This window comes from Porites lutea, chromosome 4, assembly GCF_958299795.1.
Source record: "Porites lutea chromosome 4, jaPorLute2.1, whole genome shotgun sequence".
Taxonomy (NCBI): Eukaryota; Metazoa; Cnidaria; class Anthozoa; order Scleractinia; family Poritidae; genus Porites; species Porites lutea.
In genome coordinates, this window is record NC_133204.1 from 15,708,813 (window position 1) to 15,769,760 (window position 60,948).

The window sequence follows — 60,948 nt, forward strand, 5'->3', positions numbered from 1 at the left end:
TGAGAAAATGTATTTGGTGTTTTCTTAACCAAGAAATGTGGGAGAAAAGTGTTTCACGCCTACTTAGGGGTGTTCAGTATAAAATTGGTTAAACATCTTGAGGAATGCAGACTGAGTTAAATTAACGGGATCAAGATGAAAAAGATGTTTAACAGTAATGACAGTTGACAAGCTTTTCAAGGCTATTCAAGAATTACATGTGATGCATTGTCACCAGGAGCCCACCCCGGGCCGTTTTCAAAGTAAAACTCACTATAAATTCAAAGAATTGACAAGTTTTTTCTCCTGTGTTTTTTTTTTCTCCCCTTTTTCTATTTACACGAATAAATTTTTCTTGTCACAGAAAAGAGAGGGTTAAACACCGAACTAAAAAATGATCAGCGTTCGTATTAGTTTCCACTTTCTTTTCTCTTTAGAAGTGGATCACTTTACTCTCTTTGAGCTTGTACTGCATTCAAGTGTTACTCTTTCTTAGAAAGACTAGAGGCAAACGAAAACCGCACCCATATTAATGATGACTGGTGTCCCGCTCGTGTGTGGGCACGCGCATAATATTGCATGTCTTGCCGGTCCGTGGGCCGGGTATAAGCACTGAACGGGGCTTACAATATACTTGACCTTTCTGATCGCTACTGATGGGTCTAACCGACTCATTTCATCTCTATATTGTCAATGTTCCATTTTACCCGTGCTGAATTCGGCCAATTTGGTCAACCTGACTCCCCGTTTCCAATAAGGCCCTATATCCAGAATGTATATGTCACTCAAACCAAACCATAGGCAGTCACCTCTACAGGGTTTGAATACAGATGGTTTTCATATTGGATCGTCATGGCATTTGCGCTATTTTTACTTGACAGGGGCTATGCTATTACGTGTTTTCAAAAGGGAAGTTTTCCACTCGGCTATTTTTTTTTTCAAATCTGGTATTGTCTATGCCGGTATCAGTAATTTCCGGTCTTAGCGCGATCTCAAAACGGCTTCGCGGGCGTGATCGTAATTCTTTTTCATAGACACGCATAAAGTGCAAATTGCGTAAATATGCTGAGTATTATTTGATAAAGAACAGACGTGGGATCCGTAAAAGCTAAAAAAAAAAAATCAACAGTCGCACTCACTTAGGTTCGTCGTCTGCTTATTTAATCCGCCAAATTGTATTAACTTCGTTCCTTGTCTTAAAACTTTATCATCCATAAATATGGCTTAAAATTGTCAAAAGCTAACCAGGTAGTTTAGAGGGAACCGATCTACGTAAGCTACGATATCTGTAGTTAGCCGGGCAAACTCACCTTTTGTTTATCATTCATAGTTGTGTGAAGTTTCGCACTTTTATTGTTTTCTTTAGTGATATATTTGATAGGTGGCGATAAATATTTATACAAAGCAGAGCTGGGAACTTGATAGAGAAAAACACTCAAACCTTCGATAAACCTGGATTAAACTAAGCTTTTTTCATCCTTGAATCAACGGTTTTTAGTGTAGGGTGAACGGTGATTCTGTTATTGTGATTAGCCTCTGCTTTCAGAAGGATTCTACGAGGTGGCCCTTGAAATTAACTCATGCCCCCTATCACGCCCAGCTTTAATTTATCATCTTCATTTACAATTTGGCTAAGAACGAGCGCGGTGATTGGTCGTTTGTCACCCCACCTAACTCCAATGTCAATCCCATCTTGTCATCCTGGGCACATTTCATGTGTTTTGTTGGAGCGCACAGTTCAAGCCATGCAAGCAGCACAAAATAACCTCGGACTTTTCCGGGTGTTTAAGCCAACAATTCTGTTTCACGCACCCTCGTTACCTTCTCTTCCACAAGTCTTTCACCCACCGGAGTTAGGCACTTCGGCAGGATTTTGGAAGCAGTCTGTTGGTCCGCTTGGCTTTACGACTTCTTTTAACACAACGCCTCCTCCCCCTATTAACGTCCAAGTCTCTTCGATGAGTTTCTGCGCCGAAGCTCAGACGATTATTCCTTCTATTTGGACTAAATCACCGTCTTCTGATCAGTCATCAAAGAATATGAAATCTGCGCCGGTTTTGCAAGTGAGAGAGGAATCGGCCGAAAAATTATCCGTATGTGGCGTCCCGAATTTGAACAGCAAAACAAGAAAGAAGAAATATCCATGTCCCCTGTGCGATATTCGATGCAGCAACAACGGACAACTGCAAGGCCATTTGCGAATTCACACTGGGGAGAAGCCGTTTCAATGCAGTTTTGATGGCTGTGAAAGACGATTCGCTCGCAACGAGGAACTAACGCGACATAAACGCATTCACACCGGTGTTCGACCTCACAAGTGCGAAATTTGCAACAAGGCCTTTGGTAGGAAAGATCACTTGAGCAAACATCAAAAGACTCATCTACAAACTGCCGAGAAAAAAGTGTTTACTTGCGTGGTGCTGGGATGCGGTCAGAAGTACAGCCGGTCCGATGCCTTGACGAGACACCAATGGACAGCTCATTCACTGTCTAAGACACACTCAAGGGCTATGAAGCAATTGTCTCGCGATCAACATGTCTTAAGGGCCGTGAATCATCCCTGTTCTGTCCCAGCAACAGGCTCTTGGGCACTCTAACTTATTTATTTTTCTCCTAATGTTTATTGTCACACGTAAGTGATAGAAATGAGGAACTGAGAGAGAAGTGCATTGCCCACTTCAGCCACTAAATGGGCGCACACAAGACGGACACAAAAAATCGGTGGTTCAATTAGAGTTATGATGTCTGAAGACGTTGTACGATGCTGGAAGATGAAGTGTGTTAAGGCGGCTTTCATCGCCTGTTCGCATTTTTGGTGCATGCTTTCATGGTGGTACAAAATCTTGGGAGCGCGACCTTTGCTGTGAAAGTGAAACCGAATGCTGCCCGATAAAGAAAGCCGACAGCATTGGACTTGTCCACACACTTTATTGACGACAAAAAGAAAGATGAATGTGGCTCAAAAAGGACAAGTATTAAATTCAAAGTAGATAATTATAATCAATCATCCGAATGTTATTTATTGTCGTTAAGAAGTTCTTTCTCACGTCTTGTGTTTATTTGCCAAAATTGATCAGCTTTTCAATTTGCAAATCGACACTGACCAAAGAGCAAATTAGAATTCTTTTAAGAACATTGTTACGTAGCTGGAAACGTTCATTGTTCAATAACAACAACAACACTGTTATCGTTGGCAATCCATTGTTTAGCGTACAAGTCGTTTTCCAACCAATTAATCAATAAAACAAAAACAACTGTATCAAACAATCAACATTGACGCCTGAAAACAGACAACTCATTTTCCGTGGGAAAATAGGCAGACAATGGTTCATTTTAATACGGAACTAGGTAACAAATTACATGTTTCAATGGTTATTATTAAAATTTTCTAAACAATTGTAAGCATGTAATCGTGTGACTGTTGCTTTTCCTCTTATTGCTGTTGTAAGTGTTGTCGTTTTGCTGTATGAATTTGGCTATTGAGTTTTGATGCGAAAATAAAACGAGGATTATGGAATTAACGCCTATAATCCAGGACACCTCAAATCAACTGTGGATGCCGAAAGGTTAAAACCGGCCAACATCACGCCCTATTGTAAACATTCGTTTTAATAACCGTCGAGTACCAATAATACGAAGGGTGTATATACAACTGGAATTTACCATAAACTCTCTCTAGATACCTTTGAAATTTAAGTCAGCCAGCCATCCACTATTCATCATATAAACTATGGCAGTAAATGTTATTTTGGACCGTATCAAAAAAACCTCTCCGCTTTCGTGATCCATTTTACATGATGCGGTCGAAACAACTGCGTACGTGCACCCGAAGACACTGTTTGCTTTTTATTTTTGTTGCCATGTCCCATTTAACCGCGGGCTTTTTGACCCTAACGGATGTGATCCGACCAAGCCCTTTTCAATTGTTTCGTGTTTTCAAAAGGAGCTATTAAAATTCCATTTTTTGAAAACGCACACTCCTAACAGAGTCCGGCAGAGTCCCGAACGAAGTAAGCTGCTGATAGAGACGCGAGCAATAAAGTCCACGGGAAATTACGCAAACCATTTTGTCTTTTCACTCTGTCCTTCTCAAGAGAGTCTGTTCCAGGTTAAGTCACATGACTGATGATTAATCAGCCAATCTCGTCAGATTCCCGGGAGTGGGCCACTACCGCAGGGCTACTACATTTTTATACAGGGAGGCTCCGCCCCGTGGTTTATCAACCCCTTACCCTTTTATATACCATATTGAAAGAAAAGGTACCCCTTTCTTATACCTTCTATTGACAAATGGTACCCCTTTAACAATCTTACGTGGAACAGGCAGGACATTTGCATCGTCAAATGTAAACATCTTTAACCTTCACAAAGCCGTCATTCTGAAGAATTTGTCCATGGAAACACTAAAAAGTCGCTCCTGGTCGCTCATTTATATATTACTTAATCAAAACGTTCTCTCTTGACAACATAGTCTGAATTCGAAGTCTACAATATCTACGATTCATCCTATCTCCCAGGTGACTCTGTAGCACTGAGAACAGCAACATGCTGTCAACTGACGGTTTTTGTATCTTAAAAAAGGAAAGGTTTATTACAACACAGAGTTGACATTAAAGTGTCCGTATTAGCGGAGTTGACGTTTTGAGAGAACCTGTTGACTGGGCAAGAAAAAAGTGCCCGTTATCTGCGTAAAGGGGTGTCTGTTTTAAGCGGGTCGAATTTAGAGAAAATATATGGGCTTTCTTTCCCCAGGGGCAAAGAAAACTGTCGGTAATAACGTGACCTGTGATCAGGCGGCCTTTCACTCCCTTTTGTTTGAGAGAGTGTCCGTTAAGTGGGGTTCTTCGACTGTATAACGAAAAGTTGTTATTGCAACGCATATTTTCTAGTCCCTTGACCCTTCGTTATATCCAGGTTCCACTGTACATAAATAAATCCGTCATTAAAACAGGAGCAACGGAAATGGAAGCAGCGCTGATTTTACAGTTCATAACATATATATTTTTGCCAATATTTCCAAATTCACGGCCTTTGTTGACTTTCTTCTTCGGGGTCTCTGAAATACTCGCAAAAAAAGTATCACCTATTGTAAAATCAGCCTTACCTCTTTCCGTTGTACATAGATATTATAGCTGATTGGATCCTCTATTAGGATCTGGTGGTTATTTTTTTAACGTTGGTCCAGAGTCCGGTCTACTAATTATGGTTAGACGATAACGCCTTAAGGCGCGCTTCTCGAAACATTTTCATTTACGGACCTTTTAAATACTTAAATGGTAGCTTTACCTGCTCTTTCATATACTTCATCTTGTGAATTCCCAACACTTTGAAACAACTGAATCCAGAGAAAGGTCCCCCTTTCGCGCGTGGCCTCCCCATATAGGCCATTATAGGGTGTGCCATAGACTACGAGTAGTCCCTTATTTTTCCTCAGGGATAGTAGAGCGAGCGAAACGCGAGCGCGCGGGAAAATCACCCCACGCGAGAAAAGGCGACACGCCGCGGGGAGAGGCACGTGTCGCCTTTTCTCGGGTGGGGTGATTTTCTACTATCTGCTCTACTATCCCTGAGGAAAAAAAGGACACTACTCGTAGTCTAAGTGTGCTTCCAAACTATATAAAATATCAGCAAGTACACAGCAACAAACCAATGAGTACTGTGGTGCCGGATCTCCCAGTTGTAGACCTAGATCAGTTCAATTAAACTTGTAGAAAAATATGAAACGGCAAACTGATCCTTACGGCGAGGCTATGAAGATGTAAACAAAACTATAAAACAAAAACAAAAAAACAACAACAACAACAACAACAAAAAAAATATATATATATACAGGAGCTGGCTCCTGATATATATTTTTACTTCCTCGTCGCCTCGCCGTAAGGATCAGTTCGCCGTTTCATATTTTTCTATAGGGTGTGCCTCCCACCGGTCAGAATCGTCAAGCGTTGGTTCGTTACTCTTACCAGGAACCCATAACCCTGCTCTTACACGGTGGAATTTTGAATCGCGTAGATTACTTGGCTGGTATACTTTACAGCGTCTAGGAAATGAGTGAAAAAAAAACCTTTGTGCGCAGCATTTTAAATATTGCAAATTTATACACGAACTGATGAACAAAATGATCGTTTTTCAGAGGAGGGGAACGTGAAAGATAATGATTAGCAAGAACAATAGAAGAGAAAGTCAACTTCAATTCCGCGCGATTCACAGTTAAGTTAGTGTTCAACGTTTCATGTGGTACGAAAACCAAGGGATACTACAAATTTTAGATTTCAGATTTCAGACTTTTTAATTTGAGCATCGCTGGGTGTCAATACTTTCACACTCGCCTGACGAAGACTTACTGAAAGTTTCAAGAGATGGATCTTCTCCAACCTCAGGCTGTGCTCTTTGCAGATGTAAAACGGTTATTTGTTCCGAGCGTAGGGACTTAATAATCTCGTCGAACAGTCTGCTAACCGCGCGTGGTCTTAGCAGCTGCAAAATTAGATGCCCCATAATATGAATATATGCTTGGTGTCCGTCAATGACGTCATTTAGCGTTTCGTCATGGAGCATTTTGCGTTTCCAGGCAACATAGACCTTGCCGCCGTTGACCAGGGCGAATTTTCATGTATCATTCATGAAAGGCTGTTGTGTTTATTCATCGTCTGTGAAACAGTGTTTAACATCGGTGAATCACGAACAATTTTTGCAAATGACACACAAGCACAACGCGTGAAATCCTCGCCCAGGAAGATTTCCACCGAAACTCCTGGGAGGGAGAACGCCGACTTCAAAAACAACGAAGGAAAAGGCGTGAACAAGAAACCGAGGAGCCTAGAGAACCAACCTCGTTCCCAGGTTCTCTCTCCCACCTGAACGAGGTTGCAGAGAGAACATCGCTTAGCTTAGCGAGTGCTATATAGCATAGTGAAGGCAACACCGACAACAAGAGACAGAGGAACAGAGGAACAGGAGATTGGAATATGAGAGGCATTATGATCGTTTTACACTGTGGAAAATCCAAATTTATTAGATTGCCGGTTTCCCCGCCGATATATAGATCAACTGAAAGCCTGCGAAGTTTCAGCTCTGTACCACGGCCCGAAGTATACTAATTTTCATCAGCGAACTGCACTGTTATATTTACTAAAGTCGCTACCCTCGGAATTAAAATTAGGTAACCAGAGAATTTTCAGCCGTATATTTCAAAAGTAGCGATTGCAACGGCCGCCGAAAGGTAGAAGATTCGTATGAGAAAAAAAATTTTGCCATCCACGCTTGCATGGTTTTCCATAGAGATCCTTTTAATTTCGAGATTTTCAAAATTGTCATGAAATATTTCCTTAAGCATTACAGGGCTCAAATCTCCTTTTAATTCATAACAAGCAATTTGAACCGTTAAATGCGTAAGGGAAAGATTTAACGACAGTCTAAAAATTTTAGAATTTACAAGGATTTGTATGGAACACCACGCAAGCGTGACTGGATGACAAAAGTTGTTTTTCTCATACAAATACTTCTAACTTTCGGCGGCGGTTGCAATCGCTACTTCTGAAATGTACGGCTGAAAATTCTCAGGTTACCAAATTTTAATATGCTCTTTCAGCTTGTACTAACAAAATTGTTCAAAAGTGAACTGTTTTCGTGGTTACCGAAAGTTGGTCAGGTGATCAAGTCATACAAAGAGCCTATTGTTTTCTACAACGTTAATACGTCCTCCCCAATAATGATTCACGTATTACCACCCATTTGCAAATATACACGAATCTCATTCAAAGTACACTCAGGAAAAAGTTTAATAAGTTGGTTGAGAAGGCGTGACATGAAAAATTGTCAGTTTCAGTCTTGTGTTTCAGCTATACGATGGTTACACATGCACCACCTACTTACCAGTTTTCGTACTTCGACCGCTGACCGTTTAAACTTGGTTATGATGTCAGGATTTTGTTTTTGATGCGAGCAATTTAATATATGATGTGAGCAATTTGTTTTTGATTCGAGCAATCTGCATTTGATGTAAGGATTTTGTTTTTGATGTGAGCAATATGTATTTGACGCGAACAGCTTGTATTTGATGTGACACTGCCCCTTTAAATACCAAAAAAAGCTAAATCAGGCCTGTTTTAAACGTCGTGCTATTGCCGTGCTAAGCTGGCTCGACCGTAGCTCGACTGCAGCCCGACACTAGCACGACTTGGTTTCAGACGTCGAATTTAATTCAGTCGAATAGAACGGCTGTTGCGGAAAACAAAACACAAAAATGTAGAAAAGGTTTAGCAAACTATTATATTCTAATGTATTTACAATTTATGAATTTAGTTCGGCACGGCGGTAGCACGACATTTGAAACCAAGTCCAGCTACCGACCGAAACCAAGGTTTGAGTAGCACGACTTGGTTTCAAACGTCCTGCTACTGCCGTGCAAAAGTCGAATTTAATTCAGCACGGCAGAAGCACGACGTTTGAAACGGGCCTCATTTCTGTATTATAACGACCTTAACCCCCAAAAAACAAAACTTGAAAAACTGTATTTAAAAAACTTTTTACACAGGCTCTTGGATTCAAACTCTGCTGTTAATCGTAAATCTGTATCCAACAAAAATCCACTATTCCGTAGCTTTTGAACAACTGCGATGATTCAGTTTCTGCTAATTCATGCATTCATTGACTTCATTTACTGCCTCAGCGATGACAATTTTTCAATATAAAACCGTTGTATGCACTGTTAGATTGGGTATCGCGTTACCGTGACTCTCCGTTGCTTTTCGCTCACACAAAGTGACAAGTTTAAGACGAAACGATAAAGACACCTGATGAACTAAGCAAATAAATTTTCAGTTTTATACCTGCTGATAGGGAATAAATGATTGTGTTTAGAAGAAGCTAACCTTATGAATCTCTGATATTGGGCCAATAATTATTCATAATAATTAGGTCTTCATGAGTGGTAAGTCACTAAGAAGAGTCTCGTATAAAAGGGCTTAATTTTGGCACGTAGAGGATTTGATTGGTTTGCTTCTTCGAGCATATAGATAACTCACGCCAACTAAGCATAGCAAAAACGGCTTTATGAAAGAGAAGTTGCTGTTTGCACGATCTTTAACGTCCGTAAGTAAACATGGCTAGCGGTGATACATTTGATTTAACAACCGAACAACCAGTTAAAAGAACAACGCGAACCAAACGCTTCTATTGCGTCGTTGCGGCGGCAGTCATTGCTGCAATCGCCATATTCTTCATTGGTTTCATCATCGGTTATTTTGCTATGAAAGCAGGATCGTCCAAGACGTCTTCAAATGATTCGGGCGGTAAGAAACACGGTCATAAAGAGCCGAAAACCGACTACAAGCGATATCACGAGCAAGCAGTAAATGCACTTAACGCAGAGAGTGTGGAGAGATTTTCTCGGTAAGTTATAAATTGTTTGCATATTGGACAGTGTGCGACAAACGCAGACTGTAGACTTGTAGACTGGCAGGTAAACGAGATAAATATTGTTGTGAAATGCTTTAACAGATTCCCTATCCCTAAACTAGACTTTTAGGAGACTTAAAGTTTAGGGATACAGAATCTGTTAGAGCATTTCATAACAATGTTTATCTCGTTTACCTGCCAGTCTGCAAGTCTGCAGTCTGCGTTTGTCGCACACCACATATCATATCGGATACAGTGGATAACAGGCCTTTGTATTGTAACGCCGGGCGTTGTCGGTTAATTGACTCTAGCTCTAGACTGATTTACCGTCGGAACATAATACCAGCTGTCGACGGAAAGTGCCTTGTGCTTAAAAATTCACTCATTCCTGCGAATTTTTATGCACTGTGCATTCTGTCAATGTCCCCTGTAGATGGTTTAGCCTGTTTTAATAGCCTAAGTTGTTGTTGTTATCCACTTATTCCCGTGTCATGCATCATTGGTTTGAAATTAGGATAAATTAACAAATACACCGGCAGTTATTTGTCCATAGCATTGGGGTGTCAACACATTACTCCTTTGCCACAGAAGGTTCACTACTTTTTCAAATGAAAAAAATTTTTTTTTAGGAACATCGTGATAACGGACTTGGGGTAATTTCTGGTAATTTGGTAAACCTTCGCCGCAATAGCCAAATTGACATGCGTAGTTAAAACTTTACACCTGTTTTAAAAAGGTAGCTCGCCACTGTTTTTCAGTGACCTTACCTCCCCACCTTGAATACGCAGTTCAAAGATGCATCAAACAAATCAGAAAACCAAGTCACAAACTTATATATGGTATAGATCTAAGATTCAAATTGTGAGTTTTTGCGAGATCCGAGATCTAATAATAATAATAATAATGTTTATTTCTTATATTGCGCAGTCTAGCATGCGATAAAGATATGATCGAGTGCGCATTACAACACTAAAATCTTAAAGGAATAAATGGCTAGTCCAAATAATGATAATAATAATAATAATTTACAATTTTCGGAAAACAATAAAAGTAAAATATGAGTTAATAAAAGAACTAATAAAAAGCTAATTTAAAAAGATGTGTCTTTAGTAAAACTTTAAAAATGTTCAATGATTGACATTGTCTAATTTCTAGAGGGAGTCGATTCCATACTTTGGGCGCAGCATTTTCAAACGCCCTATCCCCGAGTGTCTTTTTTGTTCTATAGGTATTGTCCATTAGGAGTATGCCCCGGTATGATCTCAACTGATACCGCGAGCTCTCTTTGATTTTTATCAAGTCTAAAAGATATTGTGGTGCGACGCCGTAGATACATTTGTGAACTAGCATTGCTATCTTGAATTCTATTCTGTGGGTAACCGGAAGCCAGTGCAGGTTGATCAGGGATGGTGTGATAGGATCATACCTAGATATAGTACGTACCAGCCGAGCTGCCGCGTTCTGCAGGCGTTGCAGCTTACCAAGATGAACAGCGGGCGTACCATATAATAGACCGTTACAATAGTCTAATCGTGACATTATAATAGCCTGTACAATGGACTTCCTATTATCATATGATAAATACTTTCTAATACGCCGGATGTTATGTAGATGGTAATAAATATTCTGACATATGCTGTTAATATGTGTGGTCATATTCATGTTTGCATCAAACCAAGCACCCAGGTTTCTAACAGAGTAAACCGCAGAAACCTTTACCTCACCTACTTGCAAGTCACTTATCATAACCTTATTTAACTGTGCGCGTGTACCTATAATAAGAAACTCGGTCTTAGCATCGTTCAGCCGAAGTTTGTCTTGGACCATCCAGGTTCTTATGTCCCTGATGCAAGCTTGTAGAGCGTCAACAGCATCCGTCTCAGTAGCAGAACCATCCGGCTTAAATGAGATATAGATCTTTGTATAGGGTAACATCGTTGCTGTTTTTACATTTTCTACTTTTGTTCTGAAGTCTGGTCATTCGTTTTGCAAGTTGTTTATGTTCTTGACGTACATATACTTACCTTGAGTTGTTCTTATTCTAAACAAGTTATCTGAGAGGGTTTTCGAGTAATTTTGTTTGGAGCCGTAAGAATGAAGCGATTTCTCCGAATGCCTCAAAATACACTAACCTTGTTTGTGAGAACTATATTTTGATCTAGAATTGTCTCTTAAGTTCTCTAGGCTTTCAGATATATTGGTGAAAAAAGTCTATTTATGATAATCATCTGCACGCGTAAAACCCCGCTGGAAATTAAGTTAACTCAGTATAAAGTGAACTAAAAGGCCACATTCAATAGGTAAATCATTTGACCTCCTCCTGTTGATTTAAATCCAGGGCATTTCAGTCTCTCTGCTATCCTTGAATTATTTTTACCATACGTTAACCATCGGTGACTTGCTCTACAGAATACAACCCTTGTTTAATAGTGAGAAAAGAAATGCACATTTTCTCACTTTCCTCGTACAAGAAAAATTGATGCTATGAAATGGAAAAGATGGCTCGTACAATTACACATTCGAATCCCGCTTTAGAGACACCCAATTTATTTTTGTATTAGATGATATAAAGGAGGGTTTTCTTTGACCCTAGGGAAACTGCTCTTATATTGTCTCAATTCAACTCCTTTAATACGGATACCCGTTAATACAGACAACCAAGAGCCATAATGGCTCTTGAGACAACGAATTAACTGTTCTTGTCCAATCAACAGTAATCTGCAATAAGTTACCTTCGCTAGTGCAAAAATTAGTTTCTCAAACGAACCTCATAATGAAGCTGATCTATATTTGCAGCAAATTCACTGAGCGTCCCCACGTTGGAGGCGGTGAACAAAACAAGAAGCTAGGAGTATATATCCGTGATGAATGGAAAAAATATAAATTTGATCATGTAGAGATGGTACAGTACGACGTTCTTCTGTCCATGCCACCGAGAGATAAACCAAACGCTGTCAGGATCATCAACACGACTGACAAAACGGTTTTGTGGAACGTAGAGGGACCCGAAAAGGTAATACCTACTGGTCGCTTTGATTTTAATTTCTCTGCTCCATTTTGTGTAGGTTGAATCCCCGAGGGACTACTCCCTATAATGCCTATACGGAGAGGCTCCGCCCGAAAGGGGTACCTTTTTCAGGTTTCTGTAATATGAAAGAGTAGGGATTTCACTTTTTGAAGTATATGAAAGGGAGGTGAAATCTGTCTTTAGGTCTGTAAAAAGGCCCAAAAGGGCTTACAGTTGCCCGTTTATGTCTGTGAAAAAGTCGACAAAAGGTTCTGGTTTATTTACGATTTTTTCCATATTTCAAAGACAGTGAGTGCATTTACAGCATTCAAAAGGGATGCAAAGTGGTACAATGTGTCCACAGAAGGTATACTAAAAGGCTACCTTTTCCGTGTCAAAAATGGTTTATAAAAGGTTAAGGGGTTGGACCTCGGGGCCCAGCCTCCCCGTATAAAACTTTGTTGGATACATCCCCTGGGTTGAAACCCCGGCGAAAGGAGAGAGGGTGCTGGATGCGGCCTTGTAAGAGCTATATAGGTATGTGTAGCTCCAAATGGTTTTTGACCCTCTTTGGTTTGAAATTGGGAATGTGCTTTCCAAAATCAGCGTTTGAAGTGGCCTGAGAAAACAGCCGACATTTTGTAACGCAGTCACTGACTTTTCCACGAAATGACGTCTCAGGAAAGATTGCAGAAATCCCATACTGATGACGTGTCACTACCTAGATCTTGGTAGTGTTTCTGATTAGATGAAGCAAATTTCCCTCGCTGCACGACCAATCAGAAGCACTAGTCAGAACTGGGTTGTGATACAGTATGAGAGTTCTGCGCTCGTTCCTTACACGAGGGGAAACAAGTGGTTGATCAATTGCCAATTTGCCGTCATTTTGGGCACTGAACGTCGATCGATTCAGTCTTGTTGAAACATGTTTAATATAGGTAACAGATTTATATCAGTCCATCAGCCAATCGTTTTTGTCAGTAGGTCACTCAGTCTCTCAGTCAGTCAAGCAATAAAAAACGGGAGAAAATTGTTCTGCTTGAATTGTTTTTGTTCAGATCGCAGAGCCAAGTGAAAATGATTCTCTTGTGTTGCCACCATTTCTGGGATACTCTCCACCTGGAATCGTGGAGGACGCTGACTTGATGTATGCAAACTATGGTACCGTTAAGGATTTTCAGAAACTGGAACAGAGAAATTTAAGCTGTACTGGGAAGATAATAATCATGCGTTATGGAAAAATATTTAGAGGAAATAAGGTACAAAATACTACTCGCAACTTGTAAGAGATATTGCCGTTCATCTGTGTCATGTTATCTCTCTTTGTCTGTCGTTGTTGCCATGCCTATCTTGACCAACTACCGGGTACTTATTTGCCCTGAAGGTCGTGCCGCTTGGAGTAATGTAATGTAATGTAATGTAATGTAATGTAATGTAATGTAATGTAATGTAATGTAATGTAGTAGAGGACAACAAGACGCGCCCTCTTGGATAGTAAGCTCGGACTTCAGCACACAAGGCGCCACTGGCGCCACTATCAGTCCATTTATGAGCTTACTGTAAACCACCCACAGCCCATGATATGAACGATGTGCGATATGTGAAAGGTAAACCACACCATCGGCAAACTTCCCTTACCCTTTTCTAACGGTTGTGTGGTGTGGGTTCTTTAACGTCCACTTCGATTTTGACTAACGAGAAAAAGGAAGAAGGGAGACGTAAAGTCCAGTAGCGGATCCAGGGGAGGGGCCCAGGGGTCCCGGCCCCCTTATTTTTATACCGAACTGAGGGCCGAAGGGCTGAAAAATTTTTTTGGGAAACCGCCCCCCCTCCTTATCTAAGGGTCTGGATGACCTAACTCCCCCTTTATCTCAAGGTCTGGATCCAATGGCACTGAAGCCAATGATTTAACGTCACCGCCCATTTACTCGATCATCTGGGTCAAGGTCTCAAATCACAGGCAGCATGATCACACCAGTTTTTTAAAGACCCTGGTTATTGGTCTGGCAAGGGTTCCAATCCACGACCTTCCGCTCGGCAGACCGGTGCTCTCCCAACTGAGCTAACCGGACGGTGGAATATGGCAGGGGCCCATAAACTGGAGCAAGCAACTCCTGCACAAAGCCTTTGTAACGCATTTTCACAGACTAGTTTATTTTTAGGTGACGCAGACGGGCACCAACCCACGGCAAACCCACGGCCTGGAAAGTACTTAACTCATTCGCGAAGCCAAATCACTCGGACAGTGGCAGCTATAGACAGATGTTTATTCCTCATTTTTAGTATCATTTAAAAAAGACTTTTTCCTGCAGAAGGAAGCTTTGCTCTATCAAACTAAAGAACATGTATGATCGATTGTTCTGCAGGTTCAAAATGCCCAAAAGTGCGGAGCGGCTGGTGTAATACTGTACTCTGATCCAGCGGACTACTCTCCTGAAGGAATGAACAATACTTTTCCAAAGACTTGGTGGATGCCAGGGACTGGTACCCAGAGAGGAACAATAGGCATGGCCAATGGCGATCCCTTGACTCCACTCCTGCCGTCCATAGATGGAATCTACAGACTAAGCAAAAATGAAAGTGGTGCATTGCCAAAAATCCCCGCCCAAGTCATAACTTACGATAACGCTGTACACTTCTTAAAGCGCCTTGCAGGTACTAAATCACGCGATTGGACGTGAAAAGGGTAACGGTTAAAAACGAATTGCGTGCATAATTGCAATGTTTAGTTCTCCATTTAAATGCGTCTTTGTTATTAAAACTTAGAGCGGCTAAGGCCTACCCGTTTTATCGGGTGGATTGCGTTACTTTTGGCACTCGACAAAGTTTTTGACTAGTTTGCAAACATTCTTTGGCAAACTAAATGGGCTCTGTATTATGCAGAAGCCCGTTTCGTTTTGAAGTGAAGAAAACATGTCCAAAAGATGTCAAAGCTTTGTCAGTCGCAACGGTAACGCGATCTGCACTGCAAGCATTTCAGAAAATCATAATAAGAAAGGTGCGTTGCTTTCTTTCAGGTGATGAAGTTCCTTTGGAATGGAGAGGAGGATTGCCCATCAAGTACAGATTCGGACCTGGATTTATAGATCCAAATGTAAAAGTAAAGCTTGAAGTCAACAATCAGTTCGTGACAAAACCAGCAATAAATGTGATTGGCACAATCATCGGCAGAGAAGAACCCGACCGGATGGTACTCATGGGTAATCATCGAGACGCTTGGGTTTTTGGTGGAGTGGATCCATCGAGTGGCACAGCGGTTATGATGGAGGTGACGCGTGGCATAGGAGAGCTGTTGACCAAGACAGATTGGCGACCTAGGCGCACAATGGTCTTCTGCAGTTGGGGCGCGGAGGAGTACGGTCTCATTGGTTCATATGAGTGGGTGGAAGAAAACAGAAACATGTTGAGGGACCGTGCAGTTATGTACCTAAATACCGATTCTGCTGTGAGTGGGAATTACAGTTTTAAGGCCAATGGCAATCCTGGCTTGAAGTCTTTGGTATTCCAAGAATCTAAGTTTTTGACAGACCCCAATGGTAATGAAAAAGGTGCGAATCTCTATGAAAGCTGGGCAAGGAAATACCCGTCCCCCACGGCACCCGGTGAGCCTAAGTTTGGTGGTCTCGGTTCAGGATCCGACTACGCGCCATTCAGTCATTTTATTGGGGTGCCTAGCATTGACATGAAGTACGAGTTTGGCAGCATGAATAGGTCGCTATATCCTGTTTATCATACCGTTCATGATACGTTCTACTGGCAAAAAACCTTCACCGACCCGAATTTCAAGACCCACCTGTTGATGTCTCAAATTGGAGCCAGGATTGTTTTGGAGGCTGCAGATACCCCAGTGCTTCCTTTCAATCTGAAAGACTATAAAGTAGCTCTGAAAGGCAGCCTTGACGCACTGGAAAAGAATTACTTGAAGCTACTCCAAAAGGATAATATCACTCTGGACTATTTGAAGCGAGAGGTGGAAAACTTTTCAAAAAACGCAGATGCCTTCGAGAAGAAAAAAGCCCACGCTAGTGACATGCAAGACTTTGCCAAACTACGCAGACTCAATGATCAGATGATGAACATGGAACGAGCGTTTATCTGGCCGTTTGGACTGCCAGGAAGGCGCTTAGCTCGTCACGTTCTCTTCGCACCTGAAATGCACAACGTCTACGGAAGCTCAAGCTTTCCAGGAATCACGGACTCGCTTTTTGAAATCGAGAAGACCAACAATTGGAAGCAGGTCAAAGAACAGGTTTCCATCGCTATAACATGCGTCAGAGAGGCTGGAAAGATTTTGGCGGCGGTGGACGAGTAGTGTATTGTCATTGTATTGTGAGATTCTTGTAGTTAGTGGTAAGGTGACCATACATTTTCAGTCTTGTCCCTTGTTCCTAGCGATAAAAACCGGGTGAGCCATAAACTGTGGTGTAAATTTCTGGTAGTTTGCATTTTTTTTTTGTATTTGGTACATTTTACATTGGTGTATGGTAATTTTAACTAAAAGTAATAATTGGAACTGCAATAAAAGCGAAAGCCGGGGAAACATTAGTCTCTTCGGAAAAACTGTTTGAATGCAGACGTCCACGCAACGCGTAAATATAACTGACTGGTTCCGCTTGCCGGATCTCTAATCAAAGAGATGCTGTAGCCAGACGTCACTTAAGTGTGAACTAAAACAAAACTGAATGCAGGGCTGGCGCTACGGCCAAGGGCTGATTTATTATAGGCCAGAATTAGCCATCCTCAGGGCCAGAACTATGGCCCTGAGGAAGGCTTATTTTGTTAGCTGAAATATTGGCCCATAATAAATCAGTCTTTTGCCGTAGTGCCAGCCCTGCATTTAGTTTTATTTTATTAGTCTCGTCACTAGACCTCACTCTGTCCTAAGGTTAAACAATGGATATTTAAGAACGAGATTAGAGGAAAGTACTGAGGTTCCCGCAAGTCGACTACACTCTTTTTTGGGGGTGTGTTTAAAACACGAAATGACGAAATAGCAAAATGTCGAAATAGGGAAAACGACTAAAATTATTTAGAAATAATACATATTTTTTCTTTTACCGGTTTTCCTCCCTAGTATCAGGTTGGTGGAGTTGTGAAGCGTATTTTCGACCCTAAAGCTCTTCTCTATTGCGCAGTCATATAACATTTTAAGACTCTGGGCCGAGTTGTTCAAAGCTGGGTTAAGATAACCTAGGGTTAGCTCGAGATTTGAATTCAGATATGAAAGCTTAAAAATCATTTCAGTTTTAATTCTTTTTGTCTACGAGTTGATTATAGAAAGCTTTAAAAATAACAGAGGAAATTATCCGAGAAATGCTTTTAAACACAAGAAAAAGAAACCCGGGTTAAATTTAACCTCTGGTTAAGCGCTAATCGTTCTTCGAACAACTGGGCCCTGGTGTTTAGATAATCTAGTCTAACATTGTTGTCACGCAATGCTTAGGTGACGTGCTCGCACTACTCATTACACGCGCCGAAGATAGCTCTTCCGGAGCTATTTTCCTCTGGCGGAGCGTAGTACAATTTTACGTATGTGAGAAGAGGTAAAAGGTACAAAGTCAAAAAAGAGCGGGTTACTGACAGTTCTACAAATAAACAGGCTCCTGAAGGGCATATAATTTCGTGCGAGTCTGGCCTAATTATAAACTGGGCCATGGCCTGCACGATTGATCTGATTTGTTTGCGCTCCAAGAATACAAAGGCAATAACTATAACGTAAAATTTGCTTTATTGCAATTGCCAGTTTTCATTGAGAAGGGAAGTGCTGCCGTTAGTTGCGATGCTAATAGGACAAAGACAGCATGAAGAAAAGTTGAACATGAATTTTATTAAAGTTAACAACTTAGACTTGTTGGAATTACGAAACACTCAGAGCGAGATATAGAAAATGAACCGATCACAATCGCATATTTGCTTACATATTTAATAATTCCGCACTAAATTCTAAACCGACAGCAGCGCTGATAGGCTGTTTCTTCATCGAACAGTCATCGTAAACATGACGAGAAGAGTTGCGAACAAATAACGTAAAGGCCAAAACTTGTTTGTAGACGTACAGCACATGCCGTTCACTTATGTAACTTTACATAATCCTGTTTCCCTAGATAAAAAAATGTTCTGTACAATACTTCTTGAACTGTTCTTACCGTCACAGATTGACCATTGAACCAAAAATCTCAAATCGCTCTTGCCTAGTCCCTGTACGGCGTTTCCCAGTCCCCCTCGGTCGCATGGACCACGTGACCCGAAACGCTTTGGCCGCGAGGAAAAATGAGGCCTAGGGACTAGGCAAAAATCTCTCAAGAATACGGTCTGCTGCCGGCTGATGCATGATGCCCGCAGCACCAAGATGGCGTGCATTTTGTCCCCTGTCCTAAAAGTATGGGTTCTTATTCTCAGGTTCATTTTAGAAATATTCCTGAAATTTTGCAAATTTCAGCCTCGATATTCTTATAAATATATTCTTATAAAAAACAAACATACAAAAAAACAAACAAAAGAGTGTCTTCTTGGTCTAAGAGGCACACATCAAACAAAACCAAGCTCCTTAGCTTGTTCCGCTTCACTTTTCGTAATTGTTTGTTTATGACATCGGACTGCAGCTTTTTTTTTTTATGCATTTGAATAGCACTTCTTCGAAACTTTTCCAAATTTACACAGAATAGTAACATAACTACCGATAAAAGTTACTACAAACGGAAAGTCTACAGACTCAAATAAACAAAACCTATACTAAGTCTCGAGAAAATATCTAAATTGAATTTACCCCTGACGCGTTACGCGTAGAAGCATGTTTCCACGTCATATAACCTGAGGCAGGAGTTTCAGGTTGAAAAAAACGACGAATTTGCATTTCGCTTATGCCATAAAACAAAACAGGCTAAATGAAACAACTCGCGGAAAACATGGCATGACTCAAGTACACCTATACCAAAGGCTAACAAAGGGGTTTATTCCCTTACGCCTAAAAAGCCTTTTTAAAGCTATAGAAAGCAGTGACAAGAAAATCTATCTTTAAGCTTACATGTAGCAAAGAAGACCTTCAAAAGTTAGAATTGATTGATATATTAAGGAAGACGAAGATGTTATTTCGTAGACAACGCAAAACCGCAAAGGTGAAGCATAGGCAATGTGTATATTCCGTTGCCATCATCGAGGACTACGGTTTTGCTTTCAAAACTATTAGTAAGCATATTTTAATTTCTAACTCCCGTAGCAAGAGATGTCGGTTGAGTAAATTGTCAGTCATTGTTTAGACTCAACATACCGGAACAGCATCAAAACAGCATCGAACACTGAATATCGGCGACAAGCTCTAATCGAAAGCATGATCAGTATTCACCAGTCTCGTGCACGATGAATGACAACTGTAAATGACAATACAGTGGGAGACAAGGGACTCCACTGTTTACAGACGTTGTTTTTGTTATTCAAATTTGTAAGACCTTGTAACGGAATGAAACAAAAGAATGCTTGTCAGTTTAAGAACCAATGCGCTTCTGGTTGGTCATTATAGGTTAGTGATTTTAGTATCGCTATTAATGTATCACCCCTTACGTCATTTTGGGTACCGTCTTTTAAGTCACGTGGGATGGGCTCTCTTGCTTTGCAGTACTTTAAAGTCTTTGTTGTAAGTCGACGTGCTTGAGTATCCGTGCCATACCGCTAAGGATGTTTTCAAAATTGTGCTGTGGCCTGGGAAACTTACTTGGATTAATTGGTAGAGAGCGTTCTATAAACAAGGAATCAGAACCGCTAAATGCCAATGCTGATTTGAAAGGACACGAAACCTTAGGTATTGTACGACGATGATAGTCATGGCTATTAGCTTGGACATCATATCTTAAGTTGTTTCAGAAAACTGGATCTTAAGTGAAACCCGTGTTTATGATTTCGGTCCATGACGCTTTTTTGTCTTTCATTAACTAAAATTCAGGAATCTGAATGTGTAGCGTCGAGCTCCGAACAGAACTGTGCAATTTTTGTCATGACGGTTTAGCGGGAATCTGCATGCGATGCAGCGTGCCTAGCAATTTTGGCGGGAAATAAGGCTGGCGAAACTGATTAGCATGACTTATCATATAAAAATAGATGTGAACCCGTTCTGCTTGAGTGATTTGCACCTTCTTTATGGCCAAGACTTATGTCTGTCAAAACATCAAGGGCTCGTGTATCGTTGTGTTAATTGGGATCGCCTTAGATAGACCAATGACTACTTTTCCTTCTGAACTACTTGCAAAATAAGACATCACGTCTTTACCACATTCGACGCACGTATAATAAGAAATGTTAAATGTAAAGAAGAATTTTCTAGAAGTTTTTAAATCCTCGAAATATATTTCGCTCTTCGAGCCTCGTCAGTCTGAGAAGGAAATGGTTACACTTGTCTTCAGTTTCGTTAACACCTCCTGATTGTTCTCTGCGGCCAGCCCTCTCGTTCCTATTCCCACCTAAGGCGCGCAAATTTGTCGGACAGGGTGTTAACCGTTTCGGTGACGCAAGATAAAAGGTGCTCTGCACGCCAGTCTATTCATTTCAGTTCAGCATGGCTTTGGGGTCGCATGTCTTAAGAGCTTTCGTACTCCTAACGATTAAGTAAGTATACAAATCAGTTTACATACAGGTTTTTAGGTTCATAGAAAGACAAGCTCTAATCGAAAGCATGATTTTAAAATATTTACCAGCCTCGTGCATAATGAATGACAATTGTGAATGACAATACGGTGGGAGACAGGGGACTTCACTGTTTACAGACGTTGTTTTTGTTATTCAAGTTTGTAAGACTTTGTAAGGGAATGAAACAAAAGAATGCTTGTCAGTTCAAGAACCAATGCGCTTCTGGTTGGTTCATTATAGGTCAGTGATTTTAGTATCGCTATTAATATATGCCCCCTTACGTCATTTTGGGTACCGTCTTCTAAGTCACGTGGGATGGCCATTTGCTTTGCAGTACTTTAAACTCTTTGTTGTAAGCCGACTTGCTTGAATGTCCATGCCATACGGCTAAGGATGTTATCAAAATTGTGCTGTGGCCTGGAAAACTTACTTGGATTAATTGGTAGAGAGCGTTCTATAAACAGGGAATCAGAACCGCTTCATGCCAATGCTGATTTGAAAGGACACGAAACCTTAGGTATTGTACGACGATGATAGTCATGGCTATTAGCTTCGACATCATATCTTAAGTTGTTTCAGAAAACTGGATCTTAAGTGAAACGCGTGTTTATGATTTCGGTCCATGACGCTTTTTTGTCTCTCATTAAGTAAAATTCAGGAATCTGAATGTGTAGCGTCGAGCTCCGAACAGAACTGTGCAATGTTTGTCGTGACGGTTTTGCGGGAATCTGCATGCGCAGCTTGTCTAGCAATTTTGGCGGGAAATAAGGCTGGCGAAACTGATTAGCATGACTTATCATACAAAAATAGATGTGAACCCGTTCTGCTTTAGTAATTTGCACCTTCCATGTGGCCAAGACTTATGTCTGTCAAAACATCTCGAGCTCGTGTAATGTTGTGTTAATTGAGATCGCCTTAGATAGACCACTGCCTACTCTTCTTTCTTGAATTACTTGCAAAATAAGACATCACGTCTTTACCACATTCGACGCACGTATAATAAGAAATGTAAAATAGAAAAAAAATGTTGTAGAAGTTTTAAAATCCTCGAAATATATTTCGCTCTTCGAGCCTCGTCAGTCTGAGAAGGAAATGGTTACACTTGTCCTACATTTTCGTTAACACTTCCTAATTGCTCTCTGCGGCCAGCCCTCTCGTTCCTATTCCCACCTAAGGCTCGCAAATTTTTCGCACCGGGTGTTAATAACCATTTCGGTGAAGCAAGATAAAAGGTGCTCGGCACGCCAGTCTATTCATTTAATCTCAGCAGTGCTTTGGGGTCGCATGTCTTGAGAGCTCTTGTGCTCCTAACGATTAAGTAAGTATACAAATCAGTTTACATACAGGTTTTTAGGTTCATAGAACGACAAGCTCTAATCGAAAGCATGATTAATATTTACCAGCCTCGTGTATGATGAATGACAATTGTGAATGACAATACGGTGGGCGACAGGGGACTCCACTGTTTACAGACGTTTTTGTTATTGGAATTTGTAAGGGAATGAAACAAAACAATGCTTGTCAGTTCAAGAACCAATGCGCTTCTGGTTGGTTAATTATAAGTCAGTGATTTTAGTATCGCTATTAATATATGCCCCCTTACGTCATTTTGGTTACCGTCTTTTAAAGTCACGTGGGATGGGCCTATTGCTTTTCGGAACTTTAAACTCTTTGTTGTAAGTCGACGTGCTTGAGTATCCGTGCCATACCGGTAAGGATGTTATCAAAATTGTGCTGTGGCCTGGGAAACTTACTTGGATTAATTGGTAGAGAGCGTTCTATAAACAGGGAATCAGAACCGCTTCATGCCAATGCTGATTTAGAAGGACACGAAACCTTAGGTAGACGGTATTGTATGATGATATATCATGGCGATTAGCTTCGACATCATATTTTAAGTTGTTTTTAGAAAACTGGATTTTAGGTGAAACGCATGTTTATGATTTCGATCTATGACGCTTTTGTTGTCTCTCATTAAGTAAAATTCAGGAATCTGAATGTGTAGCGCCGAGCTCCGAACAGAACTGCGCAATTTTTGTCATGACGGTTTATGGCGGGAAATAACATGCAGAGCTTGTCTAGCAATTTTGGCGGGAAAAACTGGAAATAAAACCTTCAAAGGCAACGTGTCATTAGATCAAAACTGATTAGCATAACTTGTTATCGTATAAAAATCGATGTGAACCCGTTCTGCTTTATGGTTACCGGTGTTTTGCGACAATCTTCATAGTACAAAAAGAAAATCATTATACAGCGGGCTTTTTCCGTAACATAATGAATTGATTGATTGATAGTGGAGTGCCAACATATAGATATTTTTTGTTGTTTTTGTTCAAACCCACGAAGCTCCTTAAGTTTTTGCGAGTTCGAGGTCCAATGAAATCAGATATTCCATTGTTTGGATCGAATATCTATGCATGTTGTACAAAAGGTAAATTTTAGCGTCAATATACTTAATTCACACGTCTGATTTAGTAGATGTAATAATCACACATCGTTTACTTGTCAAATAAATAATAAACCTTTAATTTGTTTAAATTTTATAAATATTTCATTAGAGCATCTTTGTGACCTTTTTCTACACAAATCAAAAAAAGCGGAAGTAGCCCGTTCAATCTAGCCTTTGCATTGTTTTTCGTAAATTGAGTGCGATCGTGCAAAGAAAGATCAAAGCTCATACATAACCGTTGTCGGCTGGATCACGCTTTTCAAGGCCTGTGCGTGTTTGCACCAGCATACAAAACTAAACTGCCGTACGTCATACCAGTGGAAAAGCGTCCCTTACTCTTTTAATAGGTGAAACACATGTTTATGATTCCGATCTGTGACGCTTCTTTGTCTCTCAGTAAGTAAAATTCAGGAATCTGAATGTGTAGCGTCAAGCTCCGAACAGAATTACGCAATTTTTGTTATGACGTTTCTGGCGGGAAACAGCTTACAGAGCTTGTCTAGCAATTTTGGCGGGAAATAAGACCCTTTAATTGGATCGAAACTGATTAGCATAACTTGTTATCATATAAAAATAGATGTGAACCCCTTCTGCTTTATGTGGTCACGGGTGTTTTGTGACAATGTTAAGAGTAAGAACAGAAAATCGTTATACAGCAGGCTTTTGCCGCAACAAAATGGATTGCCAACATAATATTTTGTTGTTATTGTTCAAACCCACAAAGTTCCCTGAAGGAATAGTTTACTTGTGGTCAACTGAAATCAGACACCATTGTTTAGTAGTATCTATGCATATTCTGCATAACTCTAACATTCTAATCGTTTAATCTGCAAAGGGTGGTCCCATCACATCTCATCACGGCAGATGTAAAATTTTAACGTTAATAACCTCAATTTTAGTAGATGTAATAATCAAAAGCGTCCCTTACTGTTTTTAACTAGCAGCCCGGGTTTTTTCACGAACCTTCTGTCAGCGACAGAGCTAAACAATGACGCAATGCTGCGTCAGTTGATCATTGTTGTTATCTTAGCCTATACTCCTCCCCTTGTAGGCAACTAGCGCCCTTTTCTCTCTAAACATTTTTTTCTCCTTTCCTTTCCTTTTTCTTCAATGACCTTCCTGTTTTTAATAACCCTCCGTTATATCAGAAGGGGTCACTTGTAGCACGGTGTACTCTGGCATGTAAGTTGGTTGGGATGGCTCAGTCAGTTGTCTCATAACGTTGAATATTTTTGCTTTTGACAAACGGGCTAGAATCTCGATCGGCAATTCCTCTGGCAGAGTGAGTATAAGCTCCCGAAGCTCTTAGGCCGGATGAATGTTGGCGTGATGATGAAATTCAGCAAGAACTATAGCATTTGGTTTCAAATTTAAAACATCTTGGCTAAGTTTTGTCATATTAAATACACTTTTTTTGCTCAAATTAAAAGGAAATATTCTTAAAAATATAAACATATTTACTGTATATTTCCTGCTAAATAGGTTTAACAGAGAGTGCAAACATTAGTCATTAAATGTGTCGCCCCCCCCCCTCCTCCCCCTGTCTCCTCCGTAAGAGGGTACAGGCTCAACATAAATCTTTTTCATTCCAATGCAGAGACACTGACAGAAGCAGTGCAGTGTACTGATGATCAGGAAGGATCAAAACGTGGGGAACAACCAGGCCACTCATGGTATGGTGCACGAAAATGTCTGGGAGGTAAGATAGAAATTATAGAATGTCTGTTAAAAATAGTCGAGTTTTGTCAGTGCCAATAGCGAATTGAAATTCGTCACGTGACTTATAATTGAATCCTTGCGCAAAATGGCGAAAGGAAAAAGAAAGAGCAAGAAGTCTTTCTTGGTGCATTTCAGAGACTGTTGGGATAATTCTAAAAAAATCATCTTAGATCTGTGTTATGCGTAATAGGAATGAGCAACTAAACAGAAAAAAGGGTCACTTGACTTGTTACTAATACACAGTTTAATAACTACTGGGATGAATAACTATTTCCAACTTACAGAGAAAGTTTACCGATTATGGTACGGTGCTTTGGTAATATTTTGGCATGAAAAATTTCTGAGATTTATATGGTGTGCTATACTTCCCGGTTACTGATAAAAACGTGTTTTGTGACGTCATCGGGAAGAAATGTCACGTGTCATTTTGTAATGATTCATGATCACCAGCAAATAGTATTTTACAAGATATGCATATTTGCTTATTAGGTAGTCATGCCGAAAGTGGCCTAAGATTATCCCCACTTCTGCCCAACCCAACTCAATCCGAAGGTTTCAAATCATGAGCATTCTTACCACAATTATTCAATAATCGTGTAATTTAGCTAGTGTTTCATTTTACAGGTGTGGCTGGTTCTGTGAAGAATCCGTACAAGCCTCTAATGGCGAATAGTGAAGAGAAATGTCACAACGGTACGAAAGACATTAGAAAACAGTTAATTTGTTGAAACACCAAGATCGGTTCCCTGTGTTTTATATATTTTTTCATCTCTTGCCCTGACTTGATTGCTGACAACTTATCTTATGTATTCCAATGTAAAATTCTTTTTTCAAACGTGTTTCACAGGAGTGATCAAGGAGACAGAAAAGGGCAAACTAAAACTGTGCGGTGGAGTTAAGTTAGCATTAAAATTCGACGTGGAAGCGAGACTTTTCTCTGATACGGAAGAAGAGTGAACAATTGAAAAAGGAGAAAACTATTAACCCTGGAGTTTAGACTGTGAAGTGACAATCATTCATTATTATTTTACGTAGTTCAGGCGAGTCTTTGTTGACGTCATTGTTTACATTTTTGCTCAGTAGCATACGAATTAACCCGTATAATGCGTCACCGTATGGGCAAATTAAATTCAAAAGTTAAAGAGTCAATTAATTTGAACAATTCGTGCAATCTTCAGCTCTTTTCAAGCAATAACAAAGCAGACAGGAGCCATTGAAAACTGCGAAATTGCAAGGTGGCAAAAACGTTAATGAGCATATACATTCTTTGATTTTTCAAAGATAATTTCTCAGGAACTATTTTGTCATGCTCTTTAATTTTGATATTCAGAATTTATTTCAATAGCTTAGGGCCTGTTTACATAGATTGGGGGACCCCGGTCTAGTGGGGTTGGTTTCTTTTGTTTTCACGCTCTGAGGGACACAAAACAAAAGAAACCTACCCCACTAGACCGGGGTCCCCCACTCCATGTAAACAGGGTCTTAGCTTGATCAGAGAATGAAAGACATATGTTAATGAGGCAAAAATGTGAACAAAGATTCGTTAGGAATAGAACCTAACTAGATTCAATAAAATGACCGTACCGCGTTAACGACATAAAGACAAACCCAGGCATAGCAGGAGTATCCAGGGGCACCCAATGGATCTAATCCTCAATATCTCTGTTCTTCAGGCAAATTTTTGCTGGCTGGGCCGGCGATTTTGAAATAATTTTGTGTCCCTGGAAGGAAGTAAAAAGCGTTGCTGGGAAATAGACAATTCAGGGTGTCTGAGGGGATTTGGTGTTGGAAACCTTCCCCCCCTTCCACTGGAGCGGTTAATTCTTCTTCCCTAGGCCACACACCCAATTTCCTATTTAAACCCCGCTTAAGGGCTGAATTTTGCCATATGACCACACCCAAACTGGCCAGCAAGGTCTGTACATACGTCTGCTGGGAAACTTCGAGGTTACAGGTTGTAGGTGCACCTTGCTGGCTGGGAACTCTTCCATCAGTCTTGCTGGGCGCGAGCAACAAATTATTTTTTCCCAGTAATCTCCCAAAATGCTTAAGATGGCATCAGAAACCTTTATTCATGCTTTTATGTTGTTTTTAGGTCTTTTCCTCAAAATTTCCCATTGGATGCCCCTGAGTATCGCACAGTCTGCATCAGCCCCAAGCTTTTTATTTACACAATGAATTTGGTTAGGGTTAAAAGATGTTTTTGTTGGGCAAGAGCATGTTTTCTTGCTCTGTTATCGTAATTCCTCTTGACGGAAAAAGCTGGTTTTGATTAGCAGCAAAGTGGGAGTAGCAAAAACAAAAAACTGTTGTGAGTGACTCCGTCGCGTATGATGAAAATCGCTTATTCGCCACTTCAGAAACTCTAGAGGGAATGGGTACAAGCTTTGAGTGCAGTGATTTCTGGGATCATTTGGGTGGACAACCGTTAGTTATCATAAGTAACCTTTGCCCACCTAACGACCTCAGAAATCGTTTCGCTAAAAGCTTGTACTGTAACCAGGTAATCGGAGATAGATTCAGAAGTGGAGGAGTAAAACCAACCCTGAAGCATGGGATTCTGCATTGCAATTAGTTTATTCTTGCGCTTTCGCAATACCTTACAACTATTTCTAAAATACAATCTTGTCAAAGGATATCAGAATTTTCTTAGATCCCACAATGGATAAAAAAGGCCACAGTCTCTACAATTATTACGCGTGGCAGGAAAATGTAACATTTTGATAGATTTTTTGAAGTTTATACTGCGAACAGTCTCTTATTTTTCTTTTGAGTCACAGGTCGAGAGCACGCGTGAGGGGCGTGCGGCGAAGCCGCGAGGAATTAATTTTTCATAATTTTACTTTTTCGCTGGCCGCGCGTGGCTCTGAGGAAAGAAGGAGGACAGCTCGCGGTCTTTCTGAAGTTAAGAGCAAAATTAACAATTAGAGGCATATATACATGTACAAGAAGCTAAGAATTTTATTAATCACATATAGAAAAAAAGCGTAAATCGGACATAGCTGACCCCCATTTCAACCATAAAAGGAAGGGAAATTTACGATTTCGGACAATTTCGGTGATTCTTTTATTGAGTTTGTAGTACTTCTACTAGCATGTTCTAGATGTTTAGAAACCTTCGATTTTTTTTAACTACTTAAGCTTTTTTTACTACAAAAGTATTTTCCTAGAGAATAGTAGATACCTTTGCTTTTGTTAAGCTTTTATGAATTGAAGCACATTGAAACGAATTTTGATGCATTATCTCACGGTAATTCTCGGTCCTGGTAGTCCCTACAGTGTCCGCTGTAAAAGGAGTTTACCGTAAAAAACAAAATAAAGGATGAAAGAAAATCATGGAAATCGTTACTGAATAGAAATTTAAATGGCTGGGTTAGCTTAAGAGCTATACTTGGAAGACACTTGACCCAGGCCGACCAATAACGTTTACCAGATAAGGCTGCATCTGCCGACAACCCCCAACCAACCCCACCCCTTCCATCCCCCATCCTTACTAACTAAGAGCCTGTACCATGACCATTGAAAGTCTTATGTTTTTCACAGACTCTTGACTGTTACTTTTCTTCAACAGCCAACCAGCAGCGGTCACAGCACTGATATTGAATCTTATCATATCTTACTCCATCCACCCCTCCTTAAGACAAATCAACAGCTGATCAAACACTGCATTTTTATTTGCAAAGGAATTTAATTGACTGAGGTATGGATAAGCTTCCTTGGGCTTGCGCAACTGCTCGCGGAACTGCTCGCGCAACTGCTCGTGCTGTTAGTGGAGATTCGTAGCGCAATAATGAAACCTAAGGATTGTTTCCACTTCCGACATAGTCAGATTCGTAATCATTCTAGTGTAAAATCAGATAAACTCCACGGCTAGAAAAACCAGACTGTCGGAAGTGTATATAGAAGCATAACAGTGAAGCAACCGTAGTGCATCTTCGATCCGCTTCTGCAGTTGACAACTCTGTGACTTTGAAGTACATCAAAGACTATTACTGTGCTTGCAAAGTTTGACTCAGTTTTAAAGGATTGTATCTCCCAATATAGCTGTGCTTAAGTTGTGATCACATCACTGTACATTTTGTTTATTAAAATTGTTACGTTAGCACAGTACAGGATATGCGACCCAATATAATTATTATAGAATACAAGCTAGAACAAATTATAGTAAATTTTCATTTAAATTTTTTACCTCTAAGCTCTGGGAGTCGATCCCTGTGTCCCTAAAATTATTACCACCTAATTCTTTTAGAGCGCACTACAAACTCCATTTGTTAAGTGAACAACAAAGGAATGACATACCGTTAAGATAACTTGAGAGCCAGATCTACCTATATTATTCTATCATTACGGCAACCAGCTCAAAAGCCTTTGCTCCTCTGGTTGCTGTGCACTCATTGACAATGTTTCTCTTCTTGTTATTACTAATATGTTTAATTTATTCTTTTGTCTAAATAATGTACAATATATAATATATGGAAACAGTGCGAATAAACAATGAAGTGAATCCGTGCAGTGCACGTTTCACGTTTTTAACCGAGGAAGGTTGAACTACTCGTAAGTTTCATTGATAAGTGGGGAGCCATTCTACGTTTGCTGTAGAGGGAGGGGGTCTATTTTTGCATTTCGTTTTGGCTTAAGTTATTCGAGGGGTCGTCCGGTTTCGGCATTACTTTACGATGTCATGGATGACCTTTGCTTCGTTTGTCTGGGGATGAAAGACATGTTTGGCCCATGATTAATGAATACGGTAAATTTCTCTTGTAAAAAGCTTGATAGGTTTTGGGGATCATATATGTAACATCCGGAGACTGATTGACCGATAGAGACCGCTTGAACTCAACACGCACCTTGGGTGAGAACCCCCTGAGAACCAGTATTCATGGTGACCCAACCACGGTGTTTTTCTTCAGGTGGAGCCGCTCCGAGGAGGCGCTTGTTTTTGCTAAGTAATAGTCACTGAAAGTGAGTTTAATCTCGGAAGAGCATAATGTGTAGTCTTCTGTTCTCTTGGTGTAGTGTCTTAACCCCAAAGAGGAGGGCCAACTCCCTTATTTGGTCTAAAGGGGTATTTGCCGCTGAACCAGGTATGGTTTTTGAAATCTTGAGTCTTACATGGTGTACACAATTTCCACTATTTAGCGTCTTAAACAGGGTGTCTTCTTGGACCGGAATCCTCATAAAAGAATTTGAAGGTTGGCAACGAACAGTCTACATCGTGGTAAATTCTTTTTTAATTCCGTGGTCATTGTTAAAAACAATTCGTTATTCTGTAAGCAAAACGAAATGACCTAGGTTCATAAAATGAATTTTTTTTTGTCTTTAACAGGGTAGCGCAATGAACCGATTTTTTGTTTTAAATAGTGACAGGGTTTGAATGCCTCGGCGGCATAACTCGACCCAAACATACCTTGGGTACTCCCCTAGGGTCTTACCTCCATCGCAAACTCGACGGTGCGTAGTCGAGTACGAGTCTCATCGAGAATTGACTCAAATTAATGAAACAAATATACCCGCGCGCCTTGTCGTAGACTGTACTCAGCAGTTAGCCTACCTGTAAATTCCCCGAGACGACGGCAACGTGCAAAAGTATCGTCTTGGTCAAGGCAACATACATAGTATCGAGTATTTAGTATCGATATCCGATATTACGTAACTGCGTGCACTACTCTGGCTTAAGAACATGTCTTGGTTTATTCCAGTTCTAGTTGGAATCTTGTCAATCTACCTCGTAAGAAAATTGATGTCAACGTCAAAAGTTGACATCAAAGGAAAGTTTGTTCTTATTACAGGCTGTGACTCTGGCTTCGGTCGTGAAACAGCCATACGGTTGGACAAGATGGGTGTTGGCGTATTGGCGACTTGTTTGACAAAACAGGGAGAGGAGAACTTAAAGTCTGTGACGAGCAAACAACTCCAGACTTTTCAGTTAGATGTTACAAACGCGCAGCAGGTTAAAGAAGTCTACGAGGAAGTTAAAAGAAGGATTCCTTCTGATACAGGTAATTAACTGGTGGTATCAACTCGATATGATCAGTATTATTAAATGTGATGAGTACAAATCTTTTCTGGTTGTAATTGTTTCATTTATTAACATTCGACTAATATATTTTGTTTGCCTAAAAAATAATAAAAGACTAAGAGACCTAGTTGTCTTTTGCGTCAAAACATAAAATACTCTCTTGTAATAAAGACTACGAAAATTATCATACAGATTACACTTTGGATATCTGAAGCTGACATTACTGACATACGTGGGTAAGTGTTACATTTTCATGCACGATTGCGACAAAAACTAATTTACTTGCCGCATAATGCAAACACCTAGACAATAGCGATCGACACAGGGGTTTCGGTATTATGGTTTCTGCGCTTGGCTGATCTATATATTGCTGTTTATTTGTTTTTTTGTTGTTGTTGTTTTTGATACCCCGATGGACTATCCCGGGCTGAAGCTGGTTTTTCATCGGAGAAAAGACTGAAAATAAACGACCATTGCACTTCAGACAAAACGCCGCTTTTAAAGGCAATGTGCATTCTTTCATCAAACCTCACCGCGTTTACTTCAACTCGCTAAATTAGTCATGTGTAAACAAATTCCTTAAGAATTAAATTTTCGAGGACCGTATCCATGTTCAGAGAAAAAAAATCGTCTTAGTATGTTTATAACCTCAATAAACAGTTGCATAATTAACAGCAATTTTCAAGTCGTTGTTGTGCACCAAAAAGAGTTTGATGGACATGCTGAGTTACAGTGCTGTGTTGCTTGTTAAACATATTGTTTTTTAGTCCTAGTTTTTAGAAAATCGCACTCTAACCATCTTGTTTGCATAGATTCTGATTCTCTGATGATTCGTTATAATGGTATATAACATAATTGCCAGGAGAGGAAACACTAACCCTGATCATAGTTACTGACTAGATGAGACGATTTTTAAACCAGATGAAAGCAACGATTCTTAATGTTAAGGGGTCTCCCTGACCGCCCACAAGCCTTTTCTATTTTTTCACAAACTGTAAGTGAATACAACAACGTTATCCTTCTATTGGTTGGTAAGTGCAAAATGATAGCGACAGGCTGTGCACTGTCAAGCTTAAAGAATTTCTTCAAAATAGGTATTTACTTAATATTGCTTTCAGCTTTAGTTACTTTTATTTTTGTAAAAGCTTTTCCTGCTTTTGCTGGTCCATACCGGGGGTCCATATTGCCATATTAGACTCGCTTATTTTTATTTATGCGGAAAACCTGATTCTTTATAAGCCCGTGGTTTCTTTCAGCTTTCCTCGCCATCTGCTTCCTTTAACTTTCTTTATAATTTCACCTTTATTGTAATTATGTGTAGTAGGGTGAATGAACACGAATGAATGATTGAAGAAAAGTCAAAAAAGGTAACAAAAACTTTTACCACAAAAAAGTCTGACTCAAACGGGCTTCACAACCATTGTTCTCTAACTGTGCCCTGATTCGTTTTTTCACTTTGTTTGTAGGACTGTGGGGACTGGTGAATAATGCGGGAATAATGTTCTCCAGTCCTATCGAGTGGACTCCTGTCAGTACATTTAAACTCCTTGCAGACGTTAATCTGTGGGGGATGGTTGACGTCACTAAAGCATTTCTACCGTTGCTGAAAAACGCGAAGGGAAGAGTTGTAAACATGTCTAGTACCGCAGGTAAGTATGTAACAAAAAAAGCTACACAATGAGTAAATAAAAATTGCTATTCTTGCGTTTTTGTTTGAATGTGTAATGTTAATTTACGTCGTCTGATGAAGATTGAAAATAACGACGCTACTAAATGGACTAAATGGAGTTTGAAAGATCGTAAGTATGTTATTAATAACTAAGAATGGTGGTTGACACTCTAAATTATCTATTTCCCAGCAACATTTCCTTCCAAGGACATATTTTCTTATCCAAATCTCCCAGCCAGCGAAAAATTGCCGGAAGAACAGATATTTTGAGGAACATATCCATTGAGTGTCCCTGAATATCACAGTCGACCCCACAATTTCACAAATTGATTCTTCTCTACCATATTAGGTCTTAGTTAGATTTAATGGAACTGAAAAAAAGTAATTTTTATTTACATGTATATCTCATAAACTGAGTGAATTAAAACCATTAGAAAAAGCCACTTTGTGAGCTGCTTGGATATTTTGAGGTTGCCGTTGGACTGGGTCGATGTTTTATCGTATTGGATTATGGGACAGAGTTGGAGACGCTGTCGCTGTTTTCATTGGCTAGTACTAGGTCGCAAAAGACACTGGGTCAAAATTCGTCACCCAAAACAGTCCCATTGTCTGAAATTGACACAGCAGTGACTCATAGCCAGTCTTGCACACAACTTAAAAAGTGGCCACTATGTATGTAATGGCATGTTATCCTCAACAGGCCGAGTCGCTATTAGCTTGACTGCAGCTTACTCTGTGACTAAATATGGCGTAGAAGGTTTTTCGGACGTCCTCAGACGAGAAATGCATCCCTGGGGCATCAAAGTAAGCATGGTTGAGCCGGGTGCACACCAAACTCCAATGACAGATCCTCGTACGTTTGAAAGACAATTTCGACAAACCTGGAATGAGTTAAGTGCTGAGCTGCAGAAGGATTACGGACCAGAATACTTGGAAAAAGGTATTCCTGTATTTATTTATCTTTTATGTACACTGTCCATTGCAGGACTGGCTGTATCAACTCGAAAATTTGATCGTGAGATGGCCACTTTGGAAAGGAAAGCAGTGCCACGTTGTTCAAATTGCAAGACTACTGCGACAAAACGAAATAGCGCGGATAAGTGTGACGTCACGTTACCAAGGTAGCAAAATTTCTGGGTCACAACAACAGGGGGCTTAAGCAACGACAAGGGTGACGGCAACGAGAACGGCAAAAAAGCGGTACGTTTATTTTAGTAAAACAAGAACTTTGTACCTGCATCACGCTTTTTAGTACTTTTCTTAGTCGTCCTTGCACGACTGCGACATGAAACTTCTTAATTTCACGCGCCTCTTTATGAAAAAGGTGAACACAACACAAAAACTTAGATACGGGTCTTTCGGATTTAACCCCAGAAAATTTCGCCAACATTTGACAAATTAAATGAAACTGAATATGAGCAATGAAGTTTGAAACAATGCGAATTTAGTTTTTCAGTGACGTTTTCAGTTTGTTTTCATCCAGAAATTTTGCTGCCATGGCAACGTGACGTAATGACTTCTCCTCTCTGTCAATCAGCCATTTTTTAAAATGACGTCATTTGACTTCGGCTTCAGTCTATGCACAGTCCATGTCACGTTTATTCTCAATGTGACAGTGATGATTTAGTTGAAAAACCTTTTGCGCAATTAGCAGCAAACCTTATCTTTTAGATCGAGTTTTCTAAAGTGACCGGATAAATGAGACACATTCATTAACGATATTGTTCCTTTTTAGGAGTATCATTTATGACATCATATGAAAAGTCACCCAAAACCTATCAAGTTGTGGACGCTATAGTGGAAGCGTTGTCGTCACAGACACCACGTGATAGGTATTTGGTTGGTGTGGATGCACGATTTCTTTTCTCTTGGATGACTTTAATACCTGCTACAGTAGCAGACACCTTAATGCGCATACTCCTAAAGCCACCAGCACCGTTGGCCAGGAAGTAATGTATTATTGCACACGGCACAGTTGCAACAATCTTTCTTGTGTCGTTTTTGGTTCAATGCTACAGTTATGTACAACCGAAGTTGGTTTGTTTTGAACTCAACTCAAATTTATTAGAATAATTTATAAATGCCAGGATCTCTTAACCCGGAGCGTGCAACTCCCATACTAGGCCTATGCCACAGCGTTTTTATGGACCAGCTTTTTTAGACACATTTTAGGATTCTATTTTCCTGCGAAAATAGAATCTCCAACATGAATTCAGAATGCAGAATTCAGCGAATCTCCATGTCTATGAGCGCATTCGAAATATAAGATCTCAAAAAGGAAAACTAGGCGTTATTAAAAGGCAAAAAATATTATTTTTAGGTCTGTAAGTTTTGCTGACTGGTTCGTAGAAATAAAAAGATATTCCAAATTCGCGCCAAAGCCGTTCTAAAAATAAAGTGGTCCGTGAAAACGCCCCGACACGAACGCGTGGAACTTGCTCGCTCCGGGTTATGGGCTCCTGCAAATACCACGATCAGTCATTCTAAAAGCATTACAATTGATATTGATATTAAGGAGGTTTACATTACGGCACATAATTACGTACTGTCTCCAAGTTAGGACAACTTACTCCTTCTTGGTCCTTCTTTAATTGTATTGTGTCTCCCATCATCAAGAAAATCAAAATTATGGTAAGTAAACTTGTTAACTTACTCTCAGAGCTAAGGAATTATTGGAAACTTGCTTTTAAAACGTCACCGATTTTAGAAAAACCTGTACTGTAATAATTGTTTTCGTTTTGATATTGTCAGCCGTTGAAAAACATCTGTGAAATTTTCTGAAAGACTTTACTAGTAGTCCCGGGCTAGTCAGGTATTCCAGGAATTCTCTTTGCGTTTAGTTTAATGTTTTTAACCTCATTTTAGTCGCAAATTTAACTGTGTAATATTTTACTACTTTTATAAGTAGGTAACTAAAGATAAAAGGAAAAAAAACCAAGTTAATGTTTCTGTTTATCTACTAATTACCTCTTTATGCATGATCCCTCAAGTTACCTAGCGTTAATCCTAGCATCGTGTTATGTATTGTCTTTTAATTGTATACAGATTTTTCGAGAAAGGTTGTCAGAAAAAATGTGCTCAATACACTGTTCCTGTCAAAGCTACTTTAGTTGCTTTCCTTTAGCCCTCGCAAACACATGTCCATGGGTTGTCGTAGCATTCTTTCCAATTTATTTGAAGAACAGTGAACTCAAAACCACCCACAATACTTTTCGGGATTGTTGCGTAAACTTTTTCCGACAACCTTTCTCGAAATAGCTGTTGACTGCGCGCAAGCTCTCCATTTATGAAAAGTTGCGTGCAAGGAGCACACGAGAGAACACACGAAAGAGAGGGAAGGTGCCGGTCACTCGCGCGTTCGCGCGCGGTTCGCTTTTCTCGTCACAAGAAAAGTCCGCGTGGAGAGCTTGTCGCGCGCAGGCTTATATTTGTACATCCAGTGGATTTCCACTTTTGTTTCTGAACTATTAAAAAGTTTAGTTTTTGACTTCTCGACACCTCTTTGTCCCATTCAGGGAGTCCAGTGCGAAATGCAAATCTTTTTTGCCGTTATCACTTCCTAGGGTTGTTCATGGAGAAATATCCAAACAAAAAATGCAAATGCTGTCATACTCTATTAGAGTAAATAAAGCATGAGCCACGCCCAGATACGTCTCCTTTAGAGATTTAATTCTAATTTTCCGAGGAGCATCCCCGTCACTGTTATACATACATACATACTACATACTTTATTGCATAGCTCCCCTTTGGGGGCTCTTCCGCCATACATACACGAATTAAAATAAAATGAAATAAAATAAACTAGAAAACTATTTACATTTCAATGATAAAATAACGAATTTCTATAAATAATAATGAGCGTTAATTTTAAAGGCTATTTACATTTCAATAATAAAAAACTATCTATGAATTAAAAAGATATTAAAAATTCTCTTTTTAAAAGCCTTAAAATTTCCAGTTTCTCTTATATCTTTAGCTATACTGTTATAAAGTTTTGTTATATGGGAGTCAAGGCCGTCTCTCTCTATATAACAACAACATAACTAGGGTATCTAAAAGATAGTAATGCTGCGGCACATTCTGTTGATACTGGCATTAGTTAGGCAGTGAGACTTAAAAGAATCGAAAATGACATTGAATGTCCTATTTACATGTTGGAAAGTACTAGAATAATTACTATCAGTCTATAGAAAGAACTCGCAGGAACGTTGTTTAGAAAATGATCAAGTGGTTATAACCCTGGTTTTCCCACAGTAAATTGTAGGAAATAATAGAAATTCAGATTGTTTATCCATGCCATATAATTAATATACGGTGCACGATATTTTCTCTGAAAACACAATACTTTTCTTGCTCTTTGTTGCACTTTATTAAGTAACAGTTATTTAGCTACATATTTATAGAAAACAACAACACAAAAAACGGAAAAAAAATGAAAGAAGGAATAAAGAATTCGGTAGAACTTGAACCCTTCACCTTCGGCTCGACGCGACTACACCTAACCACTACACCACAGAGGCTGACTACGTCAATTTAGGAAAAGTCTTTCATTTTATTCCTTTTCCATGAAAGTTCCGCCGGCAAGATCATCGCCAGCCGCATTAACCGAGCAATGTAAACGAATATTCCATAGCAAAAAATGAATGAAAGAACATAATTATGCTTTTCAAAACGCCGATACACGTCCTCGTCTGCAAAGTAGGACGCAAAACATATGTTTGTTACCTCGATTTCCGCTGTTATTTTGAAGCGAATGGTCAAAATCACATCCATTTTCGGCTCATACAGTTTCTTAAGAATAGCACTGCATGACATTTTCTCACTTTCACATCACCTTCTGGCAAGCTGGAATTTGCATATCCCCCGTGTTGCGGAGTCGAAGAGCAAATGCTCATCTTCTCGTCAGGTTTAACACCTGGACGAGTCAAAGGCTCTTGAATTGAAATCCAATCCCCAAGTTAACCATCGTACTCATCTGAAAGACTCCTGCGTGTCTCAAATTTGGTAAGACCTCTAACAGTGCTGTAGAAAATTTGCTACAAAGAAAACTCTGAGTCTGGGCAGCGAACGATGCGAACTTCCCCGTGTTTTTATTTGAGTTGTTCGTGGTGCAATGCACTCTGGTTAAATGCAATGCATTGTGGTAAAAAGTGTGGTTAAATGCAATGCATTGTGGTAAAAAGTGATGAATTCGAGAATTCGTCGCCCCTTATATATTTCCTTTAAATCCCCTTTTATGTTGCTGCTCGCTCCCTTCGGTCGCTGCGCAGCAATAACGAACATTGGCAGAACTAAAACTCGCTGGAATCACCCTAAAACGGCCGAAAATGCTAAGAAACACCATAGATTTAGCCAATGAGACAAGGTAAGGACCGGTAAGAAATTCTGATGTACTTTTATAACCATTTTTGACCCCTAAATAACGATCGCTTAAATCCCCATACAATCTCTTAGCAAGAGCCATATATTATGACTCTTGCCCTTACAATATTTCTGTCAGGCAACAACGATTCTCACTCGTAAGCTTGGGGTACCTGTGGTCTATTTCTCGCTTGAGTAAGCCACAAAAAAAACTTTTACAATAATCCAAGCGCGACATAAAAAAAAGCATTGGACCATCATCTTAAGGTGATATTTGTTCAGATACTTCCTCAATCTGCCGATGAATCGAATCGCCAGCATAGCCTTTTTGCATGTTTCATTGACTTATGATGACTACGATTGAGCTCTCTATCTAGGTTGACACCAAGATTACAAACTCGGTCTGAAAGGATATAAAAAGGCATACTTTTCATTGATAATTGATCAGCTATTATAATTTTGTTGCAAAAGAACGGACCTAGTTACCCACCAGAGAATAGACGGGTTATCTTACTAACCTTTTGTTTGACTGCTCGCGCGTACTTGAATACGCAAAAATACGGACTGTTTTGCAGTCTACCAAATGAGTGACCAGTGAGAGTACAGCGACGAATTTTATTTTTTAGGAGCGATTGAATGATAGTTCCTTGATTCGTAACGCAGTAGCCGCCATCTTTGATTTTATGACAGAGGAAGATTGGGGAAAGCAAAAATAGCAACCCATTGGGTAGTCAATTTGTAACTAGAGCGGAAGAAGGAGACAACAGAGGGGGAGGAGAGAAAACAAAACAATGATAAATTTTCTCTCCTCCCAGCCCCTTGTTTCCTCTTTTGACTCGCCCCATGGCACAACGTCTGTGTGTTTGGGTCTGAGTCACGCATTGTTCCTCGCCCTCCGGGGAGCACTGCGTGACTCCTACCCGGGAAAAGTAGTCAACCTCGTTCCCGGGTTCTCTCCTCATGCCCTCTCCTAACCGTCCCTGCGGTGCGAGAGAGAGGTAGAAGAGAGAAACTGGGAACGAGGTTGGTGACGGGTGGGTAGCACTAAAAGATTGAATAATTGTTTCGCAACCGATAACAAAAATAATTTATATGTTTTCGAGTATCTGATATCGATATCACCCAAAACATAGCTATAGCGGGAGAGGAAAGGAGAAGTCACTCTACCTATCACATGGATTCAACGGCTTAAAAAACATGTCTTGGTTTATTCCAGTTGTGGTTGGATTCTTGGCAATCTACCTTGTACGAAGGTTGATGTTAACATCAACAGTTGACATCAAAGGAAAGTTTGTTCTCATTACAGGCTGTGACTCGGGCTTCGGTCGTGAAACAGCCATACGGTTGGACAAGATGGGTGTTTGCGTTTTAGCGACTTGTTTAACAAAACAAGGAGAGGAAAGCTTAAAGAAAGTGACGAGCAACAAACTGCAGACTTTTCAACTGGATGTTACAAACACGCAGCAAGTTGAAGAAGTCTACGAGGAAGTTAAAAGAAAGATTCCGTCTGATGCAGGTATAACTTGTGGCTTCATTTTTGTTTAACAGAATGCTACTGATTCGTACATAGCACTCTTAAAAGGTTTGGGGCTTATTCAGTTTACTTGAATAATGATAACAATGTTCTTTGTTCAAAACATAAGAATATTCTTATGTAATATAGAAAACATATAGTTACAGACAAGGGTCAGTGCTATTTTCACACTTTGTAACAAAAAATTTAAAATCTATTTGCTTCATTTGTTTTAGAAATTAGATAAGGTTATAAGGGTTATCCGCTTCGTCATCTATCTATATATGTTTATGCTAATTTGCTGTTTCGTTGTTTGTGTCCCTGGACTGGGAAGTTCCATATTTTATCGCCCACCCCGTCCACTAAAGATGGCTGGAATCCGAGCCTTGACTTTTTGTCGGTGCCCTTCGAAAAATGGCAGCCGAAGGGTTAACTTTTTGTTGGGCCCATTGAACAAATTGATTGAAAGGTCCAAATATTTTTAGGTCAGGGTTTCGTCACGCGTTCCTTCCCTACGAACGATTCCAGCAGATGCACAAGGGGTTAAATTCATTTCACTTCCGTCGCAAATATCAGCTGGAGATCACGTTCAGATTACTGGAGAACCCATCGGCGCTTAGCCGATCTTAAGGCAGGTGTGTAAGAACGTATAGAGCGACGGATGAGCGAATTTAAAGACAGATTCCTTTGAATTCGCAGTTGATGTCTTCTTCCAATTTAGTGTTGGCCCGTATGATTTATTCTGGAAGCTGTCATGGCTCGCATGCGCATGGCCGTGAACCCCCCGCCTTGAATCGCGCTTGCGTCACCGTCTTCTTTGATTAGCCTGACAGACTCTGATCTGCCATCATGGGTTAAGCCTTCATAAAGGCTGTTTGTGTTACATGAGATAACACAGACGAACAATTACTTGAAAACTTACTATGATAACTCTTAGCAGAGGAGGCTCTTCACGAAAACCCGCAAGCACCCAAGAAGAAAACATTGGTGCTGCACCATGCAAAGTCTATTGTTTTGTGAGTGAATAAGTTAACGCGACGTTTCCGTTGGTCAGAAATTTCCGTCATAGAAGCTAACAAAACAAAATAAAAAAAGTATGAAAGGCTCGGGCTTCATAAGAAGGTCCTTTATTAACCACGACTCTTTTTTTCTCTCACTTTGCATCATGTTGGCAGGACTGTGGGGGCTAGTGAACAATGCGGCGATACTTTCTTTCAGTCCTATAGAGTGGACCCCAGTCAGTACATTTAAACGCCTTGCGGAAGTTAATCTCTGGGGAATGGTTGACGTCACTAAAACATTTCTACCGTTGGTGAAAAAGGCGCGTGGACGCGTTGTAAACATGTCAAGTGCCGCAGGTAAGTACAGTCAAACATTCTGTAAGCGACCACCCAAAATGCCAAGAATTGGTGGTCGCGTACGAGAGGTGATCCACTCGGGGTCTCTTCCTAGAAGAGGTTTGAACACATAGGATTCATTGCATGCAATACAGTCGAACCTCTACTGACGGCCACTTCGCCACAACGGCCACTTCGCTACAACTGACACTTCGCCACAACGGCCACTTCGCTACAACTGACAATTCGCTACAACTGACACTTCGCCACAACGGCCACCTCTCTACAATGGACCCTTTTTTAGCGGACACTTCAGAGATCCACTCTTATTTAAGGTGGCTGAACACAGTTTTGAGGGTGGTCAACGGTAACTCGCATGACGGCGCGCGTTTTCAATTAGACAAACAAACATGGTTGCGAAAAAGCAATGGTACACAGAACACGATTTCTCAAAATCTACTCATTAAAATTTTGTGATATTTGGCAGAAGTTTTACCTTTATCATATTTTAAAGAATGAGAACTTTAAAATGGAAGTTGATCAGACGATTTTGTGACACATTTAATAATTACAGTACAATTATATTATTGATTATCTAAAAACCCGTCTGTTAAAATTTGGTCAAATAAGTTTCAAATGGTAATGATTAACTATAGTAAGCTGGGTACAAGTTTATACGAAAATCTAATGAGCGAATGAAATTTTAAGGTTGTATTCTGTCGTTCATGTTGCCATGGAAACTACGAAAACGTCAAATTTTACCTGTCAATCAAAATCTTTCATCAGCTTCGGAACCGGTCCTCACTGTCCGTCTTTAAGAGAGGTGTCCGGCTTATGTTGAGAGTAGAGGTAACGTGGCGCCAGTAATTTTAAGAAACTAACGCTAATCCCATTCGCGATGAAAAGACACAGCTAAAACTGGAACATCATAGCAGAAAAGTGGAATCATTTTCTCACTGTGCAAACAAATTTTCATTCATAAAGCAAACGTTCACCGCTTCGTGGCCTTAAAGCGTAACAGTATATACTCTGCGAACCGGAGCAAGACTACAAAATAATAATTTTGCAATTTGCTGTCATGTAGAGCACCTACACTTCCGTTGAGGTTTTTTTCACTGCATACAGCACTTCTCAAGTGTCCGCTGACAGTCTCAAAAGTGTCCGTTGTCCGTCAGATGTGTCTGTCTTATAGAGAGTATAGTTACAGTAAAATGGGCTGAAAAACAGCAGGGACCAAGAAAAGGTGTCCTTCTTAGAGAGGTGTTCGTCTTATAGAGGTGTCCGCTTTATACATGGAGTTGGAGGGTTCATAAATATGTTATTAAACAGGCCACTCTCAATGGCGTTGAAAACGTTCCACTGCTATTTCTTTGAATTTCTTTTTATAGATAACTAAAGTGAAACTTAAATTACGCGGACATCCTCTGGGACTGCTGTGGTGTCCGCTTAATACAGGGTGTCGGCCTAATACAGGGTCCGCTTAGTACAGGGTGTCCGCCTAGTATAACGTCCACTTAATACAGGGTGTCCGCCTAATACAAATTCGCTTAATACAGCGTGTCCACATAGTAAAGTGTCCGGTTAAGGTGGCTCGATACTGTTTTTTAGAGTGAATACCTTCCACGTTTGAGCGTAAACTACGTCGGCATAAACAAAGATTTGGAAAAATTAACACCACAGTTGTACTAGATAAAGATGAAACTTTGTTATGATCAGGGTTGCAATGACATTGTAGTTGTCATGGCAACGAAATGACGCTATTAACTATTTTACTTGCAGCAATATTTCTCGGCACTGGGAACTGTTCTTCCAAAATCATTTACTGGAGCTTTTTCCTACGATAGCGGCCTCGATGTTCGTGAAGTTTAAGCGAAATTTGTAAGAGCGTTATCGAGATATTTTGGGAAGAAGTTTTTACGGTTAGAAATACGGTAAAAAATAGACAATCTTCGGTCTACTTTACCAAATTAGCGAATAATCTTTAAACCGCTCGATAAATTTTTTAAAAATTTAAGAGTCTTGAGATAAACCGTCCTGTTATATGACCTCTTAGTTTCAAGATTATTGATATATTGTAGGGCAGTAAAATAAGGGTACCGTTACAATTCCAGGGGCGGATCCAGGATTTTTTTTAGGAGGGGGTGCACTCGTCTCTTGCTCTACTTCAACACCAATAAACCACAGAGTTTTTTTTTTTTTGCAAAATGCCAGTTGTATTAGAAAACCGCAGGTCATCTCAGGCGGGGGGGGGGGGGGTGCGCACCCCCTGCACCCTCCCCCTAGATCCGCCCCTGCACTTCGCTAATAGTTTGTCAGAAATTTTGTCTTTACAAGTGAGAGTCTCTGATTTTTCAGGGGTATTGTCTCAAGGTTTTCATTTTCACGTTAACAGCAGTAACTAAGAATGCATTTGACATATGCTAGCTATTGTTGGCACGAAAATATGAATTTTGGAGACAATACCCCTGAATAATGGGAGGCTATCACTTGTAAACACAAAACTCTTGACAAAATATTCAAGGCCTTATTTTACTGCCTTACAATATAACAATAATCTTGGAACTAAGAGGTCATGTAAAAGGACGGTTAATCTCAAGACTCTTAAATTTTCTAAAAGATTTATCGAGCGGTTTAAAAATTATCCGCCAATTTGGTAAAGTAGACCGAAATATTTACATTACTGCTAAAAAGAGCGCCTTGATACATATTAATAAAATCCTTCTTTCTAGCAATCGGCTGGAGGTATCTCCATGATCTTTCGCGCACGTTTTTAGAAAGATTGAAACTAATATGAGGTGAAATTGCAGGTCAAAAGCGCTTCGTTTAGTATAGATAACAGCCGAACATCAAGATTGTCCATTTTTTACCGTATTTCTAACCATAAAAACTTCTTCCCAAAATATCTCGATAACGCTCTTACAGATTTCGCTTAAACTTCACGAACATCGAGGCCGCTATTGCAGGAAAAAGCTCCCGTAAACGATTTTGGAAGAACAGTTCCCAGTGCCGAGAAATACTGCTGCAAGTAAAATAGGTAATGGCGTCATTTCGTGGCTATGACAACTCCGATGTCATTGCAACCCTGACCATAACAAATTTTCATCTTTATCTAATACAACTGTGGTGTCAATTTTTCCAAATCTTTGCTTATGGCGACGTAGTTTACGCTCAAACTTGGGAGGTATTGCCCTTGAAAAACTGTATCGAGCCACCTTACAGGGTGTCCGCCTAATACAGTGTCCGCTTAAGAAAAGGTGTCTGCTTAATACAAGTTTCACTGTAAAAGATTTCCCAAACTAGAAGCCATTACACATGATCATCTGGTTGGCCAGCTTCTAATTATTAAAATTTATACTTGGCTCCGAGACTGAGGGGAGTGAAATAAAAGAAATAAGTTATTATTCACTGAATCTTAATGCGAATTTCGTTTTATTCTCCTCAGTCTCGGAGCAAAGAACCAAGTATGAATTTTAATGATTTGAAACTGACCTTCAAAAAATGACTTTATAGAGGTAGCACAGTTACTGGTAACCCAGTAGTTTACATTGTGGCCCACAAATAAGGACAGAAACACATAATTGAAATAAATATAGCAAGGATAAGAATCCCAACTGACCGGACGCAGACCAGTTGGTTATTTACAGGCGTGACCGAGGAGTCGCACACTGGATTACCGACAACGCAAATTCAAAATGGTCATACCTACATCTCATGGCATGTTGTTTCTCAACAGCTCGTTTCCCTGTTAACTTGGCTGCAGCTTACATTATTACTAAAACTGGTGTAGAAGCATTTTCGGACGTCCTCAGGCGAGAAATGCATCCCTGGGGCATCAAAGTGAGCATACTGGAGCCGGGTGCACACCAAACTCCCATGTTAGACCCTAGTATGGTTGAAAGACAATTCCGACAAGGCTGGAATGACTTGAGTGCCGAGCTAAAGAGGGATTACGGACCAGAATACCTAGAAAAAGGTACTAATCCATTTCTTCATAGTTCATTCTCCACCATTTTCTATTGCAGTGACTGGTGAAGAACCCTGTAAATTGAGCGTCGCTGTAGTCTCTTTTAAGTCCAAAGCACTTAAGACCCAAAAAAATTTGGCGCGAGAAAGAAAAAAAACGTGCTTTTTACGCCCTTTGGAAAGGAAAAGTAATGTCACGTGAGTCAAACTGCTAGTCTCTGATTTATCATTCTTAGCAATTAAACAATTGTGATGAAACGAAATCCTGCAATGATATTGGCCACTTTTACAATGGCGTCTCTTGACTACAACTACAGTTGAATCTCACGAATTACAAAGCAGCCACCCAAATTGACAACGTCTAGTGGACTCTTACAGAAGGTTGTCGCGTTTAAGAGTCAAGCTACGGGGGTTCTTTCGGACAGGTCTGAAATATTTTCCTTTATGCTCATACTGTGAATGGTTTGGAGTCATGACATAAGTAAGTGGAATACGATAGTCCGGATGAGTGTAGTCCTGATTAGGACTGTTTTTGACAGTGACTGAGGTTTCAACAGCCTGACTGTCAGGTAGTCAGCTTCTTTGGCATCTTCTGCGCCGGGTGATTAATTTACTTTTTCATTTGTCATTGAAATTAACTTATACAATTGATAGGCAAAAAGCAATGCTCTTTATTCTACATAGGAAAGGAAAATCGTTCGATGATTCCAGCTTGTTCCAAGCACTCAGTTTGTCGGGAAGAGCGAAAAGAAAAAGCGAGCACGAATAGGGGAAGGAGCTATACACATTCTTCACTCGTCCTTTTTTGGAGCTCACTGTTTTTGCCATTGTTTAGAACAACTGAAGAGGCTTTGTCAAACAAACCATGGTGCATTAGTAAAAATTACATCAAAATATGTTCGATTTTTTTCTCCCCTCTCCCCTACTCGCCTCCTTCGCCCTATCGCCTACTCCAAGAGCCGTAGTTTCTACTCTACCCATTCCTTCTGGGTGATAAAACCAGAGATGGCGGCCACGGCATTTTCGAACGTAAACAAGCAGCTTTCATCCGACCCCAAAACACGCTTTCATCGCGAGCTACTACGTTTATGCTCATTTTCCTGATTGGCTTTCATTGAGCAGCAGACTATCTTATTGCCGGCGAACCATAGTGTTTAGATCGAGTTTCCTTAAAAAAATGGCCCGGAAAATAAGGCAAATCCATTACCGGTAATTTTATTACATTTTTAGCAATAGCAAGCTTGACAGGGGAATTCTCTCGCAAGACGTATCAAGTTGTGGACGCTATAGTGGAAGCGTTGTCGTCACAGACACCACGTGATAGGTATTTAGCTGGTGTGGATGCACGGTTTCTCTTCTCGTGGTTGCCGTGGTTACCTGCCTTTGCGGGAGACACCTTAAACCGGGTAATATTCAAGCCACCATCACCGCTGACCAGCAAGTAATGCTGGTCAACCATTCTTGTCGGTTTTGTATAAAATTACTGTATTAATATCGGACTTGTGTAATTGTACGTATCACAGCCCAAGTACATTTGTTTTCATATTTCCGTCTACTAATTCAACTGATGTCTTGAGATAACAATCTTCTGTAACGGCCTGCTCGACTCGCCTTTGTTCGTACGATCAGCGGCAAAATACGTTTCATAAGTCACCGACGTTTTGGCTTGTCATCAGAAACGTTACTTGGTCACGTAGTTCCACCGGAGATCACATTTTGGTTGGATGGTTTTGCTTTGGCAAGCGATTAGTTCTAAGCGTTTAGTAGAGTAATTTGCACTCGTTCTGGTCAAGTCAGGATTTAGGGTTAGGGCTTAGGGGACTGCTCTGATCAAGATTTCTTTTGGTATAAAAAAATGTTTTATCCAGCGATTTTCTTAGTTTTTGCCATGTGACAGATATAATGCTTTGCTTATTTCACCCTAAGAGATTTATTGTTAACGGAAACCGGTGATCAGTTTTATTAGCTTTAATTATGATCAATATCGTAAATGCTCGGTCTGTTATGTAATTATGCTGTATGTAATTGTATTTCATATCGAATAATTTGTACATTAAATTATACGATAGACGGTTTCCTGGTTTGTCATTTGTGTGTCCATTCTCCAGCGGTCCACCGACAGTCCCCGTGCAACGAAAACTCCTATTCCGAGCCCCCTATAGGATAAAATAGCGATTCCGGTGCCTAAAATGGTAAAATAATGATTTCGATACCCTATATTAAAGCCAGAGTTAAAGATAGTAACAGGATCCCACTCAGAACCTTCTAAAAAATGTCTACCAAGGGAGGGGACGCTAGAGGCTACAGGCTGTGTGCAGCGCAGAGCATTCTGGATTGGGCTTTGCGATTAGTTTTTCGTTATGCTGCCTTATTACGGTCGCGCAACTTTCGTTATACAGGTATGTCGAATTGTTTTGGCGCCTTTTTTCTATAATTAACAATTATTCCTCGAGCCCGAATAGGCTGTCAGTCAACAGCCCATGAGGCCGAAGGTCGAATGGGTTATTGACTCAGAGACCATGAGGGTGACAGGAATAATTGTTTTAGTGAATTCCAACTAGTAGGTCAAATATATCGACACAAAACAATTTTAGCTAGCAAAACGTGATTTAGCCGCCATTGTTTTGGTTTTCAAAGCCGGTGCTTTTCGCTACTAGTGGGCTATAACATATAGCCTAGTAGTAGCTCAACCAATCAGAACGCAGCATTGATAATAGACCACTAGCTGGATTTTACTAAAAAACGTTATCCTATTTATTCATTCTTGTTATGTGCTCCTGTCTTTTTTTCATTAATTTGGTTTTTGTAATTGGACGCAAGGCTCCCCTGCTCGACTGAACTAGCCAGGGACCAGCCTCCGCTGTGGGAGGAACTTGAATGGCAAAAAAAACGGATTGAAACTGACTGGAAAAACGGCCAAACGATGGAATGGGGAGGGGGAAAGGGCGCCACCCTTTCCCTCCCCAGAACACCGCTCGGCTCTCTTCACTTGCGGTCTTTTTTTCGCCTTTTCGTCTACTGCCGAGCCTGGTCCCAGGCTAGACTGAACGGGAAAGGCCCCTCGTGCGCATTTATTTGTCATTTCAATTAGAAGTTTGCGTTACGTCACCCCCATTCATTGCGCGCTCTGATTATCTCTTAACTAACGCCAGATACAGCGAAAATTTTTCCAACCCATTTTAAAACAACCTAAGATGTCAATGATATAATACTGCTAATCAATTATAACGATGGCACGAAACGAAGAAGTCGAAACTAGCGCTGAAAGCAACGAAAATAAGGAAGAAAAAGTCATTCAAATTGGTGCCAAATGTCGAGGGCCAGGGCCAGCGAAATATCTTCTTCCTGGTACAGTTGGAATTAAACAACACGATATTCGCTTGAAGCGATGCCCTGCATTTAGTTTTGGCCAACGCCATAAAGAATTTTCATCGAGTTTTGTACCGGGACCGAAGTACATGTTCCCGGCTTATGTGACACGCAAGGGAAAGGAGGCTTCTCCCGCATTTTCACTGTACAGTCGTACAGCAGATAAACATCACTTCTTTACACCCGGCCCAGGTAACAATTCACTGAAAAAAAAGTGCTTTGGTATTTGTTATTTTGTTTCTAATATAATAATTTTTTAATTGTTTGCTTGTTTGTTTTATTCATTTGATTGATTGTTGCGTCTTTTGTTGTTGTCTTTTGAAACGTTTATTTTTACTTTGTAATACTCGGTTACTCTTTCACCATTCCTTTTTATAAATTTGATTGTTTGCTCAAGACCGGATTTTGCGGGCAGGTGGGGGGAGATTGGGTGGCTCGCCTTTCACCTTCAAGATAACTCTCACATTTAAACATTAAAAAAGGTTTAGTGAAACTAACAGAAAATAGATCACCCTTGACAGGTGCGTTAAAGTTTGTTTTTGTAACTAAGACAGTACAGTGTTTTGTAAAATGCGTAACAGGAGTCAGTTCCACCGCAAGATGGGATCACTGCAAAACATTGAGGCTTGTTTGTGAATTCACTTTCACGTATTCTGCTTGTTTCATGGTGTTCGGCCTTTTTGATTTTTGTTTGTTTGTTTGCGGCGGGGCTAAAATGCTGGTAACTGGTAACTGGTAACGGGTAACTAGTAACCGGCAACGGGTAACGGGTAGCCCAATGAGCGGGCCTAGACGAGCAAAGAGTAGCCTGGGGTTAAGAAGGCGCGTGCGAGCGTTCAAAGGAAAAAATACGTACCTTATTGGTGTTTAGTTTCGCGGGTACTTAGTTTCGCAGTTTTGGCGAGACAGTATTTCGCGGGGTGTTATTTTTTTGGTTATGGGGTCCTGCGCGATCTAACCAGGAAAACATGGAAAAAGGGCATTAAATTTAGGGAGGATTCTTATTTGCGGGTCTGTAAAAACGCGATGTCTTCGAGTTCAGGAAGAGTGTAGCACGTTTCACTGAAAATTTTTTTTGTACTTTGTTATTTTATCGCCACTTATAAAACTGCTTTAAAGTATCCTACTTTTTTTCTTTCTCAGGCCAATATTCTCCAGAAAAATGTCATCCACCCCACGAAAAAAGAGCTCCATGCTTCACGATCAAGACCCGTACAAAGTATTCATTTAAAGACCCCACCCCATCCCCCAACTCCTACTCTCTCCCACCCCTGATAGGTCCGAAGGTTGTAAGTGCTCAATCAGCACCAGCCTACTCTTTGAGCGCGCGATCTGCTATTGGTGGATTCAGCGAGGATCTTCAGAAGGTGAGTACACTGGGAACGAATGAAAAAGCGAGTTTTGATTGGATTGATTTAGGTTTAAAACATATTGTTAGTCGATCTCACGAGATTGGATTTCATTGGAAGAATGCTGGCATTAAGGACTCTTGAAAACAATACAAATACAATAAAATCGATGAAAGTTGAAGCTTCAATTAACGCGCAAATACTAAAGCAAGCTGCTTTCCGAATTCCAAGGAAAGTATGTTAGGGTTATCACTAAGGGCCGGGGGCTAAGTATTTCCCTCGGCTACTATGAGCATGACCTCCAGCTACTTGAATAGGAAATAGACCACCCAATAGAACTTCCTAGCCGTTCAATTCCCTGCCTACTGATTTCATATACCCGCCAACTTGAAATCTCAGTGATGGCCTTGGTATGAGCATCCTCTAGTAAATCAGTGGTTTTACAAAAAACCCTGTTCGTTTTCAAGAATGGATCGTGACAGCAATAGCGGAAACAGCAATAAATATGGGAACCCTCTATCCATTTTTCCCTAAAAAAAAGCCGAATTTCACAAACGGAGAACCGTCATCAACCCCAAATTACTACTCAATACCGAACTCAACTGAAAATTGAACTGAAAAGCCAATATCACTCTCCTGTCACTGTTCTGTAAGAAAATTCTAGTTAGATAACCCTTTTCTAATTTCGCTAGTTTGTTCCCGTTGCTTTTATCAGACACCTGGTCCCGGAACGTACGAAGTTACTCAGCCGAACACAAATAAACGACGAATGCCAGCTTACACAATGAATGGTCGCAACTACATGCCAGTGGACTCTACACTTAAACCAGGACCAGGTCAACACCGCCCTGAGAAGGTTCGTAAATATTGAATGATTCAAAGAACAACAAAGAATTTTTTATATAGCCAAAAGAATTTGCATGGTGCGCTCGGAGTGCCAATCAGAACGCAAGATTCGCATTATCTTGCCTGCCCGCCGAGCTAGTCGTAATAATTCCCATTAAAACATGAATGAAACTTGTAGGTTTCAACAACAACAACAACAACAACAAGTTATGAAGGTACTTCAAATGAATTACATGTCATTACCCAAAATAACATTTATAGGTAATGTTAAAAAAGAAAAAGGAAATTAACAAGAAAGGGAAAGATAAAAGCAGCAATAAGTCTGCATACGAAAGGAACAATAATATTGAAAACGAATACTGTTGAAGGCTAATTGTATTATAAAGATTGCTAGAAAATAGGGACTTTATGAATTAATGAGCATTAATGTATTGATTAAATCTAAAACGCCCAACAAGTACAGGAGGCTTTGCAGGTGTTCTGTTCACATACAAACGTAACAAGCAAATCGTAGCCCACCTTGAGAGACAGGTTTGTTCGGAAGAATAGTGCTTAGTGTGAACTCAACCAATTGTCAGAAATGTATATTGGCTAAATTTAAGACACGGCTTAGCCAGTCAGTAAGCAGGATTATTAAAAACAATAACAGATTCTCTCAATAGTTAATAAAAAAAATAAAACAGAGCTAATACTGTTATTGAATTTGTGTGGTGGTCAAAGAAGCATTTGCTTTCGAATTGGCAACCACCTACTTTAGAATAACAAAAACACACTGAGCTTAACCCGGAATCTAAGACTAGCATATTATTATTTAAAGATTGAGATAAGTTAGAGATATATTGAACTATGGACTATGTATTTTAAAATTTAAGGAGAAAGAGAGTAAATCAAATATTAAATAAATAAATAAATAAAAATTGTAAATAATTAAATAAAGAAATAACGTTAAGAGAAAAGGGGACAAACAAGCAGAAAAAAAGGAAATAAGCAAGCAAACAAGCAGCAAGGAGACAAACAAAGTAAGGACTGAAGCATTTAAAGTATTAAACATTTGAGTACTAAAGAGAACATATCTCATTTGATTAACAAGAGATTAAATGGGCTTTGGAAAGTTTCTTAAATCGGTTTGGGCTTTCTAGTTGTTTTAGCGTCAAGGGGACAGTTTCCCAAAAAACTGAAGCAGAGTACTGAACAGTATATTTACTCATGTTTGTCCTAACTTTTTGACGGTAAAAATTGAGTTTAGTCGAGTTCCTCTTTCATCTCTCCTCATTTAACTCTCCACCCCGTTTTGACCATCATTAATAAATAATAATCAAATTTTTTGAAGTGGGCTACGCTGTGAGAAATGTTCGTTTTTTTTTCAGTACAGTGCAGAAAAATCCCTGAGATCACAATTTCAGCATTTCATTATAGCCCCCCGCCCGCGGGGATGGGGAGGGGGCTATGCAAAAAATTTTACACGGGGTGGCTCCGCCTCCAGATCTAATCCATTACCCTTTATATACCATTTTTGACAGAAAAGGTGCACCTTTCATTTACCTTCCTTTGAATAAAGGACTTTTCATATACTTCAACTCGTGAATTACCTACTCTTTGATATCCCTAAGGCCTGAAAAAGGTAGGTCAGTGCTCCTTTCGGGCGGAGCATCCCCTTATAGGCCTTTACATGGAGTGCCCCCCCTCCCATTTTCGGGGATAGTGACTAGAGATTGTATTGTTGGGACCAACATTTGCAGCCTGTGAATGGGGCTTTGCTTTAGATCATGTGTATATATTCTAATCACTGTGCGCCCTTTTTTTCCAGGTTGTATACAACAAACCCACGGCACCGAAATTCAGTTTCGGAGTCAGGCACAGCGACTACATCACAGTTCCTCTTTGTACAAACACGTGATCAAATAAACAATAACATACCTTCAATTTACTTTTCGTATTTACTCCAACTGTACAGAATCTCTGTTTAATTAAAATTTCTTTACAGCTAGATCAGAGAAAATGCTTAAGACTCTATGGTGTGGATAATTTCTCCACTGTCGTAAGAAAGCAAGATTTGATAAACGATTTATTGGAATTCCAATAAGTGGACGTTTATTCCACATGGAACACGATGGATGGAAGAGAAAAGAGTTTTCATCGACTTATTCCACTGTGGAGCAATCAAAAGTATAAAATCAAAAACTGCACCCACATTGGCTACCAAGACTCTGAGTTTAAATGTATTAAAGAAAATTTGAATGTTTGATTGTAAAACTACATTCCCCACTGATCTGCCACTTTCACATCGAAAGGGTTGAATCCGTGGAAAACTGAAAAAACAAAGCAAAACAAAACGACCAAAAAACAAAAAATAGAACAAGGAAATATATTTCGGCGTGCGTATTCACTGGGCCTGATTCAAATTTCCGGCGAATTTTGCACAATAGAAAAGGGTAGCTCACAAAAGGCTAACTAATAACTATTAAATAAATTTCTGATCCACTAGAACTGACCGTCTAACACTTACAGAATTAATTGGTGGAAAAAACGGACAGACTAAGATTTACACGGGGAGGCTCCTTACCCTTTAATATACCATTTTTGACAAAAAAGGTACCTCTCTCGTATACCTTCTACTGACAGGTGGTAGCCCTTTCACAGACCTGGTCTAGAACGCTACATCCCTTTTAACTGCTTTAAGTCTTTTAATATGAATGAATCACTAAACTACCAAGTTTTCTGGTCACTTTCACATCAATAAAATGAGTTTGTTAGCCCTTTTGCTGCTTTTAAAAAGCGAAATGACAGATTTCTCTACCGTTTAATATATTTCAGGTAATAAAGTTCCTACCCTTTAATATACGTGACATACCTTAAGCCTGAGAGAAATAACCCTTTCAGGCGGAACCTCCACTTATAGGCCATTATATGGAGTACTTCCCCCCCCCCCCATGGTGATTGACTGCTTGGATGACTTATGGAGGTGAACAACTAGCTGAATGGCAGGCAGACGGACTAAATGACTGACTAACCTAACAGATTGACCAGGAGACTGACTGGGCATAATTGAAAATATAAAACTGTTCTAGTGAGGCTTTAAACTGCTGTTTAAAAAAGTAAAATGTAAAATTGAATGATCGGCCAAAGCTTGGATTTTAGATTTTACTTTAAATTTTTAAAAAGCAGGTTAAGGCTTCACTAGAACAGTTTTATATTACTAATTTTAATGTTCATAAGAGTGTTAGTTTGTGTTTTTTCATTCTTTATTACACGAACTGAAGTACAAAAAGTACTTTTGGAAAACTAATAATTATACTTGAAAAACATCAACAACATTAAAAACATCTATGAAAGTGAACGTGATCTTCGCCGTGAAATGAACAACCTTCGCGGTTGAAAAAGATCCTGAAAAATTCCAGGCTTGTCCGGGAACGCTACATCACTGTATTGCAACCTACTTCTTTACCACCAACAAGATACACCTCAGTTCTTAAAATTAACACTTAACAAAAGCTAAGATAGAGCATGCTAACAGCAGGATGGTGCTGACCATCGAGACTTGGGCTCCATTGCACAGGTCGTCATTGCAACAGTGGATATCGCACTTGGTGACTGTCGCTGAGCTGCCCATTTTGAGCGAGTCACATTTTCTCTGGCTGCATTCCTCTGAAGTGGTGCAACTTTTGCCATAAAACTCAGTTGCCCTGCCAAAACTCTTCATTTCCATGACAGCTTTGCCACAACGGTCCTCATAGCTAGAGCAGAACAGCGTTTTAACTTTGTCCTTGCAGTCATCCCAGCCATAACTGGAGAGACACATTTCGCATTTAAGGGCGCAACCTGTGAAAAATAATATTTACATTTGTTATTCATTCAAATCCTTTTCCTTAGTTTTGATTGATTCTTCTCAACCAGCTAGCGTTGACCAAATCTGGAAGATGTCTTCCGATATCATCAAAAGGCTCAAAAATGCATGGGTGACTTTACCGATAACTGTCAGAAAAGGCGGCAGCAGAAAGCGTAGCAGCTCAGCTGTTTTGACAGAGCTGGGGAAAATGGTGGAAGACTTATATTTCGCACGTTATGCGAAGAAGAAACAGCCGAAGCACTGCCTAAAAACATAGCGACAATAGAGTAAATACTAATTAATCGACAGATGAAAAACCGAGAACAAGAATATATACTCAACGATACATCTCATTTTTATTGAAGACGAGAATAGACCTTGTCACGGTTTTGGAAGCCATCTTGACGAGTAGGCAACCGCGTGAAAAATTACTTTGTTTGTATGAGAATCTAATGTCAAATAATTTCCGTAAAAAGGCTGTTCTGAAAAAAATATGAATTGTAAAATAAAGCTATACAGCAAAGGATTCTTCTAACAAATTTTTGGGGCTGTAACTGTGCTTAAATTGGGAAGCATGTTGTGAACTTAAATATTGGAATGAAACATCGAAATAGTTTTTGGATTCAGCTTTCGTATAATATGAAAAATTATGCAGATCAAGGAGGGTGTTGTTTTTTCCCTGTCAAAACAAATATAAAAAAAAACAAAAGTTATTGCTGGCAAGCAAAATGCGAACTTGCAGTCGTATTTTTGGTGCGTGTGGTCAGCGCCACTTTGTATACTGTATAGCGAGATTTTTGCAAAATCTGTCCACATTCTTGGGCTATCCTAGTTCTGCCAACCAATATGCATGATATTTGGCCGTGAAGGCCCTGGTGTTGAGATTAAGGTCTATCTGATGTCCTCACTGGAATCACATGAATGTAAATTTCCGAATCACACGCAACAATATTTGTTCGATTCGCAACGCAAACACAAGTATTTCAGGTATACACGTGACGTTTTGTTCGATAATGTACCAAAGGCAATTTGCCTTGCCCGCCGGAAATCTATTTACCAAGAGAAATAAGAGTAGCGCCTGATCTCAGCTCAGTGCGGTTTAGTGCGAGGCGAGCCTTCGGGAAGACAGAAGTGATTGCAGAGCGTATACATCCATATATGAAACAAAGTTAGTAGAGGAGACGGTTAGGAAAGCGGGCAAACATCAAAGGTGAAAACAAAAGTGTTGCAGTTTATGTTGGAAGCTCCTTGACCGTGCACAATTTTTTGTTTTTATGTTCACAAATTGTGACTGAATAATATAAATTAACGCCATGTTTATTTTGGTCAGTAAGTAAACAATGATAGGAATGCTATTGAACGTTGTGCACGGTCAGGTCCGGAAGAGCGAACAAAAACATATAACGAAGGAGTATAACGGGTTTCATAACCGTTCCACTTTAATAACTATGATGTAAATTAAATTAAATCTTGTTACACTACAGAGCATTGTTTTTATATCTTATACCTGCCTGGCACCCAAACGTCTCTCTCTCTCGTTGAAAATTTACGCGCAAAAGGAGGCGGGATGGAGAAAACGGGCGAGACGTGCTTCGCCTCCCTTCCTTGCCCTTAACACGGTCCCTTGCGCTTTCTCACCAGTCACTCGCGTTCCGCCTATGTCTCTATGCGAAACCACGCGAACAACGAAACACCTGAGGAAGAGGCTGGTGCTACGCGCCTTACCGTTGCCACTCGAGAAAGTTTTTGATTCAATTTTGACATATTTTAACAGCTTTCTACCAACTTCAAAGCGAGCCAGCCAATCAGAACATGAGAACTGCCAAGGGTGGAGATGTCAAATTATAAGCCTGTTTTCTCCTTAGGATTTTACAGGTCTCACAGCAAGCAAACGATTATGGCGTTCCAGGTGAAAGTTGAATATGGAAAGAAACGCTTTGAAACTTTTCTCCCAGAAAATGTCTCTTACAATGGTCTTGTAAGTAGCATAAAAAAGTATTGTTCTTCTGCGGCCCAAATTGACGCTGATAAGATAAGACTTCGCTACCGTGACGAGGATTGCGAAATGGTGAATGTTTGTCCAGCAGATTATTTTTGAGTTCTTGGAAATGCTTTTTACAGCGAAAGACCGTGACCGCAACAAAATATTTATTCAAGCTAATGAAATTAAACTATCCATTCCCACGCAAAATGAGGCGAGTGGAATTTGTTTCCGTCAGAAAAACCTTCGGTAGACGAAAATAACTGTAAAAGACATACGCTTCTTGATAACGACATTGCAGGGTTAACGAATGTCTTAAACTTTTCAGGTACGTGTAATGATGTGCCATGTGACACGATCTGAAATCGCCACTTACGCTATCTTGGAAAGTGCTCCTGTGATCCACCCTAAATTGGGGAGCATTCAAATCAGATCCCCGCTTTTCATAATTCTTCGAGCAACCCCGTTCAGTCCCTAGAACTGAGGAAACGACAGGTACTATATACCGGTGTGCGACAAACGCAGACTGCGGAGTGGCAGGTAAACAAGGTAGACATTGTTGTAGAATACTCTAACAGATTCCCTATCCCTAAACTAGACTTTTAAATGACTTAAAATTTAGGCATAGGGAATCTGTTAAAGCATTCCACAACAAGGTTTTCCTCGTTTACCTGGCAGTCTGCAAGTCTGCAGTCTGCCTTTGTCGCACACTGATGTCTCGGTGTCTTAAACTTTTCAGGTACAACGGTCTAATGATGAGCCATGTGACACCATCTTAATCGCCGTCTAAGCTTTCTTGGAAAGTGCTTCTGTGATCCACGCAAAATTTGGGAGCGTCTAAATAAGACCTTCGCTTTTCATAATTCTTCTAGCAACCCTGTTCAGTCCCTGGAACTGAGGAAACGACGGGCACTATATACTGAACAAAAGGTTATGTTGAAAAACGAAATGAAAGGGCAGAAGCTCCATGAAAATGCCGCTGTGTTTTATTGGACAACATGACCTATGCTAAATTATGCGGTTCAGTAGCCCACTGAATAAATCTTTTGGCCCAATCTGACACAAAAAAGGAAATGTTATCTGAAGCGGCAGTCAATCTAGTAATACCTCAACAAGTAATAAATACGGCTCTAAAGGAACTTACCGACTGATAAAACAAGAAGAAAGATCAAAAGGAATAGGGTCCTCATTTTGTAGGCGACGCTGCATCTCCACACTGTTGTGAAAAGGTTACTTCAAGTATTTCAAATGCGTCTTCTCAAATACAGACCATCTGTCTCGATTGGTATTCTATATGTATTTATATCAATCAATAGAAACTGAATTTTTCACAAATAGGTCAACATTTGCTAAAGAAAAAGACTGGGCACTAGTATTTGTTTTCAAGTTTAATAGCCAACTATACGTGATCGAAGGATGAAAGGTATGCATCATAATCGATGTCACCTGCTTTTGTTGATAAAAACTTGGAACTAGACAAGGGTCGAAAAGCGTAAGACCACTGCACGACTAGAAAGCTAATATATAGCTTGCTGCATACGACGGAGGATTATAGCCATGCCATATTCACCCTTGAAGGCAGATTTACCAAAGGCAATGAGATAGTTAGTGCATATGGAAAGAAACTTAGCCCTCCCTAAGTTCACACCGAAAAAGAAACGTGAGCTTTGCCAGAAGGTTTCATATCAGTACATGGAGTCCAGTGTAGAGTCTTAAACACCTCCTTACAGTTTATAGAAAGCTGGGAATCGGTGACACTGTCGGGAAACATTGCTAATTTCATATCGAGAGGGGAGAAGACGTTCTCGTTACAAATAATACGAACTACAATTAGTAGGCCCAGCAGGATGATACGAAGCAAGCTTTGTCGATATATTTGTAAAGTCACCCTGCTCTACAGTCAGATGAAGCTTGCAGGAAGCAGGAAATCAGATCAACTTATTATATGTCCCGAACAAAAACTACTTGACGCGAAACTCATCCGGCTTTCTGAGAAACTTTAGCATGTTTACAAGTTTGTGTTTTCCAGGAAAGATGGAGCTCCGCAGAACAACAAAGATTCGAACTAATGCGAGAAAAGAACAGTTCATGCGAATAATCGTAATTTCTCAGAAGCGTTGCCAATAGATGGTTTTCACAGTGACGTCATCAAACTGTTAAGTCAAAACAGCGAGGTTTTACGAATTCTTATTTAGACTAGGTTGAAGATAAACAAAAAATAAATCTTTGTTCAAGTTTCCATTCCCGTAGCATGTTTCATTTCGAAAATACAGCAATACGAACTTCCGAGTTTTCACAGTGCGTGACACCAAAACAGGAATGCTGTCTCGTTGAAAAAAGTCTCTCCTCTCGATTTTCAGCAGTATAACCATTTCAAGTATTACAAGATATGTTTATGCGCACGTAGGCTGGTTCTCGAGTGAAAAGAAAGAGCTTTTATAGAAAAAGTGAACTCCAGATGTTTTGTTGATTTCCGGCGGCCATATTGGTGGACCAAAACGGTACACCAATATGGCGTCTCCATACAAAGCTCTACAAGGGTGCGTGAAACGTTTCGGCAAATAACTCAGAAACTGTGGGCCACAAAGACCTGAGACTTGGACAAATTGTTTATATATTAGTCTTTTGTAACATGTCATTTTCTCGGCTTCTTCCACTGGACGGTTTCCAATTTATTTTTTTGTTGCGTGACAGTGAAAACGATCTATAATGGAAAAGAAAGCATTGCAGATGAGACCTTCGGAACTCGAAGGTCTTCATACATCTTGGAAACGTCTTCGAAATCTTCGGACGACGTGATCGAGCCCTGTAGTGTCAGGATAAAAATCTCACTCGTTTGACTTAAAAAACACTAGCAGACATGCAAAACACGATAACAGACAAAGGCAAACAGCTTCAGGAAAGCTTTCTTCCTATTCAGACGTTCAAAACTAAAGGTACGTCTTTCATTTCATGCTGTTTGTTTCTCTCTATGTAGTCTCTTTGGGATTAGGGGGTCTTCTTTGCAAGACTTAAGTTTTGAAAAACAGTACACTGCAAGAGATTTGACCTGGGGTCAATTTAATAAAACTTTTACAAATGTAATTTACAAGTGTAGCTATTGTTTTCAGACTCCTAAACAATGGCTACACTTGTAAAATACAAGTGTAAAAGTTTTATTAAATTGACCCCTGTTGTCTGATCTGGCATTGTTACTTGACTGAGAATGACATTAAAGGCGATGCGACACAAGACGACCTGGAGGCTGGAGCCGCGAGTTTTGGGCAAACATGTTGTAACATAGAAAAAAACATAGAGAGCTTAACCCATTGACGTGCGTACAAGACTCCACTGATTAAAAACATTGCAACTTTCTCAGTCGCGGGAACACAGCCTTAATTGTCAGTTGTGAGCATTGAGTAGATTGTCCATCAAAATGGGATATCCGATAATTGCCAAAAAAGTCAGCGCGTTTTGCAAAATGTCACCTTTTGAATTTGGACAAGAACAGAAATGACCGTCCTTAACGTCATAGAAAAACGACAAAAATTCCCTTTTTTGCCTTCAGGTTTATTACAGAAATCATCGTTGCAAAAACCAAAAGCCTGTCATCGTTCACAGTAAAATTCAGTCCTTGTTCAAGCTTGGAAGTGACGCTTTTGTTCTTATTCGTTTCCCGGGCCGAAGCCTTTTGTACAGTGCATCATTGCCTTGCCTCGATTTTCAACATCACAACTGCATTGTACGCTGAGAAAAAGCCAGAATTTTTGACGGGGTTCGTTCCTCCCTCCGTTTTTTTCATATTGATGCAGCTACTTCGACCTTCCAAGGAAATTTCGCGCTTGTTGTGATTTTCATTGGCCGCAAATTCCAAAATTTGAAGCGTTTGGGTAAGAAATTCATTAGTAGTCGAGTCCCAAAGCTACTTCGTTTCGGAGCGGCCATTTTTCCAGTTCCACGAGCAAGAAGCCAAATTCGCCAACGAAGAAGAGGCAGTGGGCTCTTAGCTACCGTCACGCTTAATGATACTTATCATGCAGCCACTTAAGATGAAAAATGGCTGTAAACTTACCAAAATCGCATTCAAACCATACTTGAGACGTTATTTTTGCTCAACGAAGCAAAATGACTACGTCAGAATGACGTTCCCAGAAAACTCCAGCCTTCAGTGTTTTAGAACAGCACCACTTTCCATGGTAACCCCAAATAAGGCGTCGCGAAATCCTATGTACTTTTTATGTGTAGAAAGTCACTGGAAAACGATAAAAAGTCACGGGCGTCAATGGGTTAAGCAACAACGACGGCAACGGCTACGAAAACGACACTTAAAAAGTGAAGTCATTTCAACATTTATCGTGCTTTTTCCATCTCGTTTAATCCATCAAATGTTGGCAATTTTTTCTGGAGTGAAATTCTAAAAGACTGTATCAGAGTTCAAAAAAAAAAAGGCTTTGTCTTGTGTTCATGTCCTCCACAAAACGTCTACACGAATCTCGCTATGCTGGAACCGCATACTTGATATTTGCGTCAACACGGATTCGGTGTGATGCATCAGGTTCGGATTCAA

The 60,948-nt window shown here is 40.1% G+C and overlaps 5 protein-coding genes across 5 annotated transcripts; all 5 read left to right on the forward strand.

The window, feature by feature from the left end:
• Positions 1-1,624: 1,624 nt before the first annotated feature.
• Positions 1,625-3,477, forward strand: LOC140932660 (uncharacterized). Its single transcript, XM_073382178.1, has one exon. The coding sequence runs from the start codon at positions 1,659-1,661 to the stop codon at positions 2,574-2,576; it is 918 nt and encodes a 305-aa protein (XP_073238279.1). The 5' UTR covers positions 1,625-1,658; the 3' UTR covers positions 2,577-3,477.
• A 5,495-nt stretch (positions 3,478-8,972) lies between these two features.
• On the forward strand, positions 8,973-18,008 carry LOC140932661 (putative N-acetylated-alpha-linked acidic dipeptidase). Its single transcript, XM_073382179.1, has 5 exons — positions 8,973-9,372; positions 12,175-12,391; positions 13,444-13,644; positions 14,752-15,040; positions 15,403-18,008. Exons 1-5 carry the CDS (start codon positions 9,083-9,085, stop codon positions 16,695-16,697), a joined length of 2,292 nt encoding a protein of 763 aa, XP_073238280.1. The 5' UTR covers positions 8,973-9,082; the 3' UTR covers positions 16,698-18,008.
• A 12,828-nt stretch (positions 18,009-30,836) lies between these two features.
• On the forward strand, positions 30,837-34,831 carry LOC140935412 (17-beta-hydroxysteroid dehydrogenase type 6-like). The gene is made up of 4 exons (XM_073384964.1): positions 30,837-31,168; positions 32,655-32,837; positions 33,558-33,797; positions 34,593-34,831. Exons 1-4 carry the CDS (start codon positions 30,850-30,852, stop codon positions 34,808-34,810), a joined length of 960 nt encoding a protein of 319 aa, XP_073241065.1. The 5' UTR covers positions 30,837-30,849; the 3' UTR covers positions 34,811-34,831.
• Positions 34,832-39,280: 4,449 nt separating this feature from the next.
• LOC140932666 (short-chain dehydrogenase/reductase family 9C member 7-like) lies at positions 39,281-47,100 on the forward strand. The gene is made up of 4 exons (XM_073382183.1): positions 39,281-39,734; positions 40,907-41,089; positions 44,802-45,041; positions 46,262-47,100. Exons 1-4 carry the CDS (start codon positions 39,416-39,418, stop codon positions 46,474-46,476), a joined length of 957 nt encoding a protein of 318 aa, XP_073238284.1. The 5' UTR covers positions 39,281-39,415; the 3' UTR covers positions 46,477-47,100.
• Positions 47,101-48,141: 1,041 nt separating this feature from the next.
• LOC140932668 (ciliary microtubule associated protein 1B-like) lies at positions 48,142-52,940 on the forward strand. The gene is made up of 4 exons (XM_073382186.1): positions 48,142-48,592; positions 49,544-49,767; positions 50,465-50,605; positions 52,403-52,940. Exons 1-4 carry the CDS (start codon positions 48,262-48,264, stop codon positions 52,490-52,492), a joined length of 786 nt encoding a protein of 261 aa, XP_073238287.1. The 5' UTR covers positions 48,142-48,261; the 3' UTR covers positions 52,493-52,940.
• The last annotated feature ends 8,008 nt before the right edge of the window (positions 52,941-60,948 follow it).

Excerpts from the sequence above, each read along its gene's own strand:
- LOC140932668 (XM_073382186.1), top strand. The coding sequence starts at position 48,262 with ATGGCACGAAACGAAGAAGTCGAAACTAGCGCTGAAAGCAACGAAAAT. Across the intron at positions 48,593-49,543 it reads CTTCTTTACACCCGGCCCAG|GCCAATATTCTCCAGAAAAA; the intron begins GTAACAATTCAC and ends TTTCTTTCTCAG. Across the intron at positions 49,768-50,464 it reads TCAGCGAGGATCTTCAGAAG|ACACCTGGTCCCGGAACGTA; the intron begins GTGAGTACACTG and ends TGCTTTTATCAG.
- LOC140932660 (XM_073382178.1), top strand. The coding sequence starts at position 1,659 with ATGTCAATCCCATCTTGTCATCCTGGGCACATTTCATGTGTTTTGTTG.
- LOC140935412 (XM_073384964.1), top strand. The coding sequence starts at position 30,850 with ATGTCTTGGTTTATTCCAGTTCTAGTTGGAATCTTGTCAATCTACCTC. Across the intron at positions 31,169-32,654 it reads AAGGATTCCTTCTGATACAG|GACTGTGGGGACTGGTGAAT; the intron begins GTAATTAACTGG and ends CTTTGTTTGTAG. Across the intron at positions 33,798-34,592 it reads ACCAGAATACTTGGAAAAAG|GAGTATCATTTATGACATCA; the intron begins GTATTCCTGTAT and ends GTTCCTTTTTAG.
- LOC140932661 (XM_073382179.1), top strand. The coding sequence starts at position 9,083 with ATGGCTAGCGGTGATACATTTGATTTAACAACCGAACAACCAGTTAAA. Across the intron at positions 9,373-12,174 it reads AGTGTGGAGAGATTTTCTCG|CAAATTCACTGAGCGTCCCC; the intron begins GTAAGTTATAAA and ends CTATATTTGCAG. Across the intron at positions 13,645-14,751 it reads AAATATTTAGAGGAAATAAG|GTTCAAAATGCCCAAAAGTG; the intron begins GTACAAAATACT and ends ATTGTTCTGCAG.
- LOC140932666 (XM_073382183.1), top strand. The coding sequence starts at position 39,416 with ATGTCTTGGTTTATTCCAGTTGTGGTTGGATTCTTGGCAATCTACCTT. Across the intron at positions 39,735-40,906 it reads AAAGATTCCGTCTGATGCAG|GACTGTGGGGGCTAGTGAAC; the intron begins GTATAACTTGTG and ends TCATGTTGGCAG. Across the intron at positions 45,042-46,261 it reads ACCAGAATACCTAGAAAAAG|CAATAGCAAGCTTGACAGGG; the intron begins GTACTAATCCAT and ends TTACATTTTTAG.